We start from the raw sequence: 71,727 nt of genomic DNA, 5'->3' as shown, positions 1-71,727 counted from the left end.
TATGACAAATTCACCCCATTCTAGACCAAGAATTCCAGAATATTCCAGTCTCTTTTTGTTGTCCAGTTGTAGGTCACTGTGTTAATTGCCAGCAACTAGTTTTTCCACAGAAAGAAGCTTCTAAAGCAAAGTTTAAGCAACAAACTAGCCCATGGGTACAATATTGCCCTCAGGACAATTCTGTTGTTATGCACTTTTAGCAAAATGATAGCAGTAAGTTTTCTCCTGGGCTTGTGACTGATTTTGTCTAAATCTTTCTTATTAATAGTATCAGGTATGGGATCCATTTCACAGAATAATCCTTTCATCCACAAAAATGTAGTTGATTACTACCCTAACAGTTGTGCCACTATTCCTCCATATTCTCAGATTTTGTGTCAGAGTGATGCTAGTGACGACTTTCTCCTCAGGCAGCATGCGGAACACCTACCATTATGAGCACTTTAGCAGTAACAAGGACATTTCCAGTGGAAAACCAAAAGTCCCCATATTCTACACAATAAACTATGCAGTGTTTATGAACAAAGCCATATTCTGACCAATACCCAAAGATATGTGAACCATTTTTAGCAATAGGGTATTTATTTGAGTACCTATGATATCTATTCACAGTATTGTATCCCTCATTACATGTTTCCTCCATTTAAAATTTTTATGAATTTATTTTCAGATACTTTTACAGTAGTTGGATTTCATACGGCTTTTCAAAAGTTTTTAAGGTAAGGTGTTCCTCTACATATTCCCTTCTCTGCCCATAGTCAAGGATGTTTAAAGCAGAGAAATCAATATTCCATTGTGTTCACAAGTGATTGAAATGTACAGTTTTCAAAATAAATATCTTCACATTAATAACGGGCCATATTCAATTCAGAGTTCCAAGTGTCTGTCCGCCTTCTCATATCATCTCTTTTCTAACCTCAAGGGAACACAAACCATAATTATTTTTATCTGAGCACCATTCATATCTGGTCAGGGTCCTTCCCAACTCTGTTGGAAAACTCCTTCCAACAGAAGGATTTTCAGTTGATGAAATCTGATCAACTTTACTTGTTTGCAGAAAGTTATTCTACGTCTGATTAGTCCAAATCCCTTCACACCAGATGCTTCTGCTTCTCTGTAAAATTATGCATCTATGGAGCACCAAAATTCGCTGTGCATGGGTTTATGCAACAGTAAGACCTCAGCTATAGTGTAAGTCAACCCTATGTGTATTTAAATGCTTTTTAATAAACTCTCCCTGGTTATAATTCAGGGAATGTCTCAGAATAATTTTCTCTTATGGAGTAGCTTATTTTGACATTATACTTCTAATGTTCCACCAGGACATCAGGCAGCTTAATGAAGTGGATATAGCACTGTCTCAGAGATTTAGATTCTCATCCCAGATAGCATGGGAAAACAATCTTCTCTCTTGTAGATATGAGTTCCTAGACTTTGTCAAGCAAGTCAGGAAGATTAGGGATGGAAATAATAGTTTTATGGCTCAGATTCCATTTCTAATGGTTGGAGATAGAACATACATTCACACTATTGTCTCACATAAGAAAGTTATCTGGCAGTCCACTCCATATATAACCTCTACTTCTGTGAACACCTTCATGTGTAAAACAAATCATATAAAGCAGCTTATCATCCACTCACTGATTTTTTCCTATGAGTTCGTGGTTAGTAGAAACATCATCATTCAGAACTGCTATGAAAACACATTTCTGAAGAGTATCCCACACCTACTAAATCATATCTTTGAGGAATTATATCCAGGTATTGCTGCTTGTTCAAGACCCTAGGATGGTTCTGAATCCACTGAGTTTAGGAACTATTGTTATCGAGTTGTAAAATGACAAGAGGGGCATGGGTAAAGTACTCATAATTAGACAGGGTACTTCAGTGTTTTCTTTCAAGCATAAGTCCATTCTGGAAAAACTAATACATTAGAAATAATTTATCAGTGATTTTATTTCTTTGACTGCCTGGTTCTCACAAGCGATGGTTACTTCCTCATGGATCAATCCCATGACAGTGCATATATACCTGCAACTCTCATTATGAATATAACCAACTTAATTTTCACTAATAATAATAAGACTCCAGAAATAATTTTCTCTAAGCATATTTTTGAACATATAATTTCATAAAACAAAATAAAAATTATGGGAACAAAGAATTACTTACAATAAGCATAGGGTATCTTCAGAATTTATGGGATTTCTGTGCAACCAAATATCATAAATGAAGGAATAATTCTGAAAATATGGCAAAGTAGAATATTTGCTTTGAAATAAAAACGATTAACTCATGAATATCTAAGTAAAATATGATGCTACAAATGCAAAATAAATAATAAAGTACTTCATTCTTTATCTTGATTCTTCATATTATTTAATAACATAAAAGCATCCACACTTTGGCGATTATCAACACTTGATTTTAAAATCAAAATGTTTCACTATGTGAATACATTTCACTTGTATATTCTTGAATTGATGGTAATATATCACAATTCTTGGCTGGTTTGAGAAATGATTCTATAATGTTTATGTGGTTTAATCTTCCATTATAAACATCTTCATTTCTCCTTGGTGTCTACACAGAAGGGTAGGTCATATGAGCAATTACTTGAGGAAAAACCACAAAGGTATTCTATACTTCTACTGTAGTCTAAATTTCCACAAAATGAGTGAAAATTTATTCAGAATAGCTCTGACAAAATCAACCAACCAATCAATCAAATAAACAAACCATATCATTTAATCACCAGTCAATGACATTTTAAAATTTTTCATCTTATTTTACACTTCCATATAGTAAGTCCTGGGTGTCATCTTTTTACCTCTCCCCTTCATATTCTTTTTTTTAACTGAATATCTTCTTCATTTACATTGCCAATAGTAAAACCTTTCCCAATTTTACCCCTTCCCAGAGACCCTAAACCCCTCCTCCTATGCCCTGCCTCCACGCATATGCCTTTCCACTCACCCATTCCCACCTCTTGCCCTTGATTTCCCTTCCCTTTGTGGGGGCATCTAGTGAGCCTTTACTTAACCAAGGACCACTCCTCCCACTGATGCCCAACAAGGCTTTCCTCTGCCATATTTTTTGGCTGGAACCTTGTGTACCACCTGGATGATGTTTTAGTACCTGGGAGTCCTGGGGCATCTGTGTGGCTGAAATCATTGTTCTTCCCATGGGGTTCTAAATCCTTTCAGCTCCTCCTGACCACCCTCCAGCTTCTCCATTGGGGACCCCATGAGGTAACACAAACACAAAGGAACAGACATGCTATACACTCACTAATAAGCGGATGCTAGCCCAAAAGCTCAAAATAAACAATTCACCCAGCACAAGAAGCTCAAGAATGAGGACTTAGGTGACTGTGCTTTGGTTCCTCTGAGAAAGGGAACAAAATGCACACAGGAGCAAAAAGAGAGACAATATGTGGAGCAGAGAATGAAGTAAAGGCCACCCAGAGACTGCCCTACCTGGGGATTCACCCTATAAACAGTCACCAAACCCTGACACTACTATGGTTGACAAGAAGTGTATACCATGGCTGTCTCCAGAGGGACCCTGACAGAGCCTTACAAATACAGAGACAGATATCCTTCATATTCATTCCTTATGTTCCAAATAAGGGGTTAAAGGATTCAGTAACTAAAATTCATGAATGGAGCTGACTATTTGGGTCAAGGTACATGCTGGAATAACATTCATAGATCTTCTCTTCAAGCCTGAATTTTCATTCCTGTCAGTCTTGGTTTTTTTCTAGTTTTTTACAGACTAAAAATATTATGCTTGTTTTCTTCATATTTTTTGTTGTAATTGGGGAGTTAAATGGTGTTTATGAATAAGGATATATTTTTTCTAGAGCTCTGTGAGGAAACTCTAAAATTAGAAATGTTCTTGAAATTGCATTTACTACTCTTTCTACATTAAATATGCAAGTTGGTACAACCACTCTGGAAATCAGTCTGGCTGTGCCTCAGAAAACTGGGCATAACTCTTCTGGAGGACCCTGCAATACCACTCCTGGGCATATACCCAGAGGATTCCCCAGCATGCAATAAGGACACATGTTCCACTATGTTCTTAGCAGCCCTATTTATAATAGCCAGACGCTGGAAAAAACCCAGATGTCCCTCAATGGAGGAATGGATACAGAAAATGTGGTATAACTACATAATGCAATACTACTCAGCAATGAAAAACAATGAATTCATAAAATGTTTAGGCAAATAGTTGGATCTGGAAAATATCATCCTAAGTGAGGTAACCCAGTCACAAAAGAACACACATAGAATACAGTCACTGATAAGTGGATATTAGCTCAGAAACTCTGAATACCCAAGACACAATTCACATATCATATGAATCCCAAGAAGAAGGAAGGAGAGGTCCCGGATCCTGAAAAGGCTTGTTTTAGCATTGTAGGGGAGTACCAGGACAAAGAAGTAGGAGGGGGGTGATAGGAGAATGGGCAGAGGGAAGAGGGTTTAGGGAACCTATGGGGAGGGGGGAACTGGGAAAGGGAAAATCATTTGGAATGTAAACATAGAATATAGAAAATAAAAAAGTAAGTAATTCAGTGAAGAGAACTCAATTTTTCAATATTTTTAAAATGTATTTGTTATTCTATTTTGATATACAGATAATATCAACAAAATTGCTTCTAAGTCTGTGGTGATCTCAGGAAAAGGGTGCATTCTAATCAGAGTCAACCAGAGATGCTCAAATGTTGGAGCTAGTAGATGTCTGCAGCTCCCAATCCAAACTAGACTCCATCAGAATCTGTAAAACTTTATGAGTAAAGAGCATGTTTAACAACACATGGTCTACAATACCATTTTCTGTCCAAAACTGAAAAAGAAACCTAATGTCTAGATGTTGCAAAATATATAATTTTCCCTGAAAGTGAATAGCCACAAAGTTTAAGATATTCAGAGACTTTAACTTATGAAATTTCTTCTATTCTAGTTTCAACCCTGTTTGGTTGAAGTTTTAATTTTAATACATGAGTGTCATCCCAATGTCAGAAAAATCTAAACATATTTAAGTGTTCTCTTGCACATATTGGTGCACACATCAAACAAAGTATGCTTCCCAACACAATGGAGACTGCTCTCTCATCACTACTAATTACCATTTCCAATTAGAACCCTAATTGCTTCTCAGAACACATAGAAAGCTTTGATACTCAAGGATGATTCCTCTTGTGATGGCCACAAGTCCTTTCTATGTTAAAAGTCCCCATAAACCTGACCGAAATTCAAAATAATCTGGCAATCAAATAAAAGGAGAAAGAAAGTGGAAATCCTCAATGTAATGATATAAACAATCTTACTGCATCATATTTGATGACATGTTTTACATCTTATTGGTACTGGTACATTTTCTTTCAAGACAGGATTTCACTGGGTAGCCTTGCCTCTTTTGGAAATCACTCTGTAGTCCAGGCTGTCTTGGAATTCGGAAATTCACCTGCCTCTGCTTCCCAAGTGCTGGGATTAAAGGCATGCGCCACCACTGCCCAGCTAATACTGATATTTTAATAGTATAAAACCTAGAAACAATAGGCAGTCATTGGGAAGAAGACAAAACACCAATGGAAAAGGCATAGGATTGCCTAACCTAGCACCTAAAACCTTATGTGCTCTCTAGAACTTATATCCACAGTCTTCACACTGAGATTAAAAGAAAAATCATCAGATCCTACTACAAAAGCCTATACTCAACACAACTGGAGAATCTGGAGGAAATGGACAATTTCCTAGACAGATACCAAATACCAAAATTAAATCAGGTCCAAATAGATCATCTAAACAGTCCCATAACCTCTAAAGAAATAGAAGGGGTCATAGAACGCCTTCCAACCAAAAAAAGCCCAGGATCAGATGGCTTCACTGCAGAATTCTATCAGACCTTCAAAGAAGACCTAACACCAATACTCTTCAAACTATTCCACAAAATAGAAACAGAAGGAACACTACCTGATTCCTTCTATGAAGCCACAATTATGCTGATACCAAAACCACACAAAGATCCAACAAAGAAAGAGAACATCAGACCAATTTCCCTTATGAACATCGATGCAAAAATACTCAATAAAATTCGTGCCAACCGAATCCAAGAACACATAAAAATGATCATCCACCATGATCAAGTAGGCTTTATCCCAGGGATGCAGGGTTGCTTCAATATACGGAAATCCATCAATATAATCCACTACATAAACAAACTCAAATCAAGAAACCACATGGTAATTTCATTGGATGCTGAAAAAGCATTTGAAAAATTCAGCATCCTTTCCTGCCTAGAGTCTTGGAAAGAACAGGAATTCAAGGCCCATACCTAAACATAGTAAAAGCAATATACAGCAAACCAGTAGCCAACATCAAACTAAATGGAGAGAAACTTGAAGCAATCCCACTGAAATCAGGGACCAGACAAGGCTGCCCCCTCTCTCTTTATCTTTTCAATATTGTACTTGAGGTACTAGCTCGGGCAATTCGAAAACATAAGGAGGTCAAAGGGATACAAATTGGAAAGGAAGAAGTCAAACTATCATTATTTGCAGACGACATGATCATCTACCTAAGTGACCCAAAGAACTCCACTAGAGAGCTCCTACAGCTGATAAACAACTTCAGCAAAGTGGCAGGTTATAGAATCAACTCAAGCAAATCAGTGGCCTTCCTATACTCAAAGGATAAGCAGGCTGAGAAAGAAATTAGTGAAATGACCCCCTTCACAATAGCCACAAACACTATAAAGTATCTTGGGGTGACTCTTACCAAACATGTGAAAGATCTGTATGACAAGAATTTCAAGACTCTGAAGAAGGAAATGGAAGAAGACCTCAAAAAATGGGAAAACCTCCCATGCTCATGGATCGGTAGAATCAATATAGTTAAAATGGCCATTTTCCTAAAGCACTATACAGATTCAATGCAATACCCATCAAAATCCCAACTCAATTCTTCACAGAGTTAGAAAGAGCAATTATCAAATTCATTTGGAACAACAAAAAACCCAGGATAGCTAAAACTATTCTCAGCAACAAAAGAAAATCTGGGGGAATCAGTATCCCTGACCTCAAGCAATACTATAGACCAATAGTGTTAAAAACTGCATGGTACTGGTACAGTGACAGGCAGGAGGATCAATGGAACAGGATTGAAGATCCAGAAATGAACCCATACACCTATGGCCACGTGATCCTCGACAAAGAGGCTGAAAACATCCAATGGAAAAAAGATAGCCTTTTCAACAAATGGTACTGGTTCAACTGGAGGTCAGCATGCAGAAGAATGCGAATTGATCCATCCTTGTCTCCTTGTACTAAGCTCAAATCCAAATGGATCAAGGACCTCCACATAAAGCCAGACACTCTGAAGCTAATAGAAAAGAAACTGGGGAAGACCCTTGAGGACATCAGTACAGGGAGAAAGTTTCTGAACAGAACACCAATAGCGTATGCTCTAAGAGCAAGAATTGACAAATGGGACCTCATAAAATTACAAAGTTTCTGTAAGGCAAAGGACACCATCAAGAGGTCAAATCGGCAACCAACAAATTGGGAAAAGATCTTCACCAATCCTACATCAGATAGAGGGCTAATATCCAATATATATAAAGAACTCAAGAAGTTAGACTCCAGAAAACCAAACAACCCTATTAAAAAATGGGGTACAGAGTTAAACAAAGAATTCTCACCCGAACACCTTCGGATGGCGGAGAAGCATCTTAAAAAATGCTCAACTTCATTAGTCATTAGGGAAATGCAAATCAAAACAACCCTAAGATTTCATCTTACACCAGTCAGAATGGCTAAGATTAAAAATTCAGGAGACAGCAGGTGTTGGAGAGGGTGTGGAGAAAGAGGAACACTCCTCCACTGCTGGTGGGGTTGCAAATTGGTACAACCACTCTGGAAAGCAGTCTGGCGGTTCCTCCGAAAACTGGGCACCTCACTTCCAGAAGATCCTGCTATACCACTCCTGAGCATATACCCAGAAGACTCCCCACCTTGTAATAAGGATACATGTTCTACTATGTTCATAGCAGCCCTATTTATAATTGCCAGATGCTGGAAAGAACCCAGGTATCCCTCAACAGAAGAGTGGATGCAAAAAATGTGGTATATCTACACAATGGAGTACTATTCAGCCATTAGAAATAATGAATTCATGAAATTCTTAGGCAAATGGATGGAGCTAGAGAATATCATACTAAGTGAGGTAACCCAGACTCAAAAGGTGAATCATGGTATGCACTCACTAATAAGTGGATATTAACCTAGAAAACTGGAATACCCAAAACATAATCCACACATCAAATGAGGTACAAGAAGAAAGGAGGAGTGGCCCCTGGTTCTGGAAAGTCTCAGTGAAACAGTATTTGACAAAACCAGAACGGGGAAGTGGGAAGGGGTGGGCGGGAGGACAGGGGAAGAGAAGGGGGCTTACGGGACTTTCGGGGAGTGGGGGGGCTAGAAAAGGGAAATCATTTGAAATGTAAATAAATTATATCGAATAAAAAATTAAAAAAAGAACATAAAAAGGTAAGTAATTCAGTAAAGAGAATTCAATTTTTCAATATTTTTTAAATATGTTTGTTTTGGTATCAGCGTAATAGTGGCTTCGAAGAAGGAGTTGGGTAGTGTTCCTTCAGTTTCTATTTTGTGGAAAACTTTGAAGAGTATTGGTGTTAAGTCTTCTTTGAAGGTCTGATAGATTTCTGCACTGAAACCATCTGGTCCTGTGCTTTTTTTGGTTGGAAGCCTGTCTATGAGCCCTTCTATTTCTTTAGGGGTTATGGGTCTGTTTAGATGGACTATTTGATCCTGGTTTAATTTTGGTAATTGGTATCTGTCTAAGAAAATGTCCATTTCCTCCAGATTCTCCAGTTTTGTTGAGTACAGGTTTTTGTAGTAGGATCTGATGATTTTTTGAATTTCCTCGGTTTCTGTTGTAATATCTCCGTTTTCATTTCTAATTTTGTTAATTTGGATACTTTCTCTGTGCCCTTTGGTTAGTCTGGCTAAGGGTTTATCTATCTTGTTGATTTTTTCAAAGAACCAGCTTTTGGTCTTGTTGATTCTTTGTATGGTTCTGTTGGTTTCTACTTGATTGATTTCAGCCCTAAGAAAGAGAATTTCAGGCCAATTTCTCTTATGAATATCGATGCAAAAATACTAAACAAAATTCTTGCCCACCAAATCCAAGAACACATAAAAACGAGCATCCACCATGATCAAGTAGGCTTCATCCCAGGGATGCAGGGATGGTTCAATATACAGAAATCCATAAATGCTATCCACTACATAAACAAACTCAAAGAAAAAAACAACATGATCATTTCATTAGATACTGAAAAAGCATTTGGCAAAATTCAGGATCCTTTCATGCTAAAAGTCTTGGAAAGGACAGGAATTCAAGGCCCTTATCTAAACATAGTAAAATCAATATACAGCAAACCAGTAGCCAACATCAAACTAAATGGAGAGAAACTTGAAGCAATCCCACTAAAATCAGGGACTAGACAAGCCTTCCCCCTCTCTCCATATCTTTTCAATATAGTTCTTGAAGTCCTAGCTAGAGCAATTAGACAACAGAAGGGAGTCAAAGCGATACAAATTAGAAAGGAAAAAGTCAAACTGTCACTATTTGCAGATGATATGATCGTATACTTAAGTGACCCTAAAAACTCTACTAGCGAACTCCTACAGCTGATAAACAACTTCAGCAAAGTGGCTGGCTACAAAATCAACGCAAGCAAATCAGTAGCCTTTATATATTCAAGGGATAAGTAGACTGAGAAAGAAATTAGGGAAATGACCCCCTTCATAATAGCTACAAACAGCATAATGTATCTTGGGGTGACTCTAACCAAACAAGTGAAAGACCTATATGACAAGAACTTCAGATCTATGAAGAAGGAAATCGAAGAAGATCTCAGAAAATGGAAAAATCTTCCATACTCGTGGATTGGCAGGATTAATATAGTTAAAATGGCCATCTTGCCAAAGGCAATCTACAGATTCAATGCTATTCCCATAAAAAAAAAAACCAACCCTGTTCTTCATAGAGCTAGAAAGAGAAATTCTCAAATTCATCTGGAATAACAAAAAACCCAAGTTAGCTAAAACTATTCTCAACAGTAAAGGAACTTCAAGGGGATTCAGTATCCCAGACTTTAAATTCTACTACAGAGCAATAATGATAAAAAAACTGCATGGTATTGGTACAATATCAGGCAAGCGGATCAATGGAATAGGATTGAAGACCCAGAAATGAATCAACACACCTATGGTCACTTGGTCTTCGACAAAGGAGCTGAAAGCATCCAATGGAAAAAAAGATAGTCTTTTCAACAAATGGTGCTGGTTCAATTGGAGGTCAGCATGCAGAAAAATGCGCATCAATCCATTCTTATCTCCTTGTACCAACCTCAACTCCAAATGGATCAAGGACCTCCACATAAAACCTGACACACTGAAACTAATCGAAAAGAAACTGGGGAAGACCCTGGAGGACATGGGCACAGGAGAAAAGTTCCTGAATAGAACACCAATAGCTTATGCTCTAAGATCAAGAATTGACAAATGGGACCTCATGAAACTACAAAGTTTCTGTAAGGCAAAGGACACTGTCAAAAGGACAAAACGTCAACCAACAGACTGGGAAAGGATCTTCACCCACCCTAAATTGGACAGAGGGCTAATATCTAATATATACAAAGAACTCAAGAAAGTAGAACCCAGAGAACTAAATAACCCCATTAAAAAGTGGGGTACAGAGCTAAACAAAGAATTTTCACATAAAGAACCTCGGAGAGCTGAGAAACACCTTAAGAAATGTTCAACATCATTAATCATTAGGGAAATGCAATTAAAAACAACCCTGAGATTTCACCTCACACCCGTCAGAATAGCTAAGGTCAAAATCTCAGAAGACAGCAGGTGTTGGCGAGGATGTGGAGAAAGAGGAACATTCCTCCACTGCTGATGGGATTGCAAGATGGTGCAACCACTTTGGAAATCAGTCTGGCGGTTCTTCAGAAAACTGGGCATGTCACTTCGTGAGGACCCTGTTATACCACTCCTGGGCATATATCCAGAGGATTCTTCAGCATGCAATAAGGACACATGCTCAACTATGTTCATAGAAGCCCTATTTGTAGTAGCCAGAAGCTGGACAGAACCTAGGTGTACTTCAACGGAGGAATGGATACAAAAAATGTGGTATATTTACACAATGGAGTACTATTCAGAGCCATTAGAAACAATGAATTCATGAAATTCTTAGACAAATGGATGGAGCTGGAGAACATCATACTAAGTGAGGTAACCCAGTCTCAAAAGATCAATCATGGTAAGCACTCACTGAAAAGTGGATATTAGCCTCGTAGAAGGAATTGGGTAGTGTTCCTTCTGTTTCTATTTGGTGGAATAGTTTGAAGAGTATTGGTTTTAAGTCTTCTTTGAAGGTCTGATAGAATTCTGCACTGAAACCATCTGGTCCTGTGCTTTTTGTGGTTGGAAGAATTTCTATGACCACTTCTATTTCTTTAGGGGTTATGGGACTGTGTAGATGATCTATTTGGTCCTGATTTAATTTTGGTATTTGGTATCTGTCAAGGAAATTGTCCATTTCCTCCAGATTCTCCAGTTGTGTTGAGTATAGGCTCTTGTAGTAGGATCTGATGATTTTTTGGATTTCCTCAGTTTCTGTTGTTATGCCCCCCTTTTCATTTCTAAGTTTGTTAATTTGGAAACTTTCTCTGTGCCCTTTGGTCAGTCTGGCTAAGGGTTTAACTATCTTGTTGATTTTCTCAAAGAACCAGCTCCTGGATTCATTGATTCTTTGTACGGTTCTCTTTGTTTCCAATTGATTGATTTCAGCCCTGAGTTTGATGATTTCCTCTCTTCTACTCCTCCTGGGTGAATTATCTTCTTTTTGTCCCAGGGCTTTCAGGTGTGTTGTTAACCTGCTAGTGTATGCTCTCTCCATTTTCTTATTGGAGGCACTCAGGGCTATGAGTTTTCTTCTTAGCACAGCTTTCATTGTGTCCCAAAGTTTTGGGTATGTTGTGCCTTCATTTTCGTTAAATTCTAAAAAGTCTCTGATTTCTTTCTTTATTTCTTCTTTGGCCAAGGTGTCATTGAGTAGAGTATTATTCAGCCTCCATGTGTATGTGGGCATTCTGTTGTTTTTGTTGCTATTGAAAACCACTCTTACACCGTAGTGATCTGATAGGAGGCATGGGTTTAGTTCGATCGTCTTATATATGTTGAGGTCTGCCTTGTGACCAATTATATGGTCGATTTTGGAGAAGGTACCATGAGGTGCTGAGAAAAAGGTATATTCTTTTGCTTTAGGGTGAAATGTTCTATAAATATCAGTCAAATCCAATTGGCCCAAAGCATCACTTAGTTTTACTGTGTCCCTGTTTAGTTTCTGTTTTCCCGATCGGTCCATCGAGGAGAGTGGAGTGTTGAAGTCCCCCACAATTATTGTGTTAGGTGCAATGTGTGCTTTGAGCTTTAGTAAAGTTTCTTTTACAAATGAGGGTGCCCTTGCAATTGGCGCATAGATGTTCAGAATTGAAAGTTCTTCTTGGTGGATTTTTCCTTTGATCAGCAAGAAGTGTCCTTCTGTGTCTCTTTTGATGACTTTAGGTTGAAAGTCAATTTTATCTGATATTAGAATGGCTACTCCTGCTCGTTTCCTGTGACCATTGACTTGTAAGATTGCCTTCCAGCCTTTTACTCTAAGGTAGTTTTTATCTTTGACACTGAGGTGTGTCTCCTGTATGCAGCAAAGTGTAGGGTCCTGTTACCTTATCCAGCCTGTTAGTCTATGCCTTTTTATTGGGGAATTGAGACCATTGATGTTAAGAGATATTAAGGAATAGTGATTATTACTTCCTGTCATTTTTGATGTTCTTTTTATATTTGAGTGGTTATCTTCTTTTGGGTTTGATGAAGGAAAGTAACTATCTTGCTTTTTCCAGAGTGTAGTTTCCCTCCTTGTATTGGAGTTTTCCTCCTATTATTCTTTGCAGAGCTGGATTTGTGGAAAGATATTGTGTAAATTTGGTTTTGTCATGGAATAACTTGGTTTCTCCATCTATGGTGAATGAGAGTTTTTCTGGGATAGTAGTCTTGGCTGACATTTGTATTCTCTTAGAGTCTTTACGCTTATACCAAAACCACACAAAGATCCAACAAAGAAAGAGAACTTCAGACCAATTTCCCCTATGAACATCGATGCAAAAATACTCAGTAAAATTCTTACCACCCGAATCCAAGAACACATCAAAATGATAATCCACCATGATCAAGTAGGCTTTATCCCAGGGAGGCAGGGTTGGTTCAATATATGGAAATCCATCAATGCAATCCACTACATAAACAAACTCAAAGAAAAAAAAACCACATGGTCATTTCATTGGATGCTGAAAAAACATTTGACAAAATTCAGCATCCTTTCATGCTTAAAGTCTTGGAAAGAACAGGAAGTCGAGGCCCATACTTAAACATAGTAAAAGCAATATACAGCAAACTGGTAGCCAGCATCAAACTAAATGGAGAGAAACTTGAAGCAATCCCACTAAAATCAGTGACTAGACAGGGTTGCCCCCTTTCTCCTTATCTTTTCAATATTGTACTTGAGGTACTAGCTTGGGCATTTAGACAACATAAGGAGGTCAAAGGGATACAAATTGGAAAGGAAGAAGTCAAACTATCATTATTTGCAGATGACATGATAGTCTATCTAAGTGACCCAAAAAACTCCACAAGAGAACTCCTACAGCTGATAAACAACTTCAGCGAAGTGTCAGGTTATAAAATCAACTCAAGCAAATCAGTGGCCTTCCTATACTCAAAGGATAAGCAGGCTGAGAAAGAAATTAGGGAAATGACTCCCTTCACAATAGCCACAAACAGTATAACGTACCTTGGGGTGACTCTTACCAAACATGTGAAAGATCTATATGACAAGAACTTCAGGTCTCTGAAGAAGGAAATGGAAGAAGACCTCAAAAAATGGGAAAACCTCCCATGCTCATGGATCGGCAGGATCAATATAGTTAAAATGGCCATTTTGCCAAAAGAAATATAGAGATTCAATGGAATACCCATCAAAATCCCAACTCAATTCTTCACAGAGTTAGAAAGAGCAATTATCAAATTCATCTGGAATAACAAAAACCCAGGATACCTAAAACTATTCTTAGCAACAAAAGAAAATCTGGGGGAATCAGTACCCCTGACCTCAAGCAATACTTCAGAGCAATAGTGGTAAAAACTGCATGGTATTGGTACAGTGACAGGCAGGCAGATCAATGGAGCAGGATTGAAGATCCAGAAATGAACCCACACACCTATGGCCACTTGATCCTCGACAAAGGGGCTGAAAACATCCAATGGAAAAAAGATAGCCTTTTCAACAAACGGTGCTGGTTCAACTGGAGGTCAGCATGCAGAAGAATGGGAATTGATCCATCCTTGTCTCCTTGTACTAAGCTCAAATCCAAATGGATCAAGGACCTCCACATAAAGCCAGACACTCTGAAGCTAATAGAAAAGAAACTGGGGAAGACCCTTGAGGACATCGGTACAGGGAAAAAGCTTCTGAACAGAACACCAATAGCGTATGCTCTAAGATCAAGAATTGACAAATGGGACCTCATAAAACTACAAAGTTTCTGTAAGGCAAAGGACACCATCAAAAGGACAAATCGGCAACCAACAAATTGGGAAAAGATCTTCACCAATCCTACATCAGATAGCGGGCTAATATCCAATATATATAAAGAACTCAAGAAGTTAGACTCCAGAAAACCAAACAACCCTATTAAAAAATGGGGTACAGAGTTAAACAAAGAATTCTCACCTGAAGAACTTCAGATGGCAGAGAAACATCTTAAAAAATGCTCAACTTCATTAGTCATTATGGAAATGCAAATCAAAACAACCCTGAGATTTCACCTTACACCAGTCAGAATGGCTAAGATTAAAAATTCAGGAGACAGCAGGTGTTGGAGAGGATGTGGAGAAAGAGGAACACTCCTCCACTGCTGATGGGTTTGCAAATTGGTACAACCACTCTGGAAATCAGTCTGGCGGTTCTGAAAACTGGGCACCTCACTTCCAGAAGATCCAGCTATACCACTCCTGGGCATATACCCAAAAGTTTCCCCAGCATGTAATAAGGATACATGCTCCACTATGTTCATAGCAGCCGTATTTATAATTGCCAGAAGCTGGAAAGAACCCAGGTATCCTTCAACAGAACAGTGGATGCAAAAAATGTGGTATATCTACACAATGGAGTTCTATTCAGTCATTAGAAACAATGAATTCATGAAATTCGTAGGCAAATGGATGGAGCTGGAGAACATCATACTAAGTAAGGTAACCCAGACTCAAAAGATGAATCATGGTATGCACTCACTAATAAGTGGTTATTAACCTAGAAAACTGGAATACCCAATACATAATCCAACCATCAAATGAGGCACAAGAAGAAGGGAGGAGTGGCCCCTTGTTCTGGAAAGACTCAGTGAAGCAGTATAGGGCAAAACCAGAATGGGGAAGTGGGAAGGGGTGGGTAGGAGGACAGGGGGAGAAAAGGGGGCTTATGGGACTTTCGGGGAGTGGGGGGTCTAGAAAAGGGGAAACCATTGGAAATGTATATAAAAAATATATCGAATAAAAAAAAAGTGGATATTAGCCTAGAAACTTTGAATACCCAGGACATAATCCACAAATTAAATGATGTCCAAAAAGAATGGAGGAGTGGCCCCTGGTTCTGGAAAGACTCAGTGCAAGAGTATAGGGGTATTCCAGAACAGGGAAGTGGGAAGGGGTAGATGGCAGAATAGGGGGACAGAAGAGGGCTTATGGCACTTGCGGGGAGTGGGGACCCAGAAAAGAGGAAATCATTTGCAATGTAAATAAAAAATGTATTTGTTAATCTTTTGATATACAGATAATATCAACAAAATTGCTTCTAAGTCTGTGGTGATCTCAGGAAAAGGGGGCATTCTAATCAGAGTCAACTGGAGATGCTCAAATGTTGGAGCTAGTAGATCTCTGCAGCTCCCAATCCAAACTAGACTCCATCAGAATCTGTAAAACTTTATGAGTAAAGAGCATGTTTAATAACACATGGTCTACAACACCATTTTCTGTCCAAAACTGAAAAAGAAGCCTAATGTCTAGATGTTGCAAAATAGATAATTTTCCCTGAAAGTGAATAGCCACAAAGTTTAAGATATTCAGAGACTTTAACTTATGAAATTTCTTCTATTCTAGTTTCAACCCTGTTTGGTTGAAGTTTTAATTTTAATACATGAGTGTCATCCCAATGTCAGAAAAATCTAAACATATTTAAGAGTTCTCTTGCACATTTTGGTGCATACCTCAAACAAAGTATGCTTCCCAACACAATGGAGACTGCTCTCTCATCACTACTAATTACCATTTCCAATTAGAGCCCTTATTGCTTCTCAGAACACAGAGGAAGCTTTGATACTCAAGGATGATTCTTCTTGTGATGGCCACAAGTCCTTTTCTATGTTAAAAGTCCCTATAAACCTGACCGAAATTCAAAATAATCTGGCAATCAAATAAAAGGAGAAAGAAAGTGGAAACTTAAATGCAAAGATATAAACAGGTAATTCTTTGATATTTTTACATCTTATTGCATCATATTTGATGATATGTTTTACATCTTATTGGTACTGGTACGTTTTCTTTCAAGACAGGATTTCCCTGGGTAGCCTTGCCTCTTGTACAACTCGCTCTGTAGTTCAGGCTGTCTTGGAACTCAGAAATTCACCTGCCTCTGCCTCCCAAGTGCTGGGATTAAAGGCGTGTGCCACCACTGTCCAGCTAATACTGATATTTTAACACTATCAAACCTAGAAACAATAGGCAGTCATTGGGAAGAACACAAAACACCAATGGAAAGGGCATAGGATTGCCTAACCTAGCACCTAAAACCTTATGTGCTCTCTAGAACTTATATCCACAGTCTTCACACTGGGATTAAAGAAAAAGTGGCTTCTTAATTTCCAGTCTTCTCTTCACACATCAAATGAATAATCCTTGTCAACAAACAATAATCAAAATATGATCTGTATTCCCACTAATTCTTCTCTGAAATTTGTCATAAATCCACCAAAGAATCCAAGTACTGCCATCTGTTTCTTAAGAATTTTTGACTCATGTATCCATTGGATACTTAGTTGGCTCTGTATTCAACCTCATGGAATTTTTTAAATAATTTGTTTTCAATTCATTATCCTTAATTTCCTCATATATAGTAAAGAAATTGAAAATGCTTTATAGAACTATGGCTTACCCTGGTCTCTCTGTGTCAAAGACACCACTATAATTTACCACCTTCAATACCATAAACATGTCAGAATAGGCAGTTCACAAGAAATGTGTGAGAGACCTCTTATGTATCTGATTTTTTTCTGACTCTAAAAAACAGCTTGGCAAAATTGTAATATCAGGTAGACCAGGCAAATTCTATTAAGACCCTTGCCTTTGAGAGATAATCATAAATGAGGAACTAACTACTTTGGGCATAAAAAGGGCAGGGAATCATTGATCTTTTCCATTAGAATGTTTTTTAATGATTGATTTATCATATTTATATGAACACACTGTAGCTGTTTTCAGACAGACCGGAAGAGGACAACAGATTCTCTTACAGATTGTTGTGAGCCACATTGTGATTGCTGGGAATTGAATTCATGACCACTTGGAAGAACAGTCAGTGCTCTTAACCACTGAATCCTCTCTCCAGCCCCCAACTAGAATTTTTTAACAGTAAATAATACACCCCCTTTATATGGATTAACATAGAATATTGAGTTCACATGTTCATCTTCATTGACTTCCTGAATTCTAAGAGCATCCTTGATTTATTTTGCTCTCTTCTAAATGTGTAGGCCCACACTCCAAGCTCTAACATATGTGAATAAGCTCGTCCTTTGGCAGAAAATTCTAGATATGGAGGCAAAGTAGCCAGGATATATGAAGACTAACAAGAGCCTTCAAGAAGAAGGAAGGTGCTATTCCTGAGTTGGTTCTTCCATGTACTATATAGGTAATGATGGATTTGCTTCTTTAGGCAAGACCAAAAATACTGGATTTTGGTAAAGGTTCCTGGTATTAAAATGATTTTACTATTATTAATAAATTATGCACACACACACATACGCACACACACACACACAAACAAACAAACAAAAACAATCAGTTGGTGTTAGCCAACCCTTTGAGCAGATCTCTGTAGAACAATGTAGATGTAATATTACAGTGATGTTCTACATACAAATAGATAATCTTATTCTTATTGATGATCCTATATGAATTCCTAAAATTATTTAGTAAATATTAAACTCTTTTACAATAAGACTACTAATAAGCCTTCTCTAATAATCAAAACTCCAAAGAGAACACTTCTAGTTTTTAAGTGTCACCTGTTAATTGCTTCTGAGATTGCAAGAAGGCATCTACAACTTAGAACACATTGCAAGAAGTTATAAAACAACTATTCAAAAGTCATTAAAAGGAAATTAATGATTCACTATTTTTGCAAGGAAAGAAGATAAAATTTTGACAGGGTCTATAAAAAATATTACTACTACCTTAGACATAAAGATTATGGGTTTTAACTTTCAATGACCGAATTGAGCTACTAACAGATAATGAATTTTTAGTCAGAAACATCATGTAAGCATTCTATTGTAAAGTTCTTCTTAAATTTATGATTTGAATATGTGGAAAATTGTGGCGAATTTTTTATAATATGATCATATATTCTGAAAGAGATAGAAGTTCTGAGGGGTAAGGGAGGGAGAGGGGAAGATAGAGCTTCTCGGTTCTTGCAAGATCAAGCAAAGGCTACTTTACTTAATTATCTGTCATTAGGCTACTTGAGTTAATCAACTAAGCCTGCAACTTTTAACTCTTAAAATGAATGAGAATTTTTTAGGACTTTAAAGAAGTTATCAATAGGCATTCAGTATAGTTAGAGAGCTAAAATGTTTGGAGACCATCAGTCTTTAAAGCTATACATGCATCCAATTCTGTGGCTTATTCAATCCATTTCAGACTGGGGAGCTACCCAGCAGAAGACACCTTAGTGATCTTGCATGAGGCAATTACAATGAACCAAAGCTTGGAAAGACCTGTGTCCATCGCTCTGTGTCCCAGTGACCAATGATTCCAGACTTTGCGTCAATTACTCTCTGAGCACTAAGATACTATCGGTAGGAAAGAATCAACAGGAACAGAAAGGAGCCTTGGGCCAAAACAATTCACCCCTCCTAAGTTACATCTACCTAACTTACTCTTGATGACATGATATGGACATATATCCTCATTCTCTGTCACACCCCTCCTTCCCTGTATATTATTATATTTATATCTTGAAATGTCCTGTGGTTGTTAAAAATCACACAAAGAGAAAGTACTCAGCAGAGTTATGCTCTCTATAATATTTGTTCATAAAGAAGCCACAAAGAATATTCTTAGCCCTCTACATTACTGGCCAGGCTTCTGGGGCATATTCCTGCCTTGGGTGAACCAATACAACATAGAAACACTAGCTACAAAGAGGCATTTCACCTTTAAGGACCAACAAGCTAATCCTCACACCAAAGTTAAAGCTTAGGCAACAAAATTACACTAGCAACCAATCGATCAAATCAATCAACCAAATCAATTAATCACCAATCAATCACATTTAAAATTTTTTCATCTGATTTTATACTTCCACATGTTAAGGCCTTGCTGTCACCATTTTCCTTCTTCCATTCATCTCTTTTCCTTATTTTTCCAAATAAGGAATTAAAGTATTCTGTAACTAAAGTTCATGAATGGAGCTGACTATTTGGGTCAAGGTACATGCTGGAATAACACTCATACATCTTCCTTTCAAGCCTGGATTTTCATTCCTGTCAGACTTGGTTCTCTTCTAGTTTTAAACAAACTTAAAAATGTTACACTTGTTTTCTTTATATTTTAATTATAATTGAGGAGTTAAATGGTATTTATGAATAAGGATATTTTTCTAGAACTCTCTGAGGAAATTCTAAAATTGGAAATATTCTTAAGCTTCCATTTACTACTCTTTCTACATTAAACCTATTATTTCCATTTTTAAAAAGTATGTAATTCAATGAAGAGAACTCAGTTCTTCAATAATTTTACAATGATTTTATTAGTCTATTTTGAGATATAGATAACATCCACAAAATTGTTTCTAAGGCTGTGGTGATCTCAGGAAAAGGGTGCATTCTAATCAGAGTCAACTGGAGATGTCCAAATGTTGCAGCTGTTAGAATGCTGCAGCTCCCATTCCAACCTAGACACCATCAGAATCTGTAAGACTTAATGAGTAAAGAGCAAGTTTAACAACACAAGTAATTGCATCAATTACTCTCTGAGCTACAAGACCATCTGTCCAAAACTGAGGAAGAAACTTAATGTCTAGATATTACAAAGTAGATAATTAATTCTATAAGTAAATAGCCATAATGTGTAAGATATTCAGAGATTTTAACTTATGAAATTTCTTCTATTCTAGTTTCAATCCTGTTTGATTGAAGCTTTAATTTCAATACATAAGTGTCACCCCAATGTCAGAAAAAATCAAAACACATTTAACAGTTCTCTTGACTATACTAATGCACAGCTGATGATATGTTTCCCAACACAATGGAGACTTCTGTCTCATCACTATGAATTACCATTTCCAATTCAAGCCCTAATTGCATCTTAGAACACAGAGAAAGCTTTGACCCTCAAGAATGATTCATCTTGTGATGGCCACGTGTCCTTTTTTGTTAATGGTCCATATAAACATGACTCAAATTCAAAATAATCTGACAGTCAAAAAAAGGAGAAAGAAAGTGGAAAACTTAGTGCAATGGTATAAACACTCAATTCTTTGAAAGAATTGTTTACATCGTATTGGTACTGGTTTTAACACTTTCTTTCAAAACAGGGTTTCTCTGTGTAGCCCTTGCTTTTATGGAACTCACTCTGTAGACCAGGCTGGCCTTGAACTCAGAAACCCATCTACCTCTGCGTCTGAAGTTCTCGGATTAAAAGCGTGCACCACTACTGCCTAGCTGATATTTGTTTTTTTTTTTTTTATAGAATAAAACCTAGAAACAATAGGCAGACAATGGGAAGAACACAAAACACCAATGGAAAGGGCATAGGATTGTCTAACCTAGCACCTAAAAACTCATGTGCTCTCTAGAACTGATATCCACAGGCTTTCCACTGAGATTAAACAGAAAGTGGCTTCTTAATGTCCAGTCTTCTCTTCACACATCAGTAAAATGAATAATACTTCTCAACAAACACTAATCAAAATATGGCCTGTGTTCCCGCTAATTCTTCTCTGAAATGTGGCATAAAGGCCACCAAAGAATCCAAGTACTGTTATCTGTTTCTTAATAATTTTTGACTCATGCAAACATTGGATGCTAAGATGGCTCTGCATTCAACCTCATGGAATTTTTTTAATAATTTGTTTTCAATTCATCATCGTTAGTTTCCTCATATGTAATAAAGACACTGAGAATGCTTTATTGAACTATGGTTTACCCTGGTCTTTCTGTGTTTGAGACACCACTATTATTTACTACCTTCAATACCATAAACATGTCAGAACAGGCAGATCATAAGAGAAGTGTCAGAGACCTCTTATGTATCTGATTTTCTTTTCTGACAATAGAAACAGCTTGGCAAAATTGTAATATCAGGTAGACCAGGTAAACTCTCTTAAGACACCTGCCTTTTAGAGATAATCATAAATGAAGAACTACTTTTGGCACAAAGGAAGGGTGGAAAATCGTTGATCTTTTAAATTAGAATTTTTTAAAGATTGGTTTATTATATTTACATGAGAACACTGTAAATGTTTTTAGACACACCACAAAAGGACATCAGATTCTAATACAGATGGTTGTGAGCCAATATGTCGTTGCTGGGAATTGAACACATGACTACTGGAAGAGCAGTCAGTGCTCTTAACCACCAAACCATCTATCCAGCCCCTGATTACAATTTTTAACAGTAAATCATGCACTCCATTTATCTGGATTAACACATAGTATTGGATGCACATGATAGTCTTAACTAACTTGGTGATTTCTAAGAGCAACTCTGGTTTATTTTGTTCTCCTCTAAATGTATAGGCCCACACTCCAAGCTCTAACATATGTGAATAATGCCTCCTTTGGCAGAAAATTCTATCTAGGAAGACAAAATAGTCAGGATATATGAAGACTCCCAAGAGCCTTCAAGGAGAAACTAAAAATTAGCAGATGATATTCTTGAGATGGTTCTTCCATGGACTGTACAGTTAATGATGGATTTGCTTCTTTAGGCAAGACCAAAAAGACTGTAAATTGGGATATATATATATATAAACAATCACTATGTCCTAGCCAATCCTTTTGAGTGGATCTCTGTAGAACAAGGAAGATGTACTCTTATAGTGATGCTATAGAGACAAATAGGTGAATTCTTAGTCCTTATTGATGATCCTATATGAATTCCTAAAATTATCTTAGTAAATATTAGACTCTTCTAAAATAGGACTGCTATTAAGCTTTCTCTAATAATCAAAACTCCAATGAGAACACTTCTAGTCTTGAAATGTCACCAGTAATTGCCTCTAAGATTATGAGCAGGGATCTACAATTTATAGAACATTTCAAGAGGTTATAAAACAACTAACCAAAAGTCATGAAAAGGAAACTGATGATTTACTATAGTTGCAAAGAAAGAAGATAAAATTTTGACAGGGTCTATATGAAACTTCACTAATACCTTAGTCACAAAAATTATGGTTTTTAACTTCTAATGACCCTACTGAGCTAGTGATATATAATGAATATTCAGAAAAGTACTCTTAATGGATATTCATGTAAACATTCTTTTTTAAACTTCATATTCAATTTATGATCTGAATATGTGGAAAATTGTGGTGAAGTTTTACAACATGATCATATATTCTGAATGATGTAGAAGTACTAACAAGAGAGAGAGAGAGAGAGAGAGAGAGAGAGAGAGAGAGAGAGAGAGAGAGAGAGAGAGAGAGAAAGAGAGAGAGAGAATTTTTAAATGAAAATGAAGAAAAATGCTTTAGAGAAAAGAGATTTCTTTCTTGGAGAACTTTCATAGAAAGCTCTTTAAAGAGAAGCTTTTAGAAAGAACTTAGAAACAAAGTTTAAAATGACGTTTCAAAGTGTCCTTCCTTTCTTCCTGCAAATTCAACTGGAAGACAGAGCTTCTCAGTTCCTGCATGATCAAAGGCTACTTTACTTAATCATCTGTCATTAGGCTACTGAAGTTAATTAACTAAGCCTGCAGCTTTTAACTCTTAGAATTAACAAGATTTTTTAAGAAGTTTAATGAGGTTATCAATAGGCATTTAGTATATTTAGAGAGTAGAATCTGTACTCTCTAAATATACTAAGGAAAACATCAGTCTTCAAAGAGACACCTGCATCCCATTCTGTGGCTTACTTCAACCCATTTCAGACTGGGAGGCTGTCCAGTAGAAGACACCTTAGTGATCTTGCATGGGGTAATTACAATGAACCCTAGCCTGAAAAGACCTGTGTTCATTACTCTGTGTCCCAGTGACCAATGATTCTGGACTTTGCCTCAATTACTTTCTGAGCACTAAGACACTATCAGTAGGAAATAATCAACAGGAAGAGAAAGGAACCTTGGGTCAAAACAATCCGTGCCTCTTGAGTTACATCTACCCAACTTCCCCAATTACATGATATGGACTTATATCCTCATTCACTGTCACGTCTCTACCTTCCCTACATATTCTTACATCTATATCATTTATATGTCCTGGGGTTGATAAATATCACACAAAGAGAAAATACTCATCATAGTTAGGCCCTCTGTATAATATTTGTTTGTGAAGAAGCCACAAAGATTATTGTCCACATTCTAAATGACTGACCAGGCTTCAGGGACATATTCCTTCCTTGGGTGAAACACTACAGCATAGAAACCTTCACTGCAAGGAGGCATTTCACCTGTTAAGGGACAACAACTGTTCCTTCACACCAAGGATAAAGCTTAGGCAACAAAATGACACTACCTTCATTGTTAATTGCTCAGGCTTAGGGGTTGACATGTACTAGCCATTTAGGATATACACATAAGACATTTCCCATGTATACATATGCTGTATCACAACAACATTCTTTATAATATCATATTAATATAAATGGACACTTCACAAAATTAAGAAATATTGTACAGAAATAGTACAGGTTCCACTAGAGAGTCTTCTCCAGCAAAGACATGTTGGAAGCTTGCATTCTTGACCAACATCTGCTATGAAGTCATTTGTCTGTGGCAGGCTGTGTGATGGCACTGAGTATGGACCAGAAGATCCTTGTTAGGTTTGACTATGGATAACGTATAAGCCTCTGTGGGTCCAGGTACAATGTTGAAAGTTCAGTGCTCACAGGGCAATACACAGGCTCCCATGCACTCTTAATGCATGTATTGAGATAACAGAAGTAAGATCCTACAGACCATTCCCAAAGATACAATTATTTTTTATCATTTAATTAGATAGTAACTTTGAAGAACTATTAGCTTGGGGATTACTTACCAGCTCATGAATAACAAATTGGGTTTTAGTTTTTTAGAGTTTCATAGATATGTCATGGGCAAATTCATATTTAAGCTGCCTGGTGGCCTGACTGGAGTTGGCTTCTGAGGCCCACATTTTACAACAGTTTTTGGTAGCAAATATTTATCTCACAAACATTACATTATTCCTAGTCAGACTAAATGCTCCATGCACTTAATAAAATGAGTTTTAGGTTATGATATTTACACTTTAGTAATCTGAATATGAACACTTATTTTATGTCAATGTGTGCTTATTCCTAGATGCAAGAGTCATATTCCTGAATCATTTCTCCTCTCAGATTCACACACAAACAAAAGCTAGGTGACTTGAAACAAGGGACAGCATCCATTCTTGTCCCTCAACTTTTGCACTATTTAGAGAATACACTAGATAACAGTCTGAGGAATCAATAACTTTTATAGCCTAAGCTTCTAAATAACACGAGAATCCTAATCCAAAATAACGCATTCCAGTCGATCTTAGCAACATATTTTCCTGCTACCAATTTCTGTTCCACATTGGCTCCTGTTGCTATGCTAGAAATCATGACCAAAAAAAAATTGGTATGTGTGTGTGTGTGTGTGCGTGCGCGCATATGTGCATGTGCGTGCATGTGTGTGTGTGCACGCGCATGTGCATGCATGCATGCACATCTTTGGTGATAGGTCAGAGCCACTTGTAGGAATCAGCTCCTCTTATTATGTGTGTCTTTGAATCAACCTCATGTCTTCATGCTTTCAAGAAAATGCCCTTATGTTCTTGAGCATCTTCTTGGTCTCTAGACACCTAGCATCTTCTTTTGCTTTATAAAATAGTATTTAAAATGACCTGATTTGCTCTATAGCATGCTATTTTAGCTTAGAAATTGTTTCTCAATTCTGTTGAGGCATTTGTGAGAAGCAAAAGAAATTTTGCTTTCGGCAATTTAATAAATATTATATTAAAGGCATTTTTATCTGTTACTTAGTTAGGTGTCTTGCAAAAAATTCTTATTGGTCACATCTGTTTCAGAAGCCAATAAAAGAGGATACATTCAAGATTGAAAGCTTCAGGAACTGATAGCTAAACAGAAGCCAGTCTTGGGTTTACAATGTATATAGCCAACACCATTTGAAGTATATAAACCAGAAACAAAATTACTGTAAAATGTATTTAAATTGTTATATTGGAGTTAGCCTTGAATTCTTGCTGATACAAAGTATGAGAATTTCAGGCAACTACTAATACAAGTAATGACTCTTTTAGTACAAAATATAATATTTAAGCATGGCATGGGAGGCGTAAAGAGATTGCTCAGTGGTAAGGAGTATTAGATGCTCTTCCAGAGGTCAAGAGAACAATTTTCAATACCCATCTTGTGGTTCACAATCATGTGTAATTCAAATTCCAAGGGATTTGACACCTTCCGTCCTCTATTGGTACAGTACACAGACTGTACTAGTCATCCTTTGCAAAATAAAGATCAAAAACTCAGAGACAGCAGGTGTTGGCAAGGAAAGAGGAATACTCCTCCCCTGCTGGTGGGATTGCGAACTGGTACAACCACTCTGGAAATCAGTCTGGCTGTTCGTCAGAAAACTGGACATGATACTACTGGAGGACCCCATTATAACACTCCTGGGTATATACCCAGAGGATTCCCAAGCATTTAATAAGGGCACATGCTTCACTATGTTCATAGCAGCCTTATTTATAATAGCCAGAAGCTGGAAATAACCCAGATGTCCCACAATGGAAATGGATACAGAAAGTGTGGTATATTTATACTACTCAGCTATTAAAAACAATGAATTCATGAAATTCTTAGGAAAATGGGTGGAACTAGAAAATATCATCCTAAGTAAGGTAACCCAGTCACAAAAGAACAAACATGGTATTCACTCAATGATAAGTGGATATTAGCCCAGAAGTTTCAAATACCCAAGACAAAATTCACTTATCAAATGATGTCCAAGAAGAAGGAAAGAGAGGCTCCTGGTCCTGGAAAGACTCCATGCAGCAGTGTAGGGGAATACCAGGACAGAGAAGCAGGAGGAAGTTGATTGGGGAACAGGGGGAGGAGAGAGGACTTATGAGACTTTCAGGGAGTAGGGAACCAGGAAAGGTGAAATCATTTGAAATGTAAATAAAGAATATATCTAATAAAAAACAAAAAAGCAAAAGTAATTTATTGTTTAGTAAGGAATAGAATGGAATTGAATGGAATGGAATTAAATAGGAGAATAGAGTAGAGTAGAGTAGAGTAGAGTAGAGTAGAGTAGAGTAGAGTAGAGTAGGGTAGGGTAGGGTAGGGTAGGGTAGCGTAGCGTAGAATAGAATAGAATAGAATAGAATAGAATAGAATAGAATAGAATAGAATAGAATAGAATAGAATAGAATAGAATAGAATAGAATAGAATAGAATAGAAGCATTCTTTTGCATACTGACCTCCAGTTGAACTAGCACCATTTGTTGAAAAGGCTATCTTTTTCCACTGGATGGTTGTAGCTTTTTTGTCCAAGATCAAGTGATCATAATTTTGTGGGTTCATTTCTGGGTCTTCAATTCTATTCCATTGATCTATTTTCCTGTCACTGTACCAATACCATGCAGTTTTTTAGCACAATTACCCTGTAGTACTGCTTGAGATTGGGGATACTGATTACTGTAGAAGGATCTATTCTTCTATTACTGTAGAGGATAGTTTTAGCTATCCTGGGATTTTGTTATTCCACATGAATTTGAGAATTGCTCTTTCTACGACTATGAAGAATTGAGCTGAGATTTTGGTGGGGATTGCATTGAATCTGTAGATTGCTTTTGGCAAGATGACCATTTTTACTATATTAATCCTGCCAATCCAAGAGTAAGGAAGATTTTTCCATCTTCTGAGGTCTTCTTCGATTTCTCTTCAAAGATTTGAAGTTCCTGTCATACAGATCTTTCACTTGTTTGGTTAGAGTCACACCAAGATTCTTTATATTATTTGTGGCTATTGTGAAGGGTGTCATTTCCCTAATTTCTTTCTCAACCTCTTTATCCTTTGAGTATAGGAAGGCAACTGATTTGCTTGAGTTAATTTTATATCCAGCCACTTTGCTGAAGTTGTTTATCAGCTATAGGAGTTCTTTGGTGGAGTTTATTGGGTCGCTTAAGTATACTATCATATCATCTGCAAATAGTGATAATTTGACCTCTTCCTTTGATCTCCTTTTGTTGTCTAACTGCTCTGACTAGAACTTCAAGTACTATATTGAATAAATATGGAGAGAGAGGGCAGCCTTGTCTAGTCCCTGATTTTAGTGGGATTGCTTCAAGTTTCTCTTCATTTAGATTGATGTTGGCTACTGGTTTGCTGTATATTTCGTTCATTATGTTTAGGTATGGGCCTCGAATTCCTTCTCTTTCTAAGACCTTTAACAGGAAAGGATGCTGAATTTTATCAAATGCTTTTTCAGCATCTAATGAAATGACCATTTTTTTTCTTTGAGTTTGTTTACGTAGTGGATTGCATTGATGGATTTCCATATATTGAGTCATCCATGCATCCCTGGGATGAAGCCTACTTGATCATCGTGAATGATCACTTTGATGTGTTTTTTCATTCGGTTGGCAAGAATTTTATTGATAAATTTTGCATCAATATTCATAAGGGAAATTGGTCTAAGGTTCTCTTTCTTTGTTGTATCTTTGTGTGTTTTTGGTATCAGCGAAATTGTGGCTTCATAGAATGAGTTGTGTAATGTTCCTTCTGTTTTTATTTTGTGGAGAGAGAGGAATATTTCTCCACTACTGGTGGGGTTGCAAGCTGGTACTACCACTCTGGAAATCAGTCTGGTGGTTCTTCAGAAAACTGAGAATGATCCTTCCAGAGGACCCTGCTATACCCCTCCTGGGCATATACCCAGAGGATTCCCCAGCATGTAATAAGGATACATGCTCCACTATGTTCATAGCAGCCCTATTTATAATAGCCAGAAGCTGGAAAGAACTCAGATGTCCCTCAACAGAGGAATGGATACAAAAATTTTGGTATATATACACAATGGAGTACTTACTATTCAGCCATTAGAAACAATAAATTCATGAAATTCTTAGACAAATGGATGGAACTGGAAAACATCAGTCTAAGTGAGGTAACCCAGTCTCAAAAGAACACTCATGATATGCACTCACTGATAAATGGATATTAGCCTCAAAGCTTGGAATACCCAAGACACAATTTACATATCAAATGATGTCCAAGAAGAAGGAATAAGTGACCCCTGGTCTTGGAAAGGCTCAGTGCAGCAGTGTACGGGAATAACAGGACAGGAAATTGGGAAGGGGTGGATTGGGGAACAGGGGAAGGAAAGAGAGCTTATGGGACTTTCGGGGAGGGGCTATCCAGGAAAGGGAAAATCACTTGAAATGTAAATAAAGAATATATTGAATTAAAAAAAAATAGAATATCCATTCCTCCGTTGAGGGATACCTGGGTTCTTTCCAGCTCCTGGCTATTATAAATAGGGCTGCTATGAACATAGTGGAGCATGTATCCTCATTACATTCTGGGGAATCCTCTGGGTACGTGCCCAGGAGTGGTATAGCAGTATCCTCCAGAAGAGATGTGCCCAGTTTTCTGAGGAACCGCCAGATTGATTTCCAGAGTAGTTGTACCAAGTTGCAACCCCACCAGCAGTGGAGGAGTGTTTCTTTTTCTCCACATCCATGCCAGCACCTGTTTTCTCCTGAGTTTTTTATCTTAGCCATTATGTCTGGTGTGAGTTGAAATCTTAGGGTCGTTTTGATATTGTTCTTCTTCCTATGAGGTGGCAAACCCCTTCAGCTTCTTTAATCCTTTCTCTAACGCCTCCATTGGGGACTCAACACTCAGTTCAATGGCTGGCTGTGAGCATCTGCCTCTGTATTTGTAAGGCTCTGGCAGGGCCTCTCAGGAGACAGCCATATCAGGCTCCTTTCACCAAGCCTTTCATGGCATCCACAATAGTGTTGGGGTTTGGTGACTGTATATGGCATTAATCCCCAGGTGAGACAGTCTCCGGATGGCCTTTGCTTAAGGCTCCTCTCTACACTTTATCTACTGTGAATATTTTGTTCCCCTTCTCGGAAGAACCAAAACACCCACACTTTGATCTTCCTTCTTTCTGACCTTTATGTGGTCTGTGAATTGTGCCTTAGGTATTCAGAGTTTGGGGGGATAATATCCACTTATCAGTGAGTGCATACCATGTGTGTTCTTTTGTGATTGAGTTACCACACTCAGGATGATATTTTCTAGTTCCATACATTTGCCTAAGAATTTCATGAATTAATTGTTCTTAATAGCTAAATAGTACTCCATTGTGTAAATATACCAAATTTTCTGTAACCATTCCTCTGTTGAAGGACATCTGGGTTCTATCCAGTTTCTGGCTATTATAAATAAGGCTGCTATAAACATAATGGAGTATGTGTCCCTATTGCATGTTAGAGCATCTTCTGGGTATATGCCTAGGAGAGGTATAGCTGGATCTTCAGGTAGTAATATGTTCAATTTGCTGCAGAGCTGCCAAACTCATTTGTAAAGTGTTTGTACCAGCTTGCAATCCCACCAGTAATGGAAGAGAGTTCCTCTTTTTCTACATCCTCACCAGCATCTGATGTCACTTGAATTTTTGATTTTAGTCATTCTGACTGCTGTGAATGGAATCACAGGGTTGTTTTTATTTGCATAATAACTAATGATGTTGAACATTTTTAGGTGCTTCTTGTGTTTTTATCTTATGATTTCAGCTACATTTCATTTATCATCACCTCCTCTAGGAGTGTTTCTGGGCTTATGGTCAGCAAGTAGGGGCTTGATATTATAGAGAGTGAGAATTCACAGCCCTGCACTCTGTAGGGAGGAACACATGATGCCATCTCACTGCATAGCATAGCCAAGAATTAAAACTGGGTGAATTTGTGTCAGTTAAAAATGCCACATACAGAAATTTTCATGTAGTCTTTCAGAACAGGGTTGCTGTTAGATAAATAGAACCCTGAAAAAATGACAACCAATGGTAGAATATCATGCATTACTAAAAAGTAACCCACACTTACTTCTGAAGACCAGCACCATATTCACTCCTGAATGTAAGATAGTGTTTATATTTGACCACAAAAAGTCACTACAAAAAATCTATGAACTGTACTAGAATTTAATTTTTAAAGTATTTTATTTGTGCAAACATTAATGGTGAAAATAAAGTTTTCACAGGATTCATGAATATTTGTCAATGAGAGCAACAGTTCTGACTCATAATGTCAAAAAATTGAAAGCTTTGAGAATTTAAATGGCAGCAGAGCTCTTCTAGGATTCAACTCTAACACAACAAAGGAAGGCTGGCCACTGAAGTGGGTGACATTACTGTGGAAATGCTGTTACCTGAAAATTCTTCCCTGTGCACATCAGACTGGTCTACAATGGGATAATGGGCATATGAAGCAATTGCACAATGGTTGTTCTGGTCTTTGGCAATCTTCATGTAGCCTCGAATGCCCCATTTTCTACCCCAGCTGAAAGGAATTATGATTTGCATTTAGTAGAAGTATAGCAGCATGGAGAATTTATAACAACACCAGACAAATAACAATTTCACAGAAGAAAAAGAAGAGGATCTACTTCTGAGTACTAAGGAGGATATCAAAGAAGACTGAATTCTACAACATTAAAAAGGGATTATTCCTGACCCAGAGGTGTTTCAGAAATAACATTTCTCAGATTTTAGAAAAGCAATAGCACAAGAATGATACACCAATAAATCAGTGAAAGAATGATAATGCTATGATAGCATATTTTGAGAAGGTTGTTGAAGCCACAAAAAAGACAGTGACTATGGACTCGAGATAAAATTCATGAGCCATTTAGAAGCAAGAGGGACATTACAGTGCCCTTGTAACCCAAGTAATTAAGCCATGGGTACAGGGCATACCTGTGCATACCTGAGCCCTGGCATAAACAGGCTAGACAAAATAGATGTTGATCTTTACATTAGCAGGAGACACTGTCTCTATATAAAAATTGGATAATGCTTGAGAAAATAAAGTGTCACTTTCATACACACATGTGCACACACACACATGTTCACAAACATGAAAATATGTAAGTATTTATATATGTACACACCACTTCACATGTACATAGGAAAACAAGAACACGTTTTTTCAAACTAAGTGGGTAAGTGTTTTCTAGGCTATGTATCCAATTACTGACTACAACCAGCAATTCTGTCATAAGTACCCTAGAAGAGAAGCCAATATACTCAACCACTGATACATCTCTCTAGCCCCTGTAATTTGAGATATAGATTAATTTGGTAGATCATACCTGTTCTTGATTAACCAGTAGTTATTGCCATCTGTTTCATTTCCCTCAAATCCATAGCCAACCACCAGAACTGCATGATTCACAGTATCATTGCTGCAATTTGGCTGATGATAAATACCTGGGAGTTAAAACGGAAGCTTTTGTGAGGCATCCATGACACATGATGGTGATCATTGCCAGAAACTATAGGCAGCATTTTCACAAGTTCCTGAAATTATTTAACTACCATTAAAGTTAATATTTGGATAAATTGTTACCAGGATTACTAACATGTATAGAGCCTCACAGAAAACTGAATACATCCAAATCAGATTTGTTGATAAACATTTGTCTATGTGGACACGAGATGAGTCATTGGAATTGTGTGCTTTTGCTACTACAATTTTATAACATCTCAAACTCACAGGGTATAAGTTACTTAATTCAAGATACTTTGTTAACATTTAATTGATTTCAGATAATCATTCTCTATAATTATTTAAAGCATCCAACAAATGGATGAGAGTTTAAAACTTAACTAGCCAATAAATTTTGGGAATTATGACATATTGACTTGCATTTGGGTGATCGGATGAAAAACAGCCCTCAGGAATATTGAATGGACAGAAGGAAAATCCAAAAACCCAGACATTAACATCCCAATTTATACAGAAAAATGATTCCGTGAATATTTAGTGGTATGAGGATAATACATTTTTTCGTAGTTCATCACATATACTAACCTCCATCGTAGAAACCGAATCTGTTAAAGGAAGCATTAACTGCAGCAGAGATGGGTCCAATAGTTGCTACAGCTTCCATTAGAATATCCTCACTTTCTGGGAGGGACACAAATCCTGTGATTTCAGCCTTGGAATTATTTGGATTGTACCTGCATGGTCCTTCCTTTAAAAGAAAAAGGGGTAATAGAGTCAATTACTTCTACCAACCTGCATCAAAGCAAAAGTCACAACCATAGCACTCTGTAATTTGCAATGCAGCAGAGAATACTACATTTTCAGATGTTATTAGTCATCCCAAAAATTGAAAGTATTCTAGGAGATGTGGAACAGAAAATAAAGTCTTGTGCCTTCAATGATGACAAAATGGTCTTCCTGTCCACAAGGACTTTTATTTTAGTGCTTTCTTTAAATCATTTATTTATTTTTATTTTATGAGCACTGGTTTGTTCTTTGGCTGCACATATATCTATGAACATGTATTATATGCCCTGGAAATGGAATTACAGACAGCTGTGAGCTGCCATATGACTATTGAGTGTTGAACCTGGGTTCTCTGGAAGAGGAGCCAATGTCCTTAACTTCTATGCCATCTCTCCCAGGCCCATAAGAAATTTCAATGATTGAGAAGTTTGTATTATATGTACAATAGTTTGCAAATTCTTCCTATTTACAGAACCAAAGAGAGCTGCATGGAGCACCTGGAAGCTGTGCAAAAAGTGACACTTTAATGACAGCATTGATGGTGTACAAAGAGATTGTACTACCTACTCTGAACTCTGAAGGTAGATAATTATCCCTACAATTGCCCAATACCCCAAGCTGAGTTGCAATGACAACATAGGATGTTGACTTACTTTTCCTTCATATGGATAGGTTGCCTCAGCCTCCAGACGTCCATTGTCCAAAACATATTCATATGCAATGTATGGATCATCCCACTGGCAACCTTCATTTCCATGAGTTTTAGTACAGTCCACTAGGTTCTGTACACTGAGAGGGATGAGTTTTCCAGTTTTGTTGAACATCTGACCTTCTATGGCACCAGTCACAGCAAAAGCCCAACAAGAGTTACAGAATTTCTAAGCAGAAAATGAAATATGATCATCCACAAACAAATACTAACTATACTGGCAACAAAGGCAACATAATAACATGAAAATTCTGTACTACCTGTTGATAGATACCTAGGAAGGGATGATAGCTCTCCAAAGGACATAGCATCTGGCCTATTGTTCATGCCCCTATTTGTTTTGTGTGGACCTATTGGTTTTATGTGTTATAAATGACAATGAAAGGGGGCATCAATTCTATAGAGAGAAGGGGGCAGAGGCTATTTATTAGAAAGTGTGTGTGGTGATTACTAAGATTTATACACTTTGTAAAATTATAAAAATCATTTATACCAGAAAAATATTTTAAAAATGAAATGTATCAGAATATGGAAAGATCATCCATGCCCATGGATCAGTAGAATTAACTAGTGAAAATGGTCATCTTACCAAAAGCAATGCACAGATTCAGTGCAATTTGCATCAAAATTCCAACATATTTCTTTCCAGACCTTGAAAGCAATTCTCAACTAAATAGGCAAAACAAAAAAATCCAGGATAGCAAAAACAATCCTGAACTTCTGGAGGAATCACCATTTCTGAACTCAAGCTGTACTATAGAGCAACAGTGATAAAAACTTCATGGTATTGGTACATTAACAGATTAACTAATGAAATAGGAATCAAAGATGCATAAGTAAACCTACACACCTATGGACACTTGACTTTTGACAAAGAAAACAAAACCATACAATGGAAGAGGGAGAATATGTTCAACAAATGGTGGTATTCTAACTGGAATAGTGAGAATAGATGCATATTTATCACCCTGAACAAAATTCAAGTCCAAATGGATCAAGTACCTCAACATAAAAAGACATACCCTATATCTAATAGGAAAGAAAGTGGGAAATCTCCCTGAATGCATTGATACAGGAGACAGCTTCCTGACCAGAAAACAATTGGTTCAAGCTTTAAGATCAACATTTGACAAATGGTACCTCATTAAACTGAAAAGTTTCTGTAAGACAAAAGACATTGTCAATAGTACAAAATAGATGCCAACAGGTTGCAAAGAACTTTTCACCAATGCTACATCTGACAGAGGGCTAATATCCAAATATATATATTGGATATATATATATTATATATATAAAGAACTCCAGAACATAGGCTCCAATAAACCAAATAACTCAATTTAAATGTGGGGTACAGAGCTAAGCAGATAATTCTCAACAGAGTAATCTTGAATGGCCAAGTAGCACTTTTAGAGATGTTTATCATGCAAATCAAAACAAGCTTGAAATTACACCTTATACCAACTAGAATGGCTAAGATGAAAAACTCAAGTGACAGCCCATGCTGGTGAGGATGCGGAACAACAGGAACACTCCTACATTGCTGGTGGGACTGTAAACTTGTACAACCACTCTGGAAATCAATTTGACAGTTACTCAGAAAATTGGAAATAGTTCTACCAATAGCGTATGCTCTAATATCAAGAATTGACAAATGGGACCTCATAAAATTACAAAGATTCTGTAAAGCAAAGAACACTAAAAGGACAAATGGGCACCCAACAAATTGGGAAGAGATCTTCACCAACCCTACATCAGATAGAGGGCTAATATCCAATATATACAAAGAACTCAAGAAGTTAGACCCCAGAAAACCAAATAACCCTATTTAAAAATGGGGTACAGGGTTAAACAAAGAATTCTCACCTAAAGAACTTTGTATGGTCGAGAAACATCTTAAAAAATGCTCGACTTCACTAGTCATCAGGGAAATGCAAATCAAAACAACCCTGAGATTTCACCTTACACCAGTCAGAATGGCTAAGATTAAAAACTAAGGAGACAGCCAGTATTGGTGAGGATGTGGAGAAAGAGGATCACTCCTCCACTGCTGGTGGGGTTGCAAATTGGTACAACCACTCTGGAAATCAGTCTGGCGGTTCCTCAGAAAACTGGGCATGTCACTTCCAAAAGATCCTGCTACACCACTCCTGGGCATATTCCCAGAGGATTTCCCAGGATGTAATAAGGATATATGCTCCACTATGTTCATAGCAGCCCTATTTATAATATCCAGAAGCTGGAAAGAATCCAGGTATCCCTCAACAGAAGAATGGATGCAAAAAATATGTGGTATATATACACAATGGGGTGCTATTCAGCCATTAGAAACAATGAATTCATGAAGTTCTTAGGCAAATGGATGGAGCTGAAGAACATCATACTAAGTGAGGTAACCCAGTCTCAAAAGATCAATCATGGTATGCACTCACTAATAAGTGGATATTAGCCTGGAAAACTGGAATACCCACAACATAATCCACATATCAAATGAGGTACAAGAAGAACGGAGGGGTGGCCCCTGGTTCTGGAAAGACTCAATGTAGCAGTATAAGGCAAAACCAGGACAGGGAAGTAGGAAGGGATGGGTGGGAGAACAGGGAGAGGGAAGGGGGCTTATGTGACTTTCAGAGAGTGGGGGACCAGAAAAGGGGAAATCATTTGAAATGTAAATAAGAAATATATCAAATAAAATAAAATTAAAAAATGCAAACATTAACATTTTTTTTTAAAAAAAGGAAATAGTTCTACCTGAAGAGCCAGCTATATTGCTCCTGGTCATATACCCAAAAGATGCTCCACCATGTATGTCACAAGGACATATGCTCCACTATTTTCATAGCAGCATTATTTGTAATAGCCATAACCTGGAAACAACCCAGGTGTCCCTCAACCAAAGAATGTATATAGAAATGTGGTTCATTTACACAACAAATACTGATCAGCTATTAAAAACAAGGACATCATGAGTTTTGTAGGCCAATGGGTAGAACTAGAAAATATCATCCTTAATGGAGTAAATCATACACAAAAGTGCGTGAATGATATGTAATAACTGATCAGTGTATATTAGCCATAATATACAGAATACACCATAATACACCCCACAGAACCAAAGAAGTTAAACAAGATTGAAGGTCCAAGTGAGGATGCTTGCATCTCATGTATAAGGGGAAAAGATAGTCATGGGGGACAAAGGGAGGAAGGATCTGTGGAGGAAGCGGGAGGGGAGGGGAATAGGGGGCAAGATCAGTTATGGGGAGAGACAGGAGAAAGGCACAAAGGGCCAGGAAAATGAGTGGAAATCTTCAACTGCTGGGGAATAGAGGTAGGAGTAAAGTCTAGGAAATCTCAGAGACCTGAGATGATGGGAGGCTCCCAGGAGTCAAGGTGGGTGTTCTTAGCAGAAGTGCTTAACAGTGGGGACATGGAACCTGAAGAGGTCACCTCCTGTAGCAAAGCAGGAACAAAAGTAAAGGGATAAAGGCACCAAATGACCCACAAAATTTTTGACCCAATATTTGTTCTGTCTAAAAGAAATATAGACACAAAGATGGAAGAGAGTTTGAAGGAACAGCCAACCAATAATCTCCCAAGTTGAGACCCATCCCTTGAGCAAGCACCAATCTCCTTATACTATTAATGATACTCTGCTATGCTTACAGATAGGAACCTGGCATAACTGTCCTCTGAGGGGCTCTACGAACAGCTGTATAAAAGAGATGAAGATACCCACATCAAAACAATTCAAAGAGGGGGGGGCCTATAGGATAGTTAGGAGAAGAATTGGAGTCTCTGAAGTGGACAGGAACCCCACATTAAGACCAACTGTGTCAACTACTGTGGACCTCTGGGAGATCTCAGAGACTGAGCCACAAACCAAAGAGCATACAGAGACTAGATTGAGGTTCCCAGCACATATGTAGCAGAGGGCTGCCTTGCCTGGCCTTAGTGGGAGAAGATACATCTAGAACTGCAGAGACTCGATGCATATGGGTTGAGGGACACCAAGGGGGGCCCACCCTATCAGAAGTTAAAGAAATTGGGGAAGATACATTGTGAGGAGAAACTGGGATGGAACAGTATTTGGGATGTAAATTAATTAAAAAATGAATTCCACATCTCTCCACACTCACTGTTCACACAGAAACCCTACCTCATTTTCTACTTCAACATAGTTTAAGAACATGAACTTCTGACACTGTTATACCTGTCTCCGTACTCGAGTCACATAGCCTTTCTTTCTCCAATCCACAAATTTAGGTAGAACATCACCAATTGCACGCTTTCTGATGATTTTTCCCTTCCTGTGACTCCGGATTGGAATATTGTTCATCATTTTTCTGAATTCTTCAGCAGTCTTCAAGGAAAATCCATAAAGAATAATAAAACAAGAGATTCCATGCAAACAACTCAAGGTGAACACATTGTGAAAAATTCCATGCCATACTCACCCTGTCACCAAATTCATTCATTTTCATGGTGAAGTGATTCTTCCCCAGGCTATTCTCCATGTTGTGCAGCTTGATCATTTTCATGTTTTCTTCCCATATTGCTCTCCTCCATCCTTCTTCCTCCTAGAGATAAAGATAAGTTTTAGTATTTATTTCTAATTAATTCCTGAAGATAGACTTATAGTTGTGGGGGAATAAAGACCAAAGGAAGTGATTTCAGGACACTGTAACCATTCTCTGTGTACTGAAGAAATGGGAATCTGGACACCATTTGACTGCAATTAGACAATCTCTGAGTGAGGGGTAAAGTGTTTCGCCTATAATTCACCTTGACAATTCAAGAGCAATGCTAATTCATTCATGTGTACCTCTGTGTGTCCATTAGTTTCTGCCTTACTAACCATGGTATATGATTTTTCATATTGCATCTTCCAATCATGCCATTCAGCATCCAAACTGGGATCAAACGCTAGGGCACATGAGACCACTCCCAAACACAGGATGGCCAAAAAGAAAGTAGGACTCATATCTCAAGACCTGGAGAGGAAGGATAAATTAAGACATGAGTGTATAAACATTTAAAAAGTTTCTTCTTACTTCCTCCTCAGAAATTAAGGCATCTATTGTTAGTAAAATTCTTTGAACAATTCTTTCAAATACCATTCCAGGGATTGTAGAAAAGGGATGAAGATAAATCAATCAGCCACCGAGTTTTATTAGCTCCAATGAAAAAAAAGTGCACATGTACATAATTGTAGCAATAGAGACATAAGAGGTACAGCATAATAGTATTTCAGAAAGAGTTCCATATACAGAGAGGCCAGAAAGTAAAAGCAACCATGAATTTAGGGTGTTACTAATCCACTATTTTGCTATGTAAAACTCCTGTTATGTGGTATCAGCTCCTAAATTCAAGATGAGCTCAAGGTTTAGACAATTTTCCATCATATTCCTTTCTAACATATAGCATTGTCTCTAACTCTCCCTTCTTGAATGGAAACTTTGTGAAATATCTTCTATAAGGAATGAGGGAAGAACCAGGTACTATTCTGTCCTACTGTTTAGAGCATGAGAGCAAACTGCCCACCCACTATATTAATTATAATAGCATTCATATGGAAACCATACAAAGTCAGATAGGAGTCAGTCTGTAAAGAGAAATCATTTAGATTCCACATTCAAGATGCTCTTGTTGCTACAGCAGTCTCCATAGCACCTGAGAGGGACATGTCAGTTTTTACTACATCTGTACATGTCAATGTAAACCCTTGCACATGGGGATTATGGGCAAAAGAAAAATATCTATTGCCCAGGAGGTGACAGTGATGGTTACTGGTGTTCAAGGAACCAAATATAGCACTTTGTGGACAGACAGACACTTGCACTTAATAGGAACTTACACAAACCTGAACCCAGGTAAACCATAGTTTCCTCTACATCCCTCCACCTCCACATCCCCTCACCACTCACACCAGTATGACTGAGCCTTGGAATATATTCTCTTTCTTTGGGATCTATGTAATCCTCCATGAAGTCTCTCAAGGCCCCCTTCTGACTCTGTATTGGCAGGGCTTTACCTGTGATGATTGCTGTTGCCTCGGTGTGTTCCACAGATTCAACTCTTCAGACATTCCTGAGGTTCCAGGATGTATCTTGGAAACCCCTCACTCAGGATTTAAATTCCAAGTTGGCCCCATCCCTCAATCCTGGTCTTCTTTTGATTGGCTGTTGGTGACTGAATTAAGCCTCCAAGCTATGGGGATTTGGGCTTTTTTTTAGATATATAATCTTAGCCTGTCCTTCTGGGTGGGTGTGTGCAACCTCTGTACAGTAGCAAGCTAAATTTGTGAACCTTGATAGAGGAAGTTAGATAGCAATCTTTAAGGACTTGGATCACATTATACTTAACATTTTGCTGGCTGTTGGTGTTGAAAAAGCTGTGTAGCATTGTACTCTCACAGTTTAGAATGGGAGGTTTTGCTTACATGGGCTTAGTACATTCTATTTTGTGTTTAGTTCATAGCTAATGTGTGATCCTGTGAGAACACAAAATTGGGATGTTGTATTGCCCTGTGTCTTGGTAGGACACATTTGAATCTTGCAGAAATCTTAGGAGACAATGATGCTCTAAGTTGAAAATGGTATTCAAAGTTGAAGACTAGGAGGGGAAATAAATTGTTTGCCTGGGGAGGGATATCTCTGGAAACTCTCTGATTTTTCCTTTTTGGAGGTTACACTGAGCAGCTATCTTGAAAAAAATCTTATGTATCATTTTTCATTATAATACACACAACTGGAAATTCTCATATTTAACATTTTCACGACAAACCTTGTTGTACTTGGGGGCATCCACATTATTTTGCAACCAGCTCAAGAGATATTCAAACGGTTTTCCTCTTCACGGAAATCCTCTAGTCTATCCCTCACACTCAGAGCCTACACTGTCTTTTTTCTCCGTGTAGATATTCGGCTTCTGCTTTGCACTGTTTCCTTGTGAAGGTCCTGGTGAAAGGTTAAGTTCCATGCACTGGTATTAAAAAGTAGGGACATTAAGAAATATGTTATCCCAAAATATTATCCACATTTTTCTTATTTTCTCAAGTTGTATTTTATTTTATGCTTCTGAGATACCATATTTGATTGATTCATTATTATTGCATCTGCTGGCTTCTTCGGATCAGGAAGAAATATATAAAGTTAATGTACACTGTAACCTAAATACCTCTATGTGTATAAAATCTAAAAGTAAATTTAAATGTTGCTTAATGTCATAGACAGAGTGAAGAATAATATTTAGCATCACATAAATTTATTTTGGAGAAATCAGGAATAACTAATAAGAGGTACGGGGACTTATTCTATCACCCAGAGTCCTGTGTACTCTGTTCACTTTCTGCTCATGCCATTTATTCAAAATTCCTTTTTATTTTTAAATCAATCTCTCAAATTTTATACATTATATGTTAGTATCTTTTTTTCATTCCCTGAACTCCTCCCCAGGTCAACAGTCTCCCCCCACAAATACAATTTCATGTTCCTTTTCTCACTTCTTTTTTTAAATTAGATATATTCTTTATTTACATTTCAAAAGTTGTTCCCCTTTCCTGGTCCCCACTCCCAAAAATCACATAAGCCATCTCTCTCCCCATGTTCCCCAATCAACCCTCTCTCGCTTCCCTGTCCTGATATTTCCCTACACTGTGTCATCAAGCCCTTATAAGGCCAAGAGACTCTCCTCCCTTTGATGTCCAACAAGGTCATCCTCTGCTGCATATTCATCTGGAGCCATGAGTAACACCATGTGTACTCTTTCGTTGATGGTTTTGTTTCTGAGAGCTCTGGGAATACTGGGTGGCTCATATTGTTGTCCCACCTATGGTGCTTAAAACCCCTTCAGCTCTTTGGCTTCTGTCTCTAGCTCCTCCATTGAGAACCCTGTATTCAGTTCAATGGCAGGCTGAGAGTGTTCCCCTCTGTATTTTTCATGCACTATCAGATCCTCCAAGGTGACAGCTATATCCAACTCTGGTCAGAAAGCACTTGTGGGCATCAATGATAATGTCTGGGTTTGGTAACTGTATATAGGATGGGTGTCTAGGTGGGGCAGTCTATGGATGGTCTTTCCTCAGTCTCTGCTCTACACTTTGTCTCTGTTAGTATTTTGTTGCCCCTTCTATGAAGGCCCAGAGTATCCATACTTTGTTCTTCCATCTTCTTGAGCATCATTTGATATGTGAATTGTGTCTTGGGTATTCCAAGCTTCTGGGGTAATATCCACTTATTAGTGAGTACATACCATGTGTGTTCTTTTGTGATTGGGTTACCACACTCAGGAAATTTTTCAGTTCCACCCACATACCTAGGAATTTCATGACTTCATTGATTTTTAATAGTTGAGTAGTATTCCGTTGTGTAAATATACCACATTTTCTGTATCCATTCCTCCGTTGAGGGACATGTGGGTTCCTTCAAGCTTCTGGCTATTATAAATAGTGATACTATGAACATAGTGAAGCATGGGTCCTTATTACATGCTGGAGAATTCCCTGGGTATATGCCCAGAAGTTGTGTAACAGGTTCCTATGGTTGTGTTATGCCCAGTTTTCTAAGGAATCACCCAACTGATTTCCTGAGTGGTTGTACCAGCTTGCAATCCCACTGGCAGTGGAGGAGTGTTCCTCTTTCTCCACATCCTTTCCATCACCTACTGTCTACTGAGTTTTTGATCTTAGCCATTCTGACTGGCATGAGGTGAAATCTGAGAGCTGTTTTGATTTGCATTTCCCTGATGACTAGGGATGCTGACCATTTCTTTAGGTGCTTCTCAGCCATTCAATATTCCTTAGGTGAAATTTCTTTGTTTAGCTCTGTACCCCAATTTTAATAGGATTATTTGATTCTCTGGAGTTTAATTTCTTGAATTATTTGTAAATATTGGATATTAGCCCTCTGTAGAATGTAGGGCTGGTAAAGATCATTTCCCCATTTTTTGGTTACCATTTTGTTCTATTGACAGTGTCGTTTACCTTATAGAAACTTTGTAATTTTATGAGGTTCCATTTATCAATTCTTGATCTTAGAACATAAGCTATTAGTGTTATGCTCAGGAAATTTTCACCTGTGCCCATGTGCTAAAGGCTCTTCCCCAGTTTCCTTTTTGTTTGTTTCAGTGTGTCTGGTTTTATGTAGAGGTCCTTGATCCTCTATCAAAGTCCACTTGGACTTTGAGCTTAGTATGAGGAGACAAGAATGTATTGATTTGCATTCTTCTGTATGTTAGCCTCCAGTTGAATCAGTACCATGTGTTCAAAAGGCTATCTTTTTTCCACTGGATGGTTTTAGCACCTTTGTCAAAAATCAAGTTACCATAGGTGTGTGGGTTCGTTTCTGGGTCTTCAACTCTATTCCATTGATCTACCTGTCTGTCACTGTACCAATTCCATGCAGTTTTTAACACTATTGCTCTGTAGTACTGCTTGAGGTCTGGAATACTGATTCCCCCAGAGGTTCTTTTACTGTTGAGAATAGCTTTAGCTATCCTGGGTTTTTTGTTATTCCATATGAATTTGAGAATTGCTTTTTCTAACTTTATGCAAAATTGATTTAGAATTTTGATGGTGATTACATTGAATTTGTATATTGGTTTTGGCAAGATGGCCATTTTTACTATATTGATCCTGCCAATCCATGATCATAGGAGATCTTTCCATCTTCTGGGGTCTTCTTTGATTTTGTCCTTCAGAGACTTGAAGTCCTTGCCATAGATCTTTCATGTGTTTGGTTAGAGTCACACCAAGATACTTTATATTATCTGTGACGATTGTTAAGGGTGTCATTTCCCTAATTTCTTTCTCAGCCTGTTTATCCTTTGAGTATAGGAAGGCTACTGATTTTGCTTGAGTTAATTTTATATCCAATCACTTTGCTGAAGTTATTTATCAGCTGTAGGAGTTCTCTGGTGGATTTTTTTGGGTCTCTTTGCCAGGAGCCAAACTGAACTTCCTTTATGTTTAGAGTTCATTTTAAAGACAGGCTTAGGTTTGACTTCTCCTCAGGTACAGACCTTCGAGAGATCTGGTGGTCAGTGGTCACTGTGCCCTCCTAGAAGAAGAAAACATCTTATGGCTGCCAAAGATTCACCTTGGCAGAATGCCTGGGCTACATGGAAAATCCCACTTACTCACTTCTTCTCCTGCCTGTATAAGTTCCCTGAGAAAATACAGTTTTGGAGGCCATGAACAAAGTTGGTCTTGGCCTTGATCTTCATATCTCCTGTCTTATTACTCTGTCCTTTCTCTTTGCATCCTCTGTCAAAAACCCCTGCAGGGCAGGGCATCGCTTAAGTATACTATCATATCATCTGCAAATAATGATAATTTGCCTTTTTCCTTTCCACTTTGTATCTCTTTGCCACCTTTTGTTGTCTAATTGCTCTATCTAGAAATTCAAGTACTATATTGACTAGATATGGAGAGAGAGGACAGCCTTGTCTAGTCACTGATTTTAGTGGGATTACTTCAAGATTCTACTCATTTAGTTTGATATTGGCTACTGGTTTGATGGATATTTCTTTTACTATGTATAGGTATGGGCCTTGAATTCATGATCTTTCCAAGTGTTTTCTCACTTCTTAAGTGGCAGAAAAGGGACTCAAAATTCATTGAGTCTGGATTGTTTTGGACAGAAATTCCTGAGTGCCTGCCTTATACTGTGTGTGATATGAGAAGTGTCACACCATTGGAGAAATTGGGTTTTTGCTTCCAGCAACTAACATGAACATATTCTTTATTAGTGGCTGGACTTTCTGCATATTTCCATTGTGCTGGAATTTTGGTTTGTTGAGCTCTCTTGATCTTAGGAATACTGTCACAGTCTCGGTGTTTTTACATGTTCTTGCTGTCTGGAAAATGATGCTTTCATAAAATCAACTACCACCTCTGATCTTTTTTCTTAGCCTCTGTTTTTCACAGATACCTCAGCTTTGTGGGGGAATGTATGGTAAAAATCCTATTTTGGCTAGAGGAAGTGGCAGCTTCCAGATCCATAGTCCCCACTGCTCAGAGTCTCACTTAGAATCACCACCATATGTCCCATAGGACTTTCACCAATCCTAGGTCCCTGGCACATCCTAGTGATTTCTCCTCCCTCTGACAGTTTCATTCTCTCACTTCTGCTCTATTTACAACTGATTCTTCCACACCTAATATCCTTTACCTTCCCTTCTTCTACCCAGTTCTCTTCCTTCATCTATGCTTACAGCCAGCCAGGCCTAGAATGGTTTGAAACTGGACACAGCATTGAACGTGCAGGTAGCTTTAAAGACTGATGGTCTGTGGCCTCTAGCTCTCTAACTGTACTGATTGCTTATTTAAAACTTCTAAAAAATTCTAAAGAGTGTTTTGCTTATTCTTCATTAAAAACCACTGGCTTAAGCAACAAGCACATATTGCCTAGCAGCGGGGAAGTAAGTAAAAAGAAAAATTATTGCTATCACTGCTTTCTCTGTCCAGGTAGCCAGAAATCTCTCTGGATAGTCTGGCTAAGTGTTTGTGAACCATCAAGAAAGGAAAGGCAAAAAATGTAGATGCTTTATATAGGCAAATATTCACAGAGACATACATACATGCATTTATACATACAATTACATTTTCATTCACATTCTCATTTATGCATCAACATATCCACATTTTTGTTGGGCCCAACCACCTGTCTCATACACTCTACAACTATTCATACATGCTGACAAAAACATATATCTACACATGTATGTACAGCCAAACAGGCATATACATTTGAATAGATGGATTGATGGATAGATGTGGTGGAATTCTCCAAGCTAAACCATTCAACCAACAATTTTATGTCATTTCTCTGGCCTTTTTATACCTTCTTAGGCAAAAAGTTCTTTAGAAAATTACCTCAGATATAAAATGTTACATAAAATGGGAGCTACAGAAGGATGTTGAAGTTATGTTCAAACCAGTGTTTCATTATAATATGCTCATTATAAGTTTAAAGCAACAGATATTTTTCATGTGCCCTCCCTTTATCATGGTACACAATGGTGGCTATACCATTAGATCTAAATGTTTTTCCTTTTTTATTATTAAATTTATTTGTCTATTTTACACAAAATTCTCCCAATTCTATCTCTCTTTTTATTATGAAACCTCATTTTACTTTGTATTATAAGCTTTTACTTACTATATAAGGAGTAGGCACAGTTTCTTCTTGATTCTACCTTATTACATTTCTAGCAAACAACTAAGACCATCTATTAAAACTTTCTTCCTAAAATTATTTAAATCAAATCAGGAGTTCTAAAAAACATTAATTCATCTAAACATCATTAATTCATTAAAGTTATTTTGTATTGATCTGCAGGGAATCCGATTAGCAGTGTGGACTAATGTCCAGGGATTAATATATTAATTTGATAGTGACAGGGAAGGCATATCAGCTGCAAGAAACAATCCTGAGGTGAAGTCTCTTTGGAAACCTTCCTTTGATCTTACCCATCACAGATCATGCCAAAGCAATTGACCAACTTCAGGAAGGCTACCTGCTAGCCTTGGCCTATGTTAGATGGCTCCGGACATGCACATCTCTGATATCTATTTTATTTCCCCTTCTAATAAAGATTCAAGCATCCTTTCTTGGGGCATCTTTGTTATTTGACTTCTTTGGGTCCCTGGATTATAGCATGGTCACCTTGTACTTCATGGCTAATATCCACTTCTACGTGAGTAAATATCTTGCATATCCTTGATTTGAATGGTTGATTAGGATTCCATTGTGAAAATGAACCACATCCGTTCTTCAGTTGAGGAACATCTGAATTGTTTCCAGTTCCTGGCTATTGTGAATAAGGCTGCTATGTACACAGTTGAGGCAGGACTCCCAGTGGAGGGATAAGGACAGTAACTCACCCACAAAATCTTCAACCCATCATTCACCCTGCCTATAAGAAGTGCAGGGTATCAGAGAGAGAGGGTATGGCCAACCAATGGCTTCACCAAATTGAGACTTTCCATGGACAAGAAATAATCCCTGACAATGCTAATGAAACTTCATTATACTTGCAGACAGTAAGATAATATAACTGTTCTCTGAGAGGCTGCACCCAGCAGCCAATGAAAAGATATGCAGAGACCCACAGCCAGACATTAGATGGAGCTTGAGAAGTCACATGTAACAGGACAAGGACTGGGGGACCCAAAAATGACAGGGACGCCATGGGAAAGACTAACAGTATCAACTAACCTGGAACCCTGAGCACTCCCAGAGCTTGAATCACCAATAAGGCTAGATCTAGGATCCCAAAACATATGTAGCATATCAGCAGCTTGGTCTTCATGAGGATCCCCAAACATCTGTAGAAGAAGCTGTTTCTGAGTCTGTTTCCAGACTGCCTTGGTTCCCTTACCTTGTCTGGCCTCAGCTGGAGAAAATACAGTTAGTCCTGCCATGTCTTGTCATGAGTATAGGAGTGGTATTGGGGGATCTAACACCCAGAAGGGGGATCCTCCTTTGCAAAGGAGAATGGGAGAGTGGAATAGGAAGAGGATCAATATGAGGGGGGTGTTGGGAGTGGTGATTTTGTAATGTACAGTAAACAAATAATATAATAATAAAAAACATCCCATTCATATCAAACACTCTAGTATCCCTGATTCTGTGATAATTGTCATCTACCACATGAAGAAGCTTCTCTAATGCCAGTTGAGAAATTTATTGATAAGCATATAGCAATATGCCATCAGAAGCCTATTTTTTCTAAGCTCTTTAGCATAATAATATTAATAGTTTTTCCCTTGAAACCGTGAAACCTTGTCTAAGGTTCTCATCTCATTAATTGTATCAGATATGGTCTCCATTTCAGGGAGTTGATCTTAAATCCAATAAAATGTGGCCTAACATTCCTGACACTGCTTCACCAATTGGCATATTGTATCTCACTGAGTTTGTAGCGGGGTGATATAACTGATTACCTTTATTTCCAGGTATCATGCAAGAGTCTTCTAGCATTATGAGCATCATCCATTATGGAGGAAACTTCCAATTGAAAAACAAATTTTTCCATATTTTATGGCTTAAGAAAAGGTCCACATGTCTCAAAAGATGAAATTTATTTTTAGCCCAAGGTCTTTATTTACCAAGATATGTCTAATTGAAGTATTTCTCCATTTTATGTGGTGACTTATTTTAAAATCTATGTATGTATGTATGCATGTATGTATGCATGCATGTATGTATGTTTGTATTTTATGATTATTATACAATACTAGGTTTTAATATGACTTTTCAAGTGACATTTAGTGTGCGGTGTTCCTTCACATATTACCTTTCTTCCCACAACCAAAAAATATTTACATTGGATAAAGTAATATATTATTATGTCCAGAACTGATTGACAGACTCATTTTTGGAATCTGCTAAATAATACCTGTCGGTCTTCAATTAAGAGCTCCAAATGACTGGCAGAATTTTAAACATCCTTTTTAATCCTATTTCAAACTGGATAGATCATAATTTCAGTCAGGGATCCCTACATATCTAATTAGGACCTTTTCTACTTATGCCACAATTATAATCTATCTACTAAGCATTATCTATTTGTAGATAGTTATTCTATATCTTATTATTCAGCATCACTTTACATTAGATGTGTCTATTTGTCCATAATATTTTGCCTTTATGGAGAACGGATATTTCCCTGGGCAAAAAAAAAAAAATAAAAATAAAAAGCATGATTTTATGCTGTGCTATAACCATTGCCTCAGTGCAGGAATGTATCATCCCTATTACTATTTCTCCATTGCTTAGTACAGTCTTCCTGGTTATGATTTAGTGAGCATCTCAGAATAGTTTTTTAATAGAGCTGTTTACTGTGATATTCTTCTTTCAATGTTTCACCAGGGGAGTAGGGGACTTTATGAAATGTGCATGGCATTGTTTCTGAAACTTAGGTTCACATTTTCAAATGACCTCAAGAATCAGAGCCTGTGTCTTTTGAAGCTGTGAGGTCCAATAGTCGAGTTTGTCAAACAAATCATGAAGTCAGGGTCAGGAATGAGGTTTATTTGTGTCTCAGCTTCCATTTCTAAAGACGGTACACATGACATCCATGAGCTATTGCCCCACATTAGAAAGTTATCTGGGAATAACCTCCATCTACAACCTCTGCTACTGTGAACATCCTCAGGTGTATGAGGTGATTTATATCACAATGAGTCTTTCCTATGACATAGTGATCAGTAGCAATATCTTTTAGAACTGATAGGAAAATACATTGCTCAAAAGTATCCTGTACCTGCTGAAACAGACTCCATAGGGATTGTATCCAGACACTGGAGCTTGCTCAAGACACTAGCATGGATTTTACATCCATTGAAATTTGGAAACCACTGTCATGGAGTTGTTGTAAAATGACAGAAAGAGCATTATTAATGCTTTGATTTTCATGATGGCCAAGACCTCACTAACAGGAATCACCTCTTTCTAGAGTATCAAAATGATGGTACATTTACACGTGCAACTTTATTACAAATATATTCATCATTTTCTCCCTCTTATCATAAGATTCTAGGATTAATTTTCTCTAAGCATTTTTTGGAACACGCAAATCCATAGGTAAGATATACAATTATGAAAATTAAAGAGAATTGGTGTGGATAATGTGGTGTCTTTAAATGAAATATTGTGCTATAAGATATAAAGTGAGGTCTATATAACCTTGCAAATGTGGCATAAAACACTGAAATATTCACTTTGAGATGAAAACTATTACCTAACAAAAATCTCAGTAAACTATAATTCTACATAAGTAAAAATAAAAAATAAAGGACTCCAATTTTGTCTTGTTTTTTCACTATTTCTAATAAGTTAAAATCATTCACACTGCTGCATATATCAACATTTCATTTTATAACTATGTATTTCAGGAAGCTTTCAAAGTGAGATGTGATGTAAATTTTGAGTTAATGGACATTTTTAATCACCATATATAGGTGTGGACATGAAATCATCTCTTTTTCTGTGAAAAGTTCCAGTCCTCTTAATTTTCTTACATGTCATCTAGAAATTGAAATTGTCTGGATAGTCCTATAACTCACCCCATTCTCTCTGTGTCTGAAATACCATAAAGCTTTACTATTACCAATGTCATAGAGAAGACTGAACTCGGAGGTAATAGGAGTGGGTGAATGCTTCTCACACATCTGTTTCTATTTCTTGAGTCTAGAATCAACTTCGCACAAATCTGTAATATCAGGTAGGCTAATTAAATTCTATTAACACACTTACCTTTTAAAGATAATCATAAATTAAGACCTTCTGACTCTGAGCTGGAAGGAATGACTCATCTTTTCCACTATTTTTTTTTTACTGAATATATTCTTCATTTACATTTCAAATGTTATACCCTTTCCTGATTTCCCCTCCCAGAAAACCTCCACCCCATCCTCCCATCCACTGCCTCCAAGAATATGCCACTCCACCCAACTCACTCCCACCTACCCCCTTGATTTCCCCACACCGGGGCATCTATCAAACCTTCACAGGACTGAGGACCTCTCCTCACACTCATGCCCAACAAGGCATTCCTATGCCACACTTTTGGCTAGAATCATTTGTACCCGTTAGTTGATGGCTTAGTTCCTGGAATTCCTGGGGCATCTGGTTGACCAACATCATCATTCTTCCTATGGGGGTGCAAACCCCTTCAGCTCCTCCAGTCTAATCTCCAACTCCTCCATTAGGGACCCCATGCTTAGTCCAATGGTTGACTGCTAGCATCTGCCTCTGTATCTGTAAGGCTCTGGCAATTTTCCCCTAATTTATAACAATAAATCATACACAACATTTGCCTCAATAGAATATTGACTTCATGTGGTAATTTCAATTGACTTGCTAATTTCTAATGGCTTCTGTGCTTTATTTCACTCTCTTCTAAATGTATAGACCCACACTTCGAGCTCTAACACATGACACTAAATACCTCCTTTGACAGCAAAGGTTAGTTGTGGGGACAAAATCATCAGAATATATGACAAAACTGTAGCTATCTTGCATGAGACAATTACAATGAACCACAGCTTGAATAGACCTTTGTCTATCACTCTGTGTCCCAGAGACCAATGATTCTGGACTTTGTGTCAGTTACTCTCTGAGCACTAAAATACTATCAGGAGGAAAGAATCAACAGGAACAGAAAGGAGCCTTGGGCCAAAACAGTCCATCCTTCCTGATTTACATCTACCCAACTTCCCCCTGATGACATGATATGGACTTATATCCTCATTCTCTGTCATGTCTCTTCCTTCCCTACATATTTTCATATCTATAGCAGTAAAATGTTCTCTGCTCATTAAACATCACACAGAGAAAATTACTCAGCATAGCTATGCCCTCTGTATAATATTTGCTTATGAAAAAATCACAAAAAATAGCTTTTACCTTCTAAAGCACTGACCAAGTTTCAGGAGCTTATTCCTGCCTTGGAAGAAACACAACTCAGAAACCTTAGCCACAAGGAAACATTTCACCTGTAAGGGTCAATAAGCTATTCTATAGTACCAAGGATGAACTTAGGCAACAAAACAACACCACATTCATTGTTTAGTGCTAGCCATTTAAGATAGCCACATAAGACTTCCCCCATGAATATACATGGGTTATCACACCAACATTGCTTATAATATCATGCTGATGTAAACAGACATTTAACCAAGGCTTGTGAAGACATGGTGAAAGTTCCCCTGGGGAATCATTTCCAGCAAAGACACATTGCAAGCATGCATGCTTGATCTACATCTGCTGTGAAGTCATTCATCTATGGCAAGCTGGGTGATGGCACTGAGGAATATTTAAAATAAACATGATCTTTTTTTATGGATGACATACAGGCCTTTGTGGGCTCAGATACAGTTGGGATTACATGGTCTCACATCCTCTTGTAGACAAGTATGAAGACATAGGCAATATAACTTAAATCTTGGGAACACAAAAGTGTGATTCTACAGCCCTTTCCAAAGATACTATTATTTTTACCATTTCATCAGACAGTAACTTTTCATTATTAGGTTGGGGCTTATTTGCCAGTTTATCAAGAACAACTTGGGTTTAGCTCATTATAATTTCATAGATAAGTCCTAAGCTAGTCTTATGTCTAAGCTGCTGATGGCCTGCTTTGAGCTTGCTTCTGAGGCCTACATTTCAACTCTGTCAGATTATTTTGCTGAGTAAATTAGTCTTGGTTGGCATCTCTGAACACTTAGAACTTATAACCCTGTGTCTTTTAAATCTACCACTGAGAATTCATATGTCATTCTCATGGGATGTTCAAATTTGTGATTTGTTTTCTGTGCACTTGATGTTTTAACTATTATATAATAGGTTTATTATCCCTTCTAGTCGATTTGGTGGTCTGTGTGCATTATATTTCCTTCTAGTCTATTTGGTATTCTGTGTGCATTATATATCTCTGTCTCTGTCTGTCTGTCTGTCTATCTGTCTCTCTCTCTCTCTCTTTCTCTCTCTCTCTCTCTCTTTTCTTAGTTTGGGGTGTGTGGGGAAGTTTTCTTCTACAGTTTTGTTGAAGATTTTATGTATGCCACCCATATGGAATTCTTTTTCCTCCTTTCATGGGGTTCACGTGAGCTTGCTGTGTCACTGTGTTGCACAACCTCACCAAAAATTTCTAGGCCAATGAGGTTTCAGTTAATCACAGCTTGGCTTCAGTGTGTAAATCCATTATGCATATCTGGTGCATAATTCTTCTAACGGATATTATTTTGTGTGATATATGAGTCTATAGTGTACATTTCAGTAATATATAAAGGCTAAAAGTCTGTATATGGATGATGCAGCCAACTGCCTAAGTGTCACACTAATCAAAATACCAAATAAACCTTGAAGAGTGAAAACTGAATGCAAATTAGAAATTAAAAGGACAATCATTGAAGAAATCTGGGAAATCATAAAGACATCAGTGACCCTAATAATTCCACTGGAGAATTCCTACAGCTGATTTCAATTTCAACAAAGTAGCTGGATAAAAACCCAACACAAAAAAGTCAGTATAACTTCTATATGCAAATGGCAAATGGACTGAGAAAGAAATCATGGAAAGAAGACCTTTTACACTAGTCTCAAATAATATAAAACATAATTGTAGTATCTGTAACAAAGCAAGTAAATTTTTGTATGACTAAAATTTCAAGTGTTTTGAGGAAGAAACTAAAGATGATAAAAGAAGATAGAAATATCTCCAATGCTCATAGAGTGGTAGGGTTAGCAGTATAAATGAGCATCCTACCAAAAGCAATCTATAGATTTAATGCAATGCCAACAGAAATTAAATACAAAGTCTTTACAAACTTCGAAATGACAATCATCAAGTTTATAACGGGGAAAACGAATAGCTAAAACAATCCTGCAAATAAGAGAGTTTCACCATTCATAATTCTAAGTTGTACTGTAGATTTATAGTAATTAAAACCCCATAGTATTGGCATAAATAGACAAGTTGATCAATGGAATAAAATTGGGAACCAAAACATAAATCCACACAATATATACACCTTATTTTTGATTAACCAGAAATCTAATATCCCTGGGAAAAGACATTTTTTAAACAAATGGAGCTGGTCAAACAGGATGGTTATATGTAGATCAATGGAAACAGATTCATAGATATCACCTTGCAAAAAATCTCATTTCTGCATGGATCAAAGACCACAATATAAAACTAGATGAGCTAAATCAGATAGGAGAAAAAGTGGACAATAACTTTATTTGCACAGGAGACAACTTCCTAAACAGAACATCAATAGCACAGGCACTAGGATCAACAGTTAATAAATAAGACCTCATGAATCTTAAAGACCTTAAAAACAGGAAGAGTTCAATGAAATGGTAAAAACAATTTAATATATTTAAGTAGAATTAAGCAAAGAAATCCATTTACTGAAAGCTTGTTCAAAACTTGAAATGAAAAGCTCATGATATCAAATAAATACCTCAGACTTAATGCTCACTAACAGACAGGGCACTAAAGAGAGCTTAAAAGGCAGATCATCTATGTTGATTGAGAGTTTTGCTTGGTATAGTAGCCTGGACTGACATTTGTGTTCTCTTAAGGTCTGCATCTGCCTGCCAGCCTCTGACCAGGCTCTTCTGGTTTTCATAATTTCTGTTGAGAAGACTTGTGTAATTCTGACAGGTCTACCTTTGTATGTTACTTGGCCCTTTTCCCTTGCTGCTCTAAATATTCTTTCTCTGTTCTGTGAGTTTAGCATTGTTTTAGCTTTGTTATTATTATGTGACAAGAGGATTTTCTTTTCTGGCTCCATTTATTTGGTGTTCTATAGGCTTCTTGTAGCTTTATAGCCATATCTTTCTTTAGGTTGGGAAATTTTTCTTCTATGATTTTGCTGAAGACATTTCAGGTCCTTTAAACTGGGAATCTTTGTTCTCTAGTCTGATTATTCTTAGATTTGGTCTTTTAATTGTGACCTGAATTTCCTAGATTCTTTGGGTAAGGATTTTTTATGTTTTGAATTTTCTTTGGCAGTTGTGCCTATCTCGTCTATGGTATCTTCTACACCTGAGATTCTCTCTTGTTTCTGTATTCTGTTGGTGATACATCTGTGATTCCTGACCTCTTTCCTAGGTTTTCCATTTCTAGGTTTACCTCCATTTGTGTTTTCTTTATTGTTTCTATTTCCAATTTTATGTCTTTAACTGTTTTATTCAATTCCTTCACCCATTTACCTATTTTTCCTGTATTTCAGTGAGTTATTGTTAACCTCCTTAAAGTAGTCTTTTATCTTCATGAGATAGGAATTTTGGATAGATTCCTGATTTTCAGGTGTGTTGTTGTGTTCAGAGCTTGGTTTGGTTGGGAGAACTGGGTTCTGATAATGCTGATGCATATTGGTTTCTGTTGCTTATGGTCTTGTGCTTGCCTTTAGCCATCTGGATATCCCTGGTGTTTGTTGGTCTGGGTGACTGTCTGGAGTTTGCCTCTTGTCCCTGGGTTCTTTCAGGTCTCCTGGTAGGCCTGCAGCTTTGGCTATAGCAGACCATCTGTGGGGCCTTCCAACTGGGGGCTATTCACAGGGGCACAGAAGCTGCTGAGATGGTGTCTTCATTGGAGCAGACCAGCTAGGAGTCTGTCCCAGCAGAAAGGGGCAGAGGGGACAGAAGGGGAGTGGTATTCCAGAGGGCAGGGGTTTTGGTGGATGATAGGTCTCAAGTCCACCAGGCTCCCAGAAGCAGCTGTGATACTGTAGAGGGGTATGTGTTCTTACCAACTGTTCTGAGTGCAGGGTCAGGATATGGTGTCTTCACTGGAGCAGATCAACTCATAGTCTCTCACCGCTGTTCATTTTATAGGATTAAAGAAAAGCCAGTTTTCTAGGCTTTCCAATTAGGGAAGATTAGGTTTTACACTGTGTATCAATTGTAGCTTTACAATTTTCTTAAGCCTTAAAATTAATATCTCTGCATGCTCTATACTGCTGGACTGCTAAGAATTTAACTAACGTAAAAGGCCTTTGAATTTGTGTTGTAGTTATTTACCTTCCTATAAAGCACATTTGTGTTAACAAGTCCAAAGTCCTTGCTATCTTCTGTTCACATGTTCTAATCACCATAATATCATTAATATAGTGTACCAATGTGATAGTTTGTGACCGAGACATATGATTAAGTTCCCTTCTAAATAAGTTATAAGCCAGGTTAATATATCCTTGAGGTAAAATTGTAAAGCTATCCCGTGGGCCTTGCCAATGGAAAACAAATTATGTCCGGTGGTCGTTAAGAACAGTGCAGAAGTGTAGGGGAATACCAGGACAAGGAAGTGGGAAGGGGTGGATTAGGGAACAGCAGGAGGGAAGATGGCTTATGGAACATTCAGGGATGGGGGATCCAGGAAAGAAAAATCACTTGAAATGTAAATAAAGAATATATTGAATAAAAAAGTAAGTTCATATAAATTCTACAAAAAATATGCAAATACTTGATCAAATAAAGATTCTTATAATAAAGTAAAAAAAAACAAAACAAAACAAAGGAACTAGCACTGAAAAAAAAGACATTTGTTCAATCAATAGCTGAATACCGTGTACCAAGAGATGTATTAATCTACTCGAGTAAGGACACCACTTATTTTTTTTTCTTTTTAGGACTGTGTTGTACTGAGCTCCTCTACCTCAAATTTTTTTTTTTACTTTCTATATTCTTGGTTTACATTCCAAATGCTTTCCCCTTTCCAAGTTCCCCCCTTCCCATATGTCGCATAAGCCTTCTTCTCTCCACCCATTCCCAAATCATCCCCCTCCCATTACTCTGTCCTCGTACTGCCCTACAATGCTGGATCAAGCCTTTCCAGAACCAGGGTCCTCTCCTTCCTTCTTCTTGGGAATCATTTTATATGCTAATTGTGTCTTGAGTATTCAGAGCTTCTGGGCTAATTAATATCCACTTATCAGTGATTGCATTCCATGACACCACCTATTTTATAGCAGCTGCAAATGGAGATACTACTAGATTAAGTTTTTGATAGTCAATTGTCATTCTTCATGATCCATGTTTTGCATCAGTCAGGAGTTTTAGATATGACAGGAACCATGGCCCCTGCATTTTTCAAGTCCTTGATTGCAGCACTAATTTCTCAAATTCCTCCAGGTATTAATACTGTTTTCGACTCACTATTTTCTCTGAGAGGCAATTTTAAAAGCTATCATTTAACCTTTCCTACCACAATAAACCTCATTGGATCTTGGAACCATTGTGGGAATTTTGCACAGTAGTGACTCCCCTTGAACTTTTTTGTTTTGTTTTGTTTTGTTTTGTTTTGTTTTGTTTTGTTTTGTTTTGTTTTGTTTTGTTTGAGACAGGGATTCTCTGTGTTGCCCTGGCTGTCCTGGGACTCACTCTGTAGACCAGGCTGGCCTCAAACTCAGAAATCCACCTGTCTCTGCCTCCCAAGTGCTGGGATGAAAGGTATGCTCCACCACAGTCTAGCGTGACTTCGATTCTAAAATCAGGCACAAGCAAAAGGGTGATAACAAAGCTCTTCAGATATAGTGATGCCACTTTTCTCAATCTATCTATCCAAATTACACATCCTGGAATTGAAGAAATAAACACAGGATGGATAAGGCACTCAGTGGTCCTACTGTTAGTCAGACTTCAGCCAAAACTCCAATAATCTCCTGACCTCCATGAACCCCTATATTAACCAAAGGGCCCCCAACATTTCCTGAGATATCCTGGAGTCAGGGTCAATCAGAAACAGTATCTAATAGACCCCAGAAAGTCTTATTGTTTCCCCAGTGTACTATTGCCCATGTAAAACTCAATAGGTCCCTACCTGAACAAAATAGAGAAAGATTAAAAGTAAAATTTCGGGTATTTTATCAATGTCCTTTCTCAGGGAAAGCTAGCCTTCCCTTCATTCAAAGAGTTCTGGGTCTAAACTGAAATTAGTTTAAGATTGAAATTAGTCCCTGGGCAATGGTTCCATTTGGCATGATCCAATAGGTATTTTATCTCATTTGTTTGAGAATTTTTTCGCTTATATAGATCAAACAAAAATGTAGTAGTCTTCTTAGTCTTCTTATCTACTTCATGCCTGGAAAGCAAGATTGATTCTCCAGTACCAAAGGTCCATAGTACTCATTCACCATAACATTCACATTGCCTATGATAACCATTTTAGGTAATGCAATTACGAACATTTGCCTTGTCTGTGATGCCCATTATGGAAATTACAATCACCTTGTATTTAACATTCAGTGCTGTTATCTGATCCCTGTTACTTTGGGGCCTAATAAACCCATTGCATTTAATTCACCCAAATGTACAGTAGTATCTCCAGTCTAAAATCGGGTACAAGTAAAAGGATGATAATGAAGCTCTTCAGAAAGGCTGGTGCTCCTATTACCATTCTGCATGTTATAAGATTTATGAAGGGCATGTCTTCTGGGCTTTGCCATTAAGGAGATTAAGTTTTAAATGGCAAACACTCTGAAGCATTGCAATTTCCCTGAGTATTAAAAATCATCAACATTAAGCCCCAGGATATCATCTCCAACTCTTTTCAGTATGCCATCTTTTAACAAATGTTTCTGTTATCCATTTAAACAAAAATTTGACAACTTTTGTAACTATGTGAGCTTCCGTATTAAACCTAGAATCTTTACCCAGTAGGTCTATGTCAGTAAACCCATTCTGACCCATTTTCAACTTCCCTCTTCCGTTAGTCCACACCATAATTCCACAGCAGTTACTATCAAATAAAAACAAAAGACAGAAGCTTCAATAAGACAATAAAACAATAAAATGTTTAACAGAAAATTTAACAGCTGTGTCTTTAATACAATTTGACCACAAAATAGAAAGAGGTGAAAGGGGAGATTGTAAAACAATAAACCAAGAAGGCAGATCAACATACAGTCTAAATACCATATACTCTTTATATTGTGGGTCAACAGCTATCAAACTCTACTGGTTTTACATGAAAATGGCTTCCTTTTTTTCTTTCTCTGCACCTTGACATATCAAATAAATCTACAATCCTTGCAAAGTCACATAAAATATAATTCAATATCCTTCTGAAATGACCACAAGGTCTCCTTCCTGAATTCTTTGTCATGTTGTCTTACTGTGTGGCAGTCACCAGAGAAAACTACTTGAACATGGATTTAAGCCAAAGAAAGTCATTATTAATTGACCATGCACTTGGTCCCAATGTTCAGGATCCCAATGTAGCTACAAGCCTTTCTATAGGTGAACTCTTAAGCAGAAAAACCATGTCCTGTGTCTACATACTTCAACTAAAAATACTTAGCTGGAAACAGAACTGCAGAAGCTAAAAACCAAGTTAGTATATTTACAAACTTTCTTTGAACTATGGACTTTGATGCAGTCGGCTTCTTTTTATTTTTGGCAGGTGGTCCTATCTACATGTTGAGTTTTATAGCCTGACTGATACCTCCACATGGAGTAAATTGTGTTAAGTTTTTGAGGACTAATAAGGTCTGGGGTTCTGTTACACTCTAGGGAGTCTGGTAAGATATGATAGAAGAATGCCTCTACTGCTTTCTTTGGCACCTCTCCAGCCTTCACTTCCAGCTTCACCACTGAGGAGCCAGAAGTAGTTGATAGGGATTTGGAGAGAGATGTGTCAGTTCCCATCTATTCCCCTCACTCTCAAGTCTAGAATCAGTTTCGTACAGCACTGTGACTATGGATAAGACATTTAAATTCTGTAAGATACCCCATTCACATTTTATACATTATCATAAAGAGAAAGCACAGGAAAAGATCAGGACTGAGATGAACTCCTGTCCTTTTGCCCACTGAGAGAAGAGTTATGCAATAAAGATTCTCACAAACTACCTTTCTGATACACACAAATAGGAGTAGATTCACACTCTTGTCATTTCACTCTTAAATCTCTAAAGGTATCTGATATTTTAAAATACTTACTACCTATAAACACATTCTTCATAATCAAACATATGTAGCCCAACCACACCCTGAAAAAATATATAAGCTGTGAGCACAGGTTTCATAGAATAGAGGAAGCTATGATTGAGAAACAACCCTCTGGCACAAATAAAGAACACTAGCTTAGAATAGTCTATAGAAGAATCCAATTACTCAGAATTCCAGGAACCCATGAATCTGGACTCTAGGTAAGATAGTCATTGAGCCTTAAGAGATTGCCACAATCAATGGTGTAAAATGCTACTAAACAGGAAAATATTCACAGGGACAAGACACACTCCAGCTTTGCTGAGTCATAGCAACCCAAATACTGTTCAGGAGGTTTGAATCCTCTCATTGTTCTGAACAATATTCTTAAGTACATTAAATTATATACTTTTATTCATTGAAATGACAATGACATATTAATCATCAGAAGTATTTCTCAAAATATAGCACTCATTTATTAAGAAGTCATGAGGAACAAGCTCACCATCTGTGTACCTCAGAGCTATGGACACATCATTGATGTTCTGAAGCAATGGTTGGGAAGAAGCACTTCATCTATCAAGGACACCAAGCTATTTCTTGGTACCAGGAAGCCCAGGCACTCAAATGTCCCACTCTTAAGCAATAGAAAAAAATCTGGTTAATTTTCTCCCTTGCCCCATATTTTCTTGATCACATCCAGAGCTATGAGATTTATCACCATGGACAACATCTCTTTTTACCACAAGCCTCATTTTTGGTCTGTATAATACACTAGTGTAAAGAAAAATGTTATTTTTAAAGAGTCATAAAAGCTTTCTTATTTGAGTTTTGCTTTAGAATGTGGCATATGAGATTTGTTGTACTATATATTTTGATAACTTGCTTTCTCAGTTCAGTATTAGCATCCCATGTATCATGTTTCATGAGTTCTTTACATGTGTGTAGACTTGTAAATACCCTCTTTTGATATTCATTTCCAATAATCTACCTAATTAGTTAACAAGGTAATTAATTATCGAATAACAAATACTACAGTGCCCTCTAGTAAGATGTAATTATATTACTTGTGCTTTATCTTCCTTGTCTGTCTGTGGTTATAGTATTTAAATTAATATAAATGCTGATATATAAATTTGTTATTTTTTTCTGAGTCTGCCCATGATAATTAAATTTCAAAATGCTAAAAATCTCATAGTTAGAGTAAGGATTGTAGTAATATTTATGTATAGATAAAAAAAAAGTACTGTTTTCTTCATCACACTCCAAATAATTCTAGGATCTTCATATAAGCCATGGCTGGGGTATAAGGCCATTTCACCCTGTGGTGGTGTATTAATTTTCTTTTATTTAAGTGAAAATATGCCATGACAAAGGTAACTTATAAAAAGAAGAGTTTGTTTTGCCTTATATATCCAGAGAGCTAAAGTTCCTGTGTTGGAACAGAGGAAGCAGGTATTGGGGCAACCCTGAGAGCTGACACCGCAAATCATGAACAGGAAACAGTGAATGCCCACCAAAACTGAATCTTTTGAAAACTTAAAACATTTTAAGAAACACCCTTCCTCCAGCATGGCCAACAATTCCTTATTCACCACAACAGCCAACACCTGAGGACCAAGTGTTCATGTGCCCCAAACTTACAGGCACATTAATTCACACCATTAAAAATGGCATGGAGCTTCCCATATACATGGCACACTAGTCTCCTGTTGAAATGGACTTCAGTATCTCTTCTAGAAGTTATATGTGAGATGTTTGTTCAGCCACTTGGACAAAACTGCTTACTGGTTTCAGAGTGTGGGAGAACATGCAAAGGGTGCTCAATTGTCACAAAGGAAATTCCATTAGACAGTAGTCATATGGTTTGGACATTAAGGAAGGAAAGGCAACTTTCTATAGATCTCTCTCATGTTTAATATTACTTTGATATGAGAAAGCAAATTACCTCCAGGTTCTAAAATGGCTTGGGTCTTGAGAATTTGGAGTAAGGTAGAGTTAAGGGTGCCAAAAAAAGTTATTTTGTTTCTCTCAACCTGTACCTGACCTGAATATTCCCAGAGGGTGATTAAAATCCTAAAAGACTTGATTCTTAACTACAATACAGAGCATCTCTGAAAGCAAGAAGGGAAGTACTCAGAAATTCTGACATTTTGTACAGTTCTATGACCTGAGAGATCAACTAATAGCTAAAAACTGCAGCATGGCCTCTCAGATTTGGGCAGCAGTGTCGTCCAGCATTGATAAGAATCTTGGAGGGAAAGACCCATGATTAGAACGAAAATTGACCATGAGCACTGAGAAAAGTGAGTGTGATATAGATGTTCCAATTAGCTCTGAACATTCTGCACCTCTTATTCTCCCTACCTTAACAAGTTTTGGGTCTCTGCTTAATAAAATCTATTGCAAATACAAGATCTCTGTAGAGGATTGAAATAAAGGTGATGATCTATGGATGTAATAATTTTATAAGAATTTGTTTCATACTGTTCTCACTTGGAAGAACAATAGTAGCAGGTTCTTCCTAGAGTCTATGACCTTTGTAGGTCTTTGTCAATCAATGGTATTAGATATGATATTCTTCTTGTGGATCAGGGCTTAAATCCAATCATGAGTTGGTTGGTAACTTCAGTGATGTACATGATATTATTGATCGAGTGGTGTAGTCTTGTCAGGACATAATACAATAGATCAAACACACTTCACAGCTTGGTAAGAGTCATGACTACTTTATACCTCCAGTTGTGTGAATAACACCTTTCAACGCTGTGAGAGGTAGCCAGGAGGTTCCAGGTCAGTACTAGTTTGATATGCCCATGCTCTGTGACTCAGTACACTGTTTCTCAAAAATATTGCATGTGTATGCAAACTTTTAGGAAGTTTGTACAGTAGTAGATAGGTTTCCATATGAATATTTCAGAATGTTTTTGGTGTTTTTTTAATCCCTGTATCCTCTACCTCACCCTCCAATATCAAATCACAATTTAAACCTTCTCTCTCCAGTTATTTCCCTCTAATGGTTACTGTACTCTATTTCCTCTCTTCAAAGTTCCCTCTAACACACACACACACACACACACACACAAACACACACACACACAGCCTCTCACTAATTTCACACACACAGCCTCTTACTAATTTCCTGGCCTCCATGGGTATTCCAAATGAAATAAATATAAAGAAGATTCTATGGAAATGTTAGAAAACATGTAAAATTTGTCTTTCTCTTACAAAATTGTGCCTTATAGTGAGAAATACTCAGACATGGATGCTGACATACAGGTACTTAAAATTTTTCCTCTGCTTAAGAAATACACATGGAATGCAATCTCTGATAAGTGGATATTAATTAGCCCAGAAGCCCTGAATACCCAAGGCACAAATCACATAACAAATGACTCCCATGAAGAAGTATGGAGAAGGTCCTGATCCTGGAAAGGATTGATCTAGCATTGGAGGGGAATATAAAGACAGAGAAAATAAAAAGGAGGGAGGTCATTGGAGAATGGATGGAGAGAAGAAGGTTTATGGGACATATGGGGAGGGAGGATCCGGGAACGGGGAAATCTTGTGGAATGTAAACAAAGAATATAGAAAATAAAAATATTAAAAAAAAAAGAAATTCCTATCTTCCTGAATCAAATAACAAGCCTTAAAAAAATCTTCCACTACCTAATACAGTAGAAATTTCCTAAAATACATATCTGAAGGCTATCTAAATGAAATCACCAAATAATGGGAAAGACAAACATTCAACTGGCTGTCTTTTATCACCAAACAAAGCTTCTGCTCCATAATGTCATTAAACTGGAGGTGATAACACATAAGCCAAGAACATGGTGCAGACCAATGCAGGACCTATATAACCTGGCTCAGTTTCTGTGAGTTCATATGAGCTTTGCTCATGTTGATTTAGAGGGCCTTGTATTGAACTCTTTTTTTTTCTTTTTTTTATTCGATATAATTTATTTACATTTCAAATGATTTCCCCTTTTCTAGCCCCCCACTCCCCGGAAGTCCCTTAAGTCCCCTTCTCTTTCCCTGTCCTCCCACCCACCCCTTCCCACTTCCCTGTTCTGGTTTTGCCGAATACTGTTTCACTGAGTCTCTCCAGAACCAGGGGCCAGTCCTCCTTTCTCCTTGTACCTCATTTGATGTGTGGATTATGTTTTGGGTATTCCAGTTTTCTAGGTTAATATCCACTTATTAGTGAGTGCATACCATGATTCACCTTTTGAGTCTGGGTTACCTCACTTAGTATGATGTTCTCTAGCTCCATCCATTTGCCTAAGAATTTCATGAATTCATTATTTCTAATGGCTGAATAGTACTCCATTGTGTAGATATACCACATTTTTTGTATCCACTCTTCTGTTGAGGAATACCTGGGTTCTTTCCAGCATCTGGCAATTATAAATAGGGCTGCTATGAACATAGTAGAGCATGTATCCTTATTACATGGTGGGGAATCCTCTGGATATATGCCCAGGAGTGGTATAGCAGGATCTTCTGGAAGTGAGGTGCCCAGTTTTCGGAGGAACTGCCAGACTGATTTCCAGAGTGGTTGTACCAATTTGCAATCCCACCAGCAGTGGAGGAGTGTTCCTCTTTCTCCACACCCTCTCCAACACCTGCTGTCTCCTGAATTTTTAATCTTAGCCATTCTGACTGGTGTGAGACGAAATCTCAGGGTTGTTTTGATTTGCATTTCCCTGATGACTAATGAAGTTGAGCATTGTTTAAGATGCTTCTCCACCATCCGAAGTTCTTCAGGTGTGAATTCTTTGTTTAACTCTGTACCCCATTTTTTAATAGGGTTGTTCGTTTTTCTGGAGTCTAACTTCTTGAGTTCTTTATATATATTGGATATTAGCCCTCTATCTGATGTAGGATTGGTGAAGATCTTTTCCCAATTTGTTGGTTGCCGATTTGTCCTCTTGATGGTGTCCTTTGCCTTACAGAAACTTTGTAATTTTATGAGGTCCCATTTGTCAATTCTTGCTCTTAGAGCATACGCTATTGGTGTTCTGTTCAGAAACTTTCTCCCTGTACCGATGTCCTCAAGGGTCTTCCCCAGTTTCTTTTCTATTAGCTTCAGAGTGTCTGGCTTTATGTGGAGGTCCTTGATCCATTTGGATTTGAGCTTAGTACAAGGAGACAAGGATGGATCAATTCGCATTCTTCTGCATGCTGACCTCCAGTTGAACCAGCACCACTTGTTGAAAAGGCTATCTTTTTTCCATTGGATGTTTTCAGCCTCTTTATCGAGGATCAAGTGTCCATAGGTGTGTGGGTTCATTTCTGGATCTTCAATCCTGTTCAATTGATCCTCCTGCCTGTCACTGTACCAATACCATGCAGTTTTTAACACTATTGCTCTGTAGTATTGCTTGAGGTCAGGGATACTGATTTCCCCAGATTTTCTTTTGTTGCTGAGAATAGTTTTAGCTATCCTGGGTTTTTTGTTGTTCCAGATGAATTTGATAATTGCTCTTTCTAACTCTGTGAAGAATTGAGTTGGGATTTTGATGGGTATTGCATTGAATCTGTATATTGCTTTTGGCAAAATGGCCATTTTAACTATATTGATTCTACCGATCCATGAGCATGGGAGGTTTTCCCATTTTTTGAGGTCTTCTTCCATTTCCTTCTTCAGAGTCTTGAAGTTCTTGTCATACAGATCTTTCACATGTTTGGTAAGAGTCACCCCAAGATACTTTATATTGTTTGTGGCTATTGTGAAGGGGGTCATTTCCCTAATTTCTTTCTCAGCCTGCTTATCCTTGGAGTATAGGAAGGGCACTGATTTGCTTGTGTTGATTTTATAACCTGCCACTTTGCTGAAGTTGTTTATCAGCTGTAGGAGCTCTCTAGTGGAGTTTTTTGGGTCACTTAGGTAGACTATCATGTCGTCTGCAAATAATGAAAGTTTGACTTCTTCCTTTCCAATTTGTATCCCTTTGACCTTCTTATGTTGTCGAATTGCCCGAGCTAGTACCTCAAGTACAATATTGAAAAGATAAGGAGAAAGGGGGCAGCCTTGTCTGGTCCCTGATTTCAGTGGGATTGCTTCACGTTTCTCTCCATTTAGTTTGATGCTGGCTACCGGTTTGCTGTATATTGCTTTTACTATGTTTAGGTATGGGCCTTGAATTCCTGTTCTCTCCAAGACTTTAAGCATGAAAGGATGCTGAATTTTGTCAAATGCTTTTTCAGCATCCAATGAAATGACCATGTGGTTTTGTTCTTTGAGTTTGTTTATGTAGTGGATTGCATTGATGGATTTCCGTATATTGAACCAACCCTGCATTCCCGGGATAAAGCCTACTTGATCATGGTGGATGATCGTTTTGATGTGTTCTTGGATTCGGTTGGCAAGAATTTTATTGAGTATTTTTGCATCGATGTTCATAAGGGAAATTGGTCTGAAGTTCTCTTTCTTTGTTGGATCTTTGTGTGGCTTTGGTATCAGCGTAATTGTGGCTTCGTAGAAGGAATTGGGTAGTGTTCCTTCTGTTTCTATTTTGTGGAACAGTTTGAAGAGTATTGGTGTTAACTCTTCTTTGAAGGTCTGATATAATTCTGCACTGAAACCATCTGGTCCTGTGCTTTTTTTGGTTGGAAGACTTTCTATGACTCCTTCTATTTCTTTAGACATTATGGGACTGTTTAGATGGTCTAGTTGGTCCTGATTTAATTTTGGTATTTGGTATCTGTTAAGGAAATTGTCCATTTCCTCCAGATTCTCCAGTTGTGTTGAGTACAGGCTCTTGTAGTAGGATCTGATGATTTTTTGGATTTCCTCAGTTTCCGTTGTTATATCTCCCTTTTCATTTCTAAGTTTGTTAATTTGGATACTTTCTCTGTGCCCTTTGGTCAGTCTGGCTAAGGGTTTATCTATCTTGTTGATTTTCTCAAAGTACCAGCTCCTGGTTTTGTTGATTTTTTGTATGGTTCTCTTTGCTTCTACTTGGTTGATTTCGGCCCTGAGTTTGATGATTTCCTGCCTTCTACTCCTCCTGGGTGAAATAGCTTCTTTTTGTTCCAGGGCTTTCAGGTGTGTCATTAAGCTGGTAATGTGTGCTCTCTCCATTTTCTTTTTGGAGGCACTCAGGGCTATGAGTTTTCTTCTTAGCACTGCTTTCATTGTGTCCCATAGATTTGGGTATGTTGTGTTTTCATTTTCATTGTGTTCTAAAAAGTCTTTAATTTCTTTCTTTATTTCTTCCTTGACCAAGGTATCATTGAGTAGAATATTGTTCAGTTTCCACGTGTATGTGGGTTTTCTGTTGTTTTTGTTGCTATTGAAGATCACTTTTACTCCATAGTGATCTGATAGGAGGCATGGGATTAGTTCGATCTTCTTATATTTGTTGAGGTCTGCCTTGTGTCCAATTATATGGTCGATTTTGGAGAAGGTACCATGAGGTGCTGAGAAAAAGGTATATTCTTTTGCTTTAGGGTGAAATGTTCTATAAATATCACTCAAATCCAATTGATCCAAAGCTTCAATTAGTTTTAATGTGTCCCTGTTTAGTTTCTGTTTTCCTGATCGGTCTATTGAGAAAAGTGGAGTGTTGAAGTCCCCCACAATTATTGTGTTAGGTGCAATGTGTGCTTTGAGCTTTAGTAAGGTTTCTTTTACGAATGAGGGTGCCCTTGCATTTGGCGCATAGATGTTCAGAATTTGAAGTTCTTCTTGGTGGATTTTTCCTTTGACCAGCAAGAAATGTCCTTCTTTGTCTCTTTTGATGACTTTAGGTTGAAAGTCAATTTTATCTGATATTAGAATGGCTACTCCTGCTCGTTTCCTGTGACCATTGGCTTGTAAGATTGTCTTCCAGCCTTTTACTCTGAGGTAGTTTTTATCTTTGACACTGAGGTGTGTCTCCTGTATACACCAAATTGTAGGGTCCTGTTGCCTTATCCAGTCTGTTAGTCTATGCCTTTTTATTGGGGAATTGAGACCATTGATGTTAAGAGATATTAGGGAATATTGATTATTACTTCCTGTCATTTTTTATGTTCTTTTTATATTTGAGTGGTTATCTTCTTTTGGGTTTGATGAAGGAAGGTAACTATCTTGCTTTTTCCAGTGTGTAGTTTCCCTCCTTGTATTGGAGTTTTCCTCCTATTATTCTTTGCAGAGCTGGGTTTGTGGAAAGATATTGTGTGAATTTGGTTTTGTCATAGAATATCTTGGTTTCTCCATCTATGGTGAATGAGAGTTTTGCTGGGTATAGTAGTCTTGGGTGACATTTGTGTTCTCTTAGAGTCCGCATGAGATCTGCCCAGGATCTTCTAGCTTTCATGGTCTCTGGTGAGAAGTCTGGTGTGATTCTGATAGGGCTTCCTTTATATGTTACTTGGCCTTTCTCTCTTACTGCCTTTAATATTCTTTCTTTGTTTAGAGCATTTGGGGTTTTGATTATTATGTGACGGGAGGTTTTTCTGCTCAGGTCCAGTCTGTTTGGAGTTCTGTAGGCTTCTTGTATATTCATAGGCATCTCTCTCTTTAAGTTAGGAAAGTTTTCTTCCATAATTTTGTTGAAGATATTTGCTGGCCCTTTCTGTTGTAAATCTTCACTCTCATCTATACCTATAATCCTTAGGTTTGGTCTTCTCATTGTATCCTGGATTTCCTGGATGTTCTGAGATACAAGCTTTTTGCATTTTGCATTTTCTTTGACAGTTGAGTCAATGGTTTCTATAGTATCTTCGGCATCTGAGATTCTTTCTTCCATCTCTTGTATTCTGTTGTTTATATTTGCATCTATGGCCCCTGATTTTTTCTCAAGGTTTTCTATCTCCAAAGTTGTCTCCCTTTGTGATTTCTTAGTTGTTTCTACTTCTGTTTTTAGGTCCAGGATGGTTTTGCTCATTTCCATCATTTGTTTGTCTGTGTTTTCCTGTAATTCTTTAAGAGATTTTTGTGTTTCCTCTTTCATGACTTCTGCCTGTTGACTCAAGTTCTCCTGCATTTCTTTAAGTTTTTTTTGCCTTTCTTCTTTATTGGCTTCTATCTCTTGGGCCTTATTCTCCTGCATTTCTTTAAGTGTATTTTGTGTTTCCATTAAACGGGTTTCTAGCTTATTTATGTTCCCCTGTATTGCTTTAAGAGATTCATTCATGTCCTTTTTGTGTTCTTCTAGCAGCATCATGAACAGTGATTTTAAATCCAAATCTTGTTTCTCTGATGTGTTGGCATAACCAGGACTTGCTGATGTTGGAGAGTTTGGTTCAGATGCTGCCATATTGCCTAGATTTCTGGTAGTAGTATTCCTGCATTTGCCCTTTGCCATCTTGTTCTCTGGAGCTAATTTGTCTTGTCTCTGGCTGGTGTTACAGCCTCCTGAGAGGCTCTAGGGCTATTTCTGCAACACTGGAGGGCAGGATTTTCCCTTTTGCAGATTGCTGATGTGCTTTCCTCCTCTTGGGTGCCCTTGCAGCCCTAGTGTTCTTTGCCCCAGATTGTGTCTGTGAGCCAGAAGGTGCCCGTTTGCTCCTTCAGGGAGCGCTGAGGCTGTATGCTACAGGGACGTTTTCTGTGTGCTGATCTCTCTGCTGGGCAGCAGAACTCCCAACCGGGTTGGTGCACACAAGGCTAGCCTAGCTGCTCAGGCCCTGAGTCTAGGCAAAAGCCTGGCAGGCCAATGTCGGAGCAAAGTTCCCCTCAGCTGTGAGTGTTAATTGGGTCTGTCAGGTGGCTAGGATGGTGGCGTGGGCGCGCTCCCTGAGAGTGCTGGGAGAGTCTGCTGGGCTAACGACCTCCTGGCTGGGTCAGCACACAGATGGCCCACCTGTGTGGGCCAGCAGCCCAGGGCCTGGGGGCAGTTTAGGCCCTGACTGTCTGAGACCCCTGCTATGTCCGCCTCGGGCTATGCCTGTTAGTTTGTTTGGTTTTGCCTGCTAGGTCTCTCTGGCTTCCCGTAGGAAAAATGGCGGTGGTGCGCAAACCGGCCCAGATAAACAACCTCCTGGCCGGATCAGCACACAGATGGCCCACCGAGTAGCCCAGGGCCTGGGGCAGTCCAGGGCCTGACCGTCTGAGACCCCTGCTATGTCCGCCTCGGGCTATGCCTGTTAGCTGGTTTGGTTTTGTCTGCTAGTCTCTCTGGCTTCCCGTAGGCAAAATGGCGGCGGAGTGCGCTGGCCCGGGCAAACAAGCTCCTGGCTGGGTCGGCACACAGATGGCCCACCGAGCAGCCCAGGACCTGGGGGCAGTCCAGGGCCTGACCATCTGAGACCCCTGCTATGTCCGCCTCGGGCTATGCCTATTAGCCGGTTTGCCTGCTAGGTCTCTCTGGCTTCCCTTAGGCAAAATGGCGGTGGTGTGCGCGCTGGCCAGGGGAAAAAAACCTCCTGGCCGGGTTTGCACCCCAGTACCCCCCTACAGCCCAGGGCCTCAGTGCAGGCCAACGCCCATCGGGCTTAGACCCCCCCGCGATGTTGGTCTCCGGTTATATTTGCGTACCTCAGTCTGATTTCTCTGGCGACCGAGAACCAATATGGAGGCCTCGTAACTGACTGGCGGGAGGCAGAGTTCTGATGTGGCTTCTGTGTGGTGAAAGGCGCCTTAAATCCTCCGCTGCTCGCAGCCTGGCTGGCCAGCGATGGCCAGTAGTCATGGGCGCAGGGTCTGCCTGGACCCTGTCCGCTTGGTTCTACTACTGATGGCCCTTCCTCTGGACCAGCCGCTGCTGCTGCTGCTGCTGCTGCCGCTGCCGATCTCCCTCTGTATTGAACTCTTGTGTGTGCAAAGGAATGGGACTCTGTTTCTTTTCGCCCAGCCTCTTTACTTTTGGTGTTCATTCTCCAACTCTGATGTGATAGTTTTTGTTTTATATTTTATTTTGTTATCATTTTAAAAATAACTTGAGTGATTAAAAAAATAAAAACTGAAACTAGGGTAAAAATTAAGAACAGACCTGTCAAGTTGCTGGCTGTGAATCTGATTCTGAATTTCTCCTAGTAGAGTGACACTGGATGTATCAACTACTCCATTTCAAGACACATGTTCAGGAGTAGTTGACCAACATATACTGGACTCCACATTGTGTGTATGTGTGTGTTTACACACACACATACACACACACACACATTTATTTGATTACAATATGAAAACATTTTTGTTGGTCCTTGTTTGTCTTCTTTTAGTGTATGGCTTCCTTTTGTTTTCTTGATTATGGGGATTTGTTGTATTAGGTTTTTGTTTGCTTGTTTTGAAAAACAATTTAAAGTTGGATAAGCAAGATGATCTGAAGGATCTTGGGTGTGGAGAAAAAAGAAAAAAGGAGGGGAAGGATGGGAAGGGAAGAGGAAAGGAGAGGAGAATAGAGGAGAGGAGACAAGAGAAGAGGAGTAGAGAAAAGGAAAGAAATAAATACACGGGAAATGAATGGCTACATTAAGAGCTGGTCCACTAGGAAGGCAGTCTAAACCAGGGGCATGTTTTCATTCTGAACAGAAAGGCCACATGCAATGTGACTACTCTCAGAAATAGAGGCTTCCACTATGACACTGTAAATTGTGTAAACTAAATAATTAGAATAATTGATGATGAGATCTTTATGATGTATGATCATGAATCTTCCCATATTAATAACTTCAATGACCCCCAAAAAGAACATTTTTGTTAGGAGACATCAAGGATAGGCAAAAGGTTTGTAGGTGATTTTCCTGGAGTGGAACCACTGTATTTACATGACTACTATGGATAACCTCTGAATTGCTGGGCCTTCAGCGATTTCAACTCAGGATTATTATTATTGATATGCCTTTCCTGTCATTATTACATATTAATAATAACATTATATTACATATAATAATTATTCCTGCACATTAGCCCACACTATTTGGCAGATTTCTGCAGATTAATGAAAATGTACCCTCTTATAGCAATGCTATGTAAACAAATTGATGATTTCATAATTGCTGATAATGACTTTAAAGAATTCTAAAATTTATACCAGTAATCTCCAGCACATGACAGTATGAAAGCTGCAATTAGAGTTCTGTAAACCTTTATGTGTCACAGAATAGCTGTGTTAGGATAGAAAGCAGACTTGGAACAAATTTGAGATCGGGGAAATATTCCTTCTATAACCTAGATGCAAAACCATTATCTGATAAGTAATGATCATAAAGTGGTAATAAACAATTTATTGTTAAATGCTAGGACAGAAAATAATATTTTGACTGGATTTTTCTATATAAAAATTCAAAACTAATGAGACACAGATTGATAATATGCCTTTTGACAAAACACTTAACTCTTTTCTAAGTCATGATGGAATGGACTCCCCTGGCAACTACACTGATCTAGATGTAAATGATCTCTTGTATATCTCTACTAAAAGGGTTATTTCCTAAAGAAAAGAATACTTTCTTAGTTTCATAGATGATAGAGGTTATGATGTGTCATACGAATAGGCTCAACAATGCTAAGACAAAACTACCTATTGTTCCAGGTCTTTATGGTTGTTGTTTGCCATGGTTGTTTCTGGTTTTTCTCTTGTGTAGTGTTGTGTTTTGTTTCAAAAGGGAACCAGAGTATTTTAATGAGGACAAGAATGATCCCCTTTGTTTTTCCAACTCCATAACATC

The 71,727-nt window shown here is 38.0% G+C and overlaps 1 protein-coding gene across 1 annotated transcript; it reads right to left on the bottom strand.

Moving 5' to 3' along the window:
* Positions 1–31,046: 31,046 nt before the first annotated feature.
* On the bottom strand, positions 31,047–38,660 carry LOC127665206 (cathepsin R-like). The gene is made up of 7 exons (XM_052157634.1): positions 38,535–38,660; positions 38,134–38,256; positions 37,890–38,039; positions 33,627–33,851; positions 32,773–32,935; positions 32,051–32,168; positions 31,047–31,239 (listed from the first exon to the last, which is right to left on the bottom strand). Exons 1-7 carry the CDS (start codon positions 38,658–38,660, stop codon positions 31,047–31,049), a joined length of 1,098 nt encoding a protein of 365 aa, XP_052013594.1.
* Between the last annotated feature and the right edge of the window lie 33,067 nt (positions 38,661–71,727).

The sequence above is a fragment of the Apodemus sylvaticus genome, chromosome 14 (genome assembly GCF_947179515.1).
Source record: "Apodemus sylvaticus chromosome 14, mApoSyl1.1, whole genome shotgun sequence".
NCBI lineage: Eukaryota > Metazoa > Chordata > Mammalia > Rodentia > Muridae > Apodemus > Apodemus sylvaticus.
This window is presented reverse-complemented; position numbering and strand designations above follow the sequence as displayed.

Excerpts from the sequence above, each read along its gene's own strand:
- LOC127665206 (XM_052157634.1), bottom strand. The coding sequence starts at position 38,660 with ATGAGTCCTACTTTCTTTTTGGCCATCCTGTGTTTGGGAGTGGTCTCA. Across the intron at positions 38,040-38,133 it reads TGAATGAATTTGGTGACAGG|ACTGCTGAAGAATTCAGAAA; the intron begins GTGAGTATGGCA and ends TTTTCCTTGAAG. Across the intron at positions 33,852-37,889 it reads TGACTCGAGTACGGAGACAG|AAATTCTGTAACTCTTGTTG; the intron begins GTATAACAGTGT and ends TTTTCTGCTTAG.